Source organism: Syngnathus typhle, unplaced genomic scaffold (assembly GCF_033458585.1).
Source record: "Syngnathus typhle isolate RoL2023-S1 ecotype Sweden unplaced genomic scaffold, RoL_Styp_1.0 HiC_scaffold_164, whole genome shotgun sequence".
Classification (NCBI taxonomy): domain Eukaryota; kingdom Metazoa; phylum Chordata; class Actinopteri; order Syngnathiformes; family Syngnathidae; genus Syngnathus; species Syngnathus typhle.
This window is the reverse complement of record NW_026872070.1, coordinates 46,686-118,774: the sequence shown is the minus strand read 5'-3', so window position 1 is coordinate 118,774 and position 72,089 is coordinate 46,686. Positions and strand designations below refer to the sequence as shown.

The 72,089-nt window shown below is 42.6% G+C and overlaps 1 protein-coding gene and 1 long non-coding RNA gene across 3 annotated transcripts; one reads left to right on the top strand and one right to left on the bottom strand.

Annotated features, from left to right (window-relative positions):
• Positions 1 to 31,922: 31,922 nt before the first annotated feature.
• Positions 31,923 to 36,735, bottom strand: LOC133148820 (uncharacterized). Of its 2 annotated transcripts, XR_009712865.1 has the most exons (4): positions 36,045 to 36,735; positions 35,637 to 35,818; positions 35,364 to 35,525; positions 31,923 to 32,023 (listed from the first exon to the last, which is right to left on the bottom strand). It is a non-coding gene; the product is annotated as an uncharacterized LOC133148820 (long non-coding RNA). The 2 variants fall into 2 exon arrangements; XR_009712864.1 differs by having other exon boundaries at positions 35,637 to 36,735.
• Positions 36,736 to 39,379: 2,644 nt separating this feature from the next.
• LOC133148819 (uncharacterized) lies at positions 39,380 to 45,957 on the top strand. The gene is made up of 6 exons (XM_061271716.1): positions 39,380 to 39,781; positions 41,304 to 41,413; positions 42,566 to 42,778; positions 43,194 to 44,276; positions 44,821 to 44,989; positions 45,072 to 45,957. Exons 3-6 carry the CDS (start codon positions 42,568 to 42,570, stop codon positions 45,196 to 45,198), a joined length of 1,590 nt encoding a protein of 529 aa, XP_061127700.1. The 5' UTR covers positions 39,380 to 39,781; positions 41,304 to 41,413; positions 42,566 to 42,567; the 3' UTR covers positions 45,199 to 45,957.
• Positions 45,958 to 72,089: the final 26,132 nt, after the last annotated feature.

Below are 72,089 nucleotides of genomic sequence, written 5' to 3'. Positions count from 1 at the left end.
ATTTAAGCAATAAAACTAAAAATGCTTATAAAACATAAACCAAACGTTGGAGGTGGTCATTTCTCCATGCGCAGTGAATAACTCGGCACTCTAAAGCAGCCGAGAGCGTTTTTTTCGATGCCAACCTAACCAGAGTGACGGGAGCGGCACAATTCAGAAAAAGTGCTCAGCTCGCCGAGAAAATGCGATTTAAGCAATAAAATTAAAAATGCTTATAAAACATAAACCAAACGTTGGAGGTGGTCATTTCTTAATGCGCAGTAATAAACTCGGCACTCTAAAGCACCCGTGAGCGTTTTTTTCGATGCCAACCTAACCAGAGTGACGGGAGCGGCACAATTCAGAAAAAGTGCTCAGCTCGCCGAGAAAATGCGATTTAAGCAATAAAATTAAAAATGCTTATAAAACATAAACCAAACGTTGGAGGTGGTCATTTCTTAATGCGCAGTAATAAACTCGGCACTCTAAAGCACCCGAGAGCGTTTTTTTCGATGCCAACCTAACCAGAGTGACGGGAGCGGCACAATTCAGAAAAAGCGCTCAGCTCGCCGAGAAAATGCGATTTAAGCAATAAAATTAAAAATGCTTATAAAACATAAACCAAACGTTGGAGGTGGTCATTTCTTCATGCGCAGTGATAAACTCGGCACTCTAAAGCACCCGAGAGTGTTTTTTTCGATGCCAACCTAACCAGAGTGACGGGAGCGGCACAATTCAGAAAAAGTGCTCAGCTCGCCGAGAAAATGCGATTTAAGCAATAAAATTAAAAATGCTTATAAAACATAAACCAAACGTTGGAGGTGGTCATTTCTTCATGCGCAGTGATAAACTCGGCACTCTAAAGCACCCGAGAGCGTTTTTTTCGATGCCAACCTAACCAGAGTGACGGGAGCGGCACAATTCAGAAAAAGTGCTCAGCTCGCCGAGAAAATGCGATTCAAGCAATAAAATTAAAAATGCTTATTAAACATAAACCAAACGTTGGAGGTGGTCATTTCTTCATGCGCAGTGAATAACTCGGCACTCTAAAGCACCCGAGAGCGTTTTTTTCGATGCCAACCTAACCAGAGTGACGGGAGCGGCACAATTCAGAAAAAGTGCTCAGCTCGCCGAGAAAATGCGATTTAAGCAATAAAATTAAAAATGCTTATAAAACGTAAACCAAACGTTGGAGGTGGTCATTTCTTAATGCGCAGTAATAAACTCGGCACTCTAAAGCACCCGAGAGCGTTTTTTTCGATGCCAACCTAACCAGAGTGACGGGAGCGGCACAATTTAGAAAAAGTGCTCAGCTCGCCGAGAAAATGCGATTTAAGCAATACAATTAAAAATGCTTATAAAACATAAACCAAACGTTGGAGGTGGTCATTTCTTAATGCGCAGTAATAAACTCGGCACTCTAAAGCACCCGAGAGCGTTTTTTTCGATGCCAACCTAACCAGAGTGACGGGAGCGGCACAATTCAGAAAAAGCGCTCAGCTCGCCGAGAAAATGCGATTTAAGCAATAAAATTAAAAATGCTTATAAAACATAAACCAAACGTTGGAGGTGGTCATTTCTTCATGCGCAGTGATAAACTCGGCACTCTAAAGCACCCGAGAGCGTTTTTTTCGATGCCAACCTAACCAGAGTGACGGGAGCGGCACAATTCAGAAAAAGTGCTCAGCTCGCCGAGAAAATGCGATTTAAGCAATAAAATTAAAAATGCTTATAAAACATAAACCAAACGTTGGAGGTGGTCATTTCTTCATGCGCAGTGATAAACTCGGCACTCTAAAGCACCCGAGAGCGTTTTTTTCGATGCCAACCTAACCAGAGTGACGGGAGCGGCACAATTCAGAAAAAGTGCTCAGCTCGCCGAGAAAATGCGATTCAAGCAATAAAATTAAAAATGCTTATTAAACATAAACCAAACGTTGGAGGTGGTCATTTCTTCATGCGCAGTGATAAACTCGGCACTCTAAAGCACCCGAGAGCGTTTTTTTCGATGCCAACCTAACCAGAGTGACGGGAGCGGCACAATTCAGAAAAAGTGCTCAGCTCGCCGAGAAAATGCGATTTAAGCAATAAAATTAAAAATGCTTATAAAACATAAACCAAACGTTGGAGGTGGTCATTTCTTCATGCGCAGTGATAAACTCGGCACTCTAAAGCACCCGAGAGCGTTTTTTTCGATGCCAACCTAACCAGAGTGACGGGAGCGGCACAATTCAGAAAAAGTGCTCAGCTCGCCGAGAAAATGCGATTCAAGCAATAAAATTAAAAATGCTTATTAAACATAAACCAAACGTTGGAGGTGGTCATTTCTTCATGCGCAGTGAATAACTCGGCACTCTAAAGCACCCGAGAGCGTTTTTTTCGATGCCAACCTAACCAGAGTGACGGGAGCGGCACAATTCAGAAAAAGTGCTCAGCTCGCCGAGAAAATGCGATTTAAGCAATAAAATTAAAAATGCTTATAAAACATAAACCAAACGTTGGAGGTGGTCATTTCTTAATGCGCAGTAATAAACTCGGCACTCTAAAGCACCCGAGAGCGTTTTTTTCGATGCCAACCTAACCAGAGTGACGGGAGCGGCACAATTCAGAAAAAGTGCTCAGCTCGCCGAGAAAATGCGATTTAAGCAATAAAATTAAAAATGCTTATAAAACATAAATCAAACGTTGGAGGTGGTCATTTCTTAATGCGCAGTAATAAACTCGGCACTCTAAAGCACCCGAGAGCGTTTTTTTCGATGCCAACCTAACCAGAGTGACGGGAGCGGCACAATTCAGAAAAAGTGCTCAGCTCGCCGAGAAAATGCGATTTAAGCAATAAAATTAAAAATGCTTATAAAACATAAACCAAACGTTGGAGGTGGTCATTTCTTAATGCGCAGTAATAAACTCGGCACTCTAAAGCACCCGAGAGCGTTTTTTTCGATGCCAACCTAACCAGAGTGACGGGAGCGGCACAATTCAGAAAAAGTGCTCAGCTCGCCGAGAAAATGCGATTTAAGCAATAAAATTAAAAATGCTTATTAAACATAAACCAAACGTTGGAGGTGGTCATTTCTTCATGCGCAGTGAATAACTCGGCACTCTAAAGCACCCGAGAGCGTTTTTTTCGATGCCAACCTAACCAGAGTGACGGGAGCGGCACAATTCAGAAAAAGCGCTCAGCTCGCCGAGAAAATGCGATTTAAGCAATAAAATTAAAAATGCTTATTAAACATAAACCAAACATTGGAGGTGGTCATTTCTTCATGCGCAGTGAATAACTCGGCACTCTAAAGCACCCGAGAGCGTTTTTTTCGATGCCAACCTAACCAGAGTGACGGGAGCGGCACAATTCAGAAAAAGCGCTCAGCTCGCCGAGAAAATGCGATTTAAGCAATAAAATTAAAAATGCTTATAAAACATAAACCAAACGTTGGAGGTGGTCATTTCTTCATGCGCAGTGATAAACTCGGCACTCTAAAGCACCCGAGAGCGTTTTTTTCGATGCCAACCTAACCAGAGTGACGGGAGCGGCACAATTCAGAAAAAGTGCTCAGCTCGCCGAGAAAATGCGATTTAAGCAATAAAATTAAAAATGCTTATAAAACATAAACCAAACGTTGGAGGTGGTCATTTCTTCATGCGCAGTGAATAACTCGGCACTCTAAAGCACCCGAGAGCGTTTTTTTCGATGCCAACCTAACCAGAGTGACGGGAGCGGCACAATTCAGAAAAAGTGCTCAGCTCGCCGAGAAAATGCGATTTAAGCAATAAAATTAAAAATGCTTATAAAACATAAACCAAACGTTGGAGGTGGTCATTTCTCAATGCGCAGTAATAAACTCGGCACTCTAAAGCACCCGAGAGCGTTTTTTTCGATGCCAACCTAACCAGAGTGACGGGAGCGGCACAATTCAGAAAAAGTGCTCAGCTCGCCGAGAAAATGCGATTTAAGCAATAAAATTAAAAATGCTTATAAAACATAAACCAAACGTTGGAGGTGGTCATTTCTTAATGCGCAGTAATAAACTCGGCACTCTAAAGCACCCGAGAGCGTTTTTTTCGATGCCAACCTAACCAGAGTGACGGGAGCGGCACAATTCAGAAAAAGCGCTCAGCTCGCCGAGAAAATGCGATTTAAGCAATAAAATTAAAAATGCTTATAAAACATAAACCAAACGTTGGAGGTGGTCATTTCCTAATGCGCAGTAATAAACTCGGCACTCTAAAGCACCCGAGAGCGTTTTTTTCGATGCCAACCTAACCAGAGTGACGGGAGCGGCACAATTCAGAAAAAGTGCTCAGCTCGCCGAGAAAATGCGATTTAAGCAATAAAATTAAAAATGCTTATTAAACATAAACCAAACGTTGGAGGTGGTCATTTCTTCATGCGCAGTGAATAACTCGGCACTCTAAAGCACCCGAGAGCGTTTTTTTCGATGCCAACCTAACCAGAGTGACGGGAGCGGCACAATTCAGAAAAAGTGCTCAGCTCGCCGAGAAAATGCGATTTAAGCAATAAAATTAGAAATGCTTATAAAACATAAACCAAACGTTGGAAGTGGTCATTTCTTCATGCGCAGTGATAAACTCGGCACTCTAAAGCACCCGAGAGCGTTTTTTTCGATGCCAACCTAACCAGAGTTACGGGAGCGGCACAATTCAGAAAAAGCGCTCAGCTCGCCGAGAAAATGCGATTTAAGCAATAAAATTAAAAATGCTTATAAAACATAAACCAAACGTTGGAGGTGGTCATTTCTTCATGCGCAGTGATAAACTCGGCACTCTAAAGCACCCGAGAGCGTTTTTTTCGATGCCAACCTAACCAGAGTGACGGGAGCGGCACAATTCAGAAAAAGCGCTCAGCTCGCCGAGAAAATGCGATTTAAGCAATAAAATTAAAAATGCTTATAAAACATAAACCAAACGTTGGAGGTGGTCATTTCTTCATGCGCAGTGATAAACTCGGCACTCTAAAGCACCCGAGAGCGTTTTTTTCGATGCCAACCTAACCAGAGTGACGGGAGCGGCACAATTCAGAAAAAGTGCTCAGCTCGCCGAGAAAATGCGATTTAAGCAATAAAATTAAAAATGCTTATAAAACATAAACCAAACGTTGGAGGTGGTCATTTCTTCATGCGCAGTGAATAACTCGGCACTCTAAAGCACCCGAGAGCGTTTTTTTCGATGCCAACCTAACCAGAGTGACGGGAGCGGCACAATTCAGAAAAAGTGCTCAGCTCGCCGAGAAAATGCGATTTAAGCAATAAAATTAAAAATGCTTATAAAACATAAACCAAACGTTGGAGGTGGTCATTTCTTAATGCGCAGTAATAAACTCGGCACTCTAAAGCACCCGTGAGCGTTTTTTTCGATGCCAACCTAACCAGAGTGACGGGAGCGGCACAATTCAGAAAAAGTGCTCAGCTCGCCGAGAAAATGCGATTTAAGCAATAAAATTAAAAATGCTTATAAAACATAAACCAAACGTTGGAGGTGGTCATTTCTTCATGCGCAGTGATAAAGTCGGCACTCTAAAGCACCCGAGAGCGTTTTTTTCGATGCCAACCTAACCAGAGTGACGGGAGCGTCACAATTCAGAAACAAGCGCTCAGCTCGCCGAGAAAATGCGATTTAAGCAATAAAATTAAAAATGCTTATAAAACATAAACCAAACGTTGGAGGTGGTCATTTCTTCATGCGCAGTGATAAACTCGGCACTCTAAAGCACCCGAGAGCGTTTTTTTCGATGCCAACCTAACCAGAGTGACGGGAGCGGCACAATTCAGAAAAAGTGCTCAGCTTGCCGAGAAAATGCGATTTAAGCAATAAAATTAAAAATGCTTATAAAACATAAACCAAACGTTGGAGGTGGTCATTTCTTCATGCGCAGTGATAAACTCGGCACTCTAAAGCACCCGAGAGCGTTTTTTTCGATGCCAACCTAACCAGAGTGACGGGAGCGGCACAATTCAGAAAAAGTGCTCAGCTCGCCGAGAAAATGCGATTCAAGCAATAAAATTAAAAATACTTATAAAACATAAACCAAACGTTGGAGGTGGTCATTTCTTCATGCGCAGTGATAAACTCGGCACTCTAAAGCACCCGAGAGCGTTTTTTTCGATGCCAACCTAACCAGAGTGACGGGAGCGGCACAATTCAGAAAAAGTGCTCAGCTCGCCGAGAAAATGCGATTTAAGCAATACAATTAAAAATGCTTATAAAACATAAACCAAACGTTGGAGGTGGTCATTTCTTCATGCGCAGTGAATAACTCGGCACTCTAAAGCACCCGAGAGCGTTTTTTTCGATGCCAACCTAACCAGAGTGACGGGAGCGGCACAATTCAGAAAAAGTGCTCAGCTCGCCGAGAAAATGCGATTTAAGCAATAAAATTAAAAATGCTTATAAAACATAAACCAAACGTTGGAGGTGGTCATTTCTTAATGCGCAGTAATAAACTCGGCACTCTAAAGCACCCGAGAGCGTTTTTTTCGATGCCAACCTAACCAGAGTGACGGGAGCGGCACAATTCAGAAAAAGTGCTCAGCTCGCCGAGAAAATGCGATTTAAGCAATAAAATTAAAAATGCTTATAAAACATAAACCAAACGTTGGAGGTGGTCATTTCTTAATGCGCAGTAATAAACTCGGCACTCTAGAGCACCCGAGAGCGTTTTTTTCGATGCCAACCTAACCAGAGTGACGGGAGCGGCACAATTCAGAAAAAGTGCTCAGCTCGCCGAGAAAATGCGATTTAAGCAATAAAATTAAAAATGCTTATAAAACATAAACCAAACGTTGGAAGTGGTCATTTCTTCATGCGCAGTGATAAACTCGGCACTCTAAAGCACCCGAGAGCGTTTTTTTCGATGCCAACCTAACCAGAGTTACGGGAGCGGCACAATTCAGAAAAAGCGCTCAGCTCGCCGAGAAAATGCGATTTAAGCAATAAAATTAAAAATGCTTATAAAACATAAACCAAACGTTGGAGGTGGTCATTTCTTCATGCGCAGTGATAAACTCGGCACTCTAAAGCACCCGAGAGCGTTTTTTTCGATGCCAACCTAACCAGAGTGACGGGAGCGGCACAATTCAGAAAAAGCGCTCAGCTCGCCGAGAAAATGCGATTTAAGCAATAAAATTAAAAATGCTTATAAAACATAAACCAAACGTTGGAGGTGGTCATTTCTTAATGCGCAGTAATAAACTCGGCACTCTATAGCACCCGAGAGCGTTTTTTTCGATGCCAACCTAACCAGAGTGACGGGAGCGGCACAATTCAGAAAAAGTGCTCAGCTCGCCGAGAAAATGCGATTTAAGCAATAAAATTAAAAATGCTTATAAAACATAAACCAAACGTTGGAGGTGGTCATTTCTCAATGCGCAGTAATAAACTCGGCACTCTAAAGCACCCGAGAGCGTTTTTTTCGATGCCAACCTAACCAGAGTGACGGGAGCGGCACAATTCAGAAAAAGTGCTCAGCTCGCCGAGAAAATGCGATTTAAGCAATAAAATTAAAAATGCTTATAAAACATAAACCAAACGTTGGAGGTGGTCATTTCTTAATGCGCAGTAATAAACTCGGCACTCTAAAGCACCCGAGAGCGTTTTTTTCGATGCCAACCTAACCAGAGTGACGGGAGCGGCACAATTCAGAAAAAGCGCTCAGCTCGCCGAGAAAATGCGATTTAAGCAATAAAATTAAAAATGCTTATAAAACATAAACCAAACGTTGGAGGTGGTCATTTCCTAATGCGCAGTAATAAACTCGGCACTCTAAAGCACCCGAGAGCGTTTTTTTCGATGCCAACCTAACCAGAGTGACGGGAGCGGCACAATTCAGAAAAAGTGCTCAGCTCGCCGAGAAAATGCGATTTAAGCAATAAAATTAAAAATGCTTATTAAACATAAACCAAACGTTGGAGGTGGTCATTTCTTCATGCGCAGTGAATAACTCGGCACTCTAAAGCACCCGAGAGCGTTTTTTTCGATGCCAACCTAACCAGAGTGACGGGAGCGGCACAATTCAGAAAAAGCGCTCAGCTCGCCGAGAAAATGCGATTTAAGCAATAAAATTAAAAATGCTTATAAAACATAAACCAAACGTTGGAGGTGGTCATTTCTTCATGCGCAGTGAATAACTCGGCACTCTAAAGCACCCGAGAGCGTTTTTTTCGATGCCAACCTAACCAGAGTGACGGGAGCGGCACAATTCAGAAAAAGCGCTCAGCTCGCCGAGAAAATGCGATTTAAGCAATAAAATTAAAAATGCTTATAAAACATAAACCAAACGTTGGAGGTGGTCATTTCTTCATGCGCAGTGATAAACTCGGCACTCTAAAGCACCCGAGAGCGTTTTTTTCGATGCCAACCTAACCAGAGTGACGGGAGCGGCACAATTCAGAAAAAGTGCTCAGCTCGCCGAGAAAATGCGATTTAAGCAATAAAATTAAAAATGCTTATAAAACATAAACCAAACGTTGGAGGTGGTCATTTCTTCATGCGCAGTGATAAACTCGGCACTCTAAAGCACCCGAGAGCGTTTTTTTCGATGCCAACCTAACCAGAGTGACGGGAGCGGCACAATTCAGAAAAAGTGCTCAGCTCGCCGAGAAAATGCGATTCAAGCAATAAAATAAAAAATGCTTATTAAACATAAACCAAACGTTGGAGGTGGTCATTTCTTCATGCGCAGTGAATAACTCGGCACTCTAAAGCACCCGAGAGCGTTTTTTTCGATGCCAACCTAACCAGAGTGACGGGAGCGGCACAATTCAGAAAAAGTGCTCAGCTCGCCGAGAAAATGCGATTTAAGCAATAAAATTAAAAATGCTTATAAAACATAAACCAAACGTTGGAGGTGGTCATTTCTTAATGCGCATTAATAAACTCGGCACTCTAAAGCACCCGAGAGCGTTTTTTTCGATGCCAACCTAACCAGAGTGACGGGAGCGGCACAATTCAGAAAAAGTGCTCAGCTCGCCGAGAAAATGCGATTTAAGCAATAAAATTAAAAATGCTTATAAAACATAAACCAAACGTTGGAGGTGGTCATTTCTTAATGCGCAGTAATAAACTCGGCACTCTTAAGCACCCGAGAGCGTTTTTTTCGATGCCAACCTAACCAGAGTGACGGGAGCGGCACAATTCAGAAAAAGTGCTCAGCTCGCCGAGAAAATGCGATTTAAGCAATAAAATTAAAAATGCTTATAAAACATAAACCAAACGTTGGAGGTGGTCATTTCTTCATGCGCAGTGATAAACTCGGCACTCTAAAGCACCCGAGAGCGTTTTTTTCGATGCCAACCTAACCAGAGTGACGGGAGCGGCACAATTCAGAAAAAGCGCTCAGCTCGCCGCGAAAATGCGATTTAAGCAATAAAATTAAAAATGCTTATAAAACATAAACCAAACGTTGGAGGTGGTCATTTCTTAATGCGCAGTAATAAACTCGGCACTCTAAAGCACCCGAGAGCGTTTTTTTCGATGCCAACCTAACCAGAGTGACGGGAGCGGCACAATTCAGAAAAAGTGCTCAGCTCGCCGAGAAAATGCGATTTAAGCAATAAAATTAAACATGCTTATAAAACATAAACCAAACGTTGGAGGTGGTCATTTCTCAATGCGCAGTAATAAACTCGGCACTCTAAAGCACCCGAGAGCGTTTTTTTCGATGCCAACCTAACCAGAGTGACGGGAGCGGCACAATTCAGAAAAAGTGCTCAGCTCGCCGAGAAAATGCGATTTAAGCAATAAAATTAAAAATGCTTATAAAACATAAACCAAACGTTGGAGGTGGTCATTTCTTAATGCGCAGTAATAAACTCGGCACTCTAAAGCACCCGAGAGCGTTTTTTTCGATGCCAACCTAACCAGAGTGACGGGAGCGGCACAATTCAGAAAAAGCGCTCAGCTCGCCGAGAAAATGCGATTTAAGCAATAAAATTAAAAATGCTTATAAAACATAAACCAAACGTTGGAGGTGGTCATTTCCTAATGCGCAGTAATAAACTCGGCACTCTAAAGCACCCGAGAGCGTTTTTTTCGATGCCAACCTAACCAGAGTGACGGGAGCGGCACAATTCAGAAAAAGTGCTCAGCTCGCCGAGAAAATGCGATTTAAGCAATAAAATTAAAAATGCTTATAAAACATAAACCAAACGTTGGAGGTGGTCATTTCTTAATGCGCAGTAATAAACTCGGCACTCTAAAGCACCCGTGAGCGTTTTTTTCGATGCCAACCTAACCAGAGTGACGGGAGCGGCACAATTCAGAAAAAGTGCTCAGCTCGCCGAGAAAATGCGATTTAAGCAATAAAATTAAAAATGCTTATAAAACATAAACCAAACGTTGGAGGTGGTCATTTCTTAATGCGCAGTAATAAACTCGGCACTCTAAAGAACCCGAGAGCGTTTTTTTCGATGCCAACCTAACCAGAGTGACGGGAGCGGCACAATTCAGAAAAAGCGCTCAGCTCGCCGAGAAAATGCGATTTAAGCAATAAAATTAAAAATGCTTATAAAACATAAACCAAACGTTGGAGGTGGTCATTTCTTCATGCGCAGTGATAAACTCGGCACTCTAAAGCACCCGAGAGCGTTTTTTTCGATGCCAACCTAACCAGAGTGACGGGAGCGGCACAATTCAGAAAAAGTGCTCAGCTCGCCGAGAAAATGCGATTTAAGCAATAAAATTAAAAATGCTTATAAAACATAAACCAAACGTTGGAGGTGGTCATTTCTTCATGCGCAGTGATAAACTCGGCACTCTAAAGCACCCGAGAGCGTTTTTTTCGATGCCAACCTAACCAGAGTGACGGGAGCGGCACAATTCAGAAAAAGTGCTCAGCTCGCCGAGAAAATGCGATTCAAGCAATAAAATTAAAAATGCTTATTAAACATAAACCAAACGTTGGAGGTGGTCATTTCTTCATGCGCAGTGAATAACTCGGCACTCTAAAGCACCCGAGAGCGTTTTTTTCGATGCCAACCTAACCAGAGTGACGGGAGCGGCACAATTCAGAAAAAGTGCTCAGCTCGCCGAGAAAATGCGATTTAAGCAATAAAATTAAAAATGCTTATAAAACATAAACCAAACGTTGGAGGTGGTCATTTCTTAATGCGCAGTAATAAACTCGGCACTCTAGAGCACCCGAGAGCGTTTTTTTCGATGCCAACCTAACCAGAGTGACGGGAGCGGCACAATTCAGAAAAAGTGCTCAGCTCGCCGAGAAAATGCGATTTAAGCAATAAAATTAAAAATGCTTATAAAACATAAACCAAACGTTGGAGGTGGTCATTTCTTCATGCGCAGTGATAAACTCGGCACTCTAAAGCACCCGAGAGCGTTTTTTTCGATGCCAACCTAACCAGAGTTACGGGAGCGGCACAATTCAGAAAAAGCGCTCAGCTCGCCGAGAAAATGCGATTTAAGCAATACAATTAAAAATGCTTATAAAACATAAACCAAACGTTGGAGGTGGTCATTTCTTCATGCGCAGTGATAAACTCGGCACTCTAAAGCACCCGAGAGCGTTTTTTTCGATGCCAACCTAACCAGAGTGACGGGAGCGGCGCAATTCAGAAAAAGCGCTCAGCTCGCCGAGAAAATGCGATTTAAGCAATAAAATTAAAAATGCTTATAAAACATAAACCAAACGTTGGAGGTGGTCATTTCTTCATGCGCAGTGATAAACTCGGCACTCTAAAGCACCCGAGAGCGTTTTTTTCGATGCCAACCTAACCAGAGTGACGGGAGCGGCACAATTCAGAAAAAGTGCTCAGCTCGCCGAGAAAATGCGATTTAAGCAATAAAATTAAAAATGCTTATAAAACATAAACCAAACGTTGGAGGTGGTCATTTCTCCATGCGCAGTGAATAACTCGGCACTCTAAAGCACCCGAGAGCGTTTTTTTCGATGCCAACCTAACCAGAGTGACGGGAGCGGCACAATTCAGAAAAAGTGCTCAGCTCGCCGAGAAAATGCGATTTAAGCAATAAAATTAAAAATGCTTATAAAACATAAACCAAACGTTGGAGGTGGTCATTTCTTCATGCGCAGTGATAAACTCGGCACTCTAAAGCACCCGAGAGCGTTTTTTTCGATGCCAACCTAACCAGAGTGACGGGAGCGGCACAATTCAGAAAAAGTGCTCAGCTCGCCGAGAAAATGCGATTTAAGCAATAAAATTAAAAATGCTTATAAAACATAAACCAAACGTTGGAGGTGGTCATTTCTTCATGCGCAGTGATAAACTCGGCACTCTAAAGCACCCGAGAGCGTTTTTTTCGATGCCAACCTAACCAGAGTGACGGGAGCGGCACAATTCAGAAAAAGTGCTCAGCTCGCCGAGAAAATGCGATTCAAGCAATAAAATTAAAAATGCTTATTAAACATAAACCAAACGTTGGAGGTGGTCATTTCTTCATGCGCAGTGAATAACTCGGCACTCTAAAGCACCCGAGAGCGTTTTTTTCGATGCCAACCTAACCAGAGTGACGGGAGCGGCACAATTCAGAAAAAGTGCTCAGCTCGCCGAGAAAATGCGATTTAAGCAATAAAATTAAAAATGCTTATAAAACATAAACCAAACGTTGGAGGTGGTCATTTCTTAATGCGCAGTAATAAACTCGGCACTCTAGAGCACCCGAGAGCGTTTTTTTCGATGCCAACCTAACCAGAGTGACGGGAGCGGCACAATTCAGAAAAAGTGCTCAGCTCGCCGAGAAAATGCGATTTAAGCAATAAAATTAAAAATGCTTATAAAACATAAACCAAACGTTGGAGGTGGTCATTTCTTCATGCGCAGTGATAAACTCGGCACTCTAAAGCACCCGAGAGCGTTTTTTTCGATGCCAACCTAACCAGAGTTACGGGAGCGGCACAATTCAGAAAAAGCGCTCAGCTCGCCGAGAAAATGCGATTTAAGCAATACAATTAAAAATGCTTATAAAACATAAACCAAACGTTGGAGGTGGTCATTTCTTCATGCGCAGTGATAAACTCGGCACTCTAAAGCACCCGAGAGCGTTTTTTTCGATGCCAACCTAACCAGAGTGACGGGAGCGGCGCAATTCAGAAAAAGCGCTCAGCTCGCCGACAAAATGCGATTTAAGCAATAAAATTAAAAATGCTTATAAAACATAAACCAAACGTTGGAGGTGGTCATTTCTTCATGCGCAGTGATAAACTCGGCACTCTAAAGCACCCGAGAGCGTTTTTTTCGATGCCAACCTAACCAGAGTGACGGGAGCGGCACAATTCAGAAAAAGTGCTCAGCTCGCCGAGAAAATGCGATTTAAGCAATAAAATTAAAAATGCTTATAAAACATAAACCAAACGTTGGAGGTGGTCATTTCTCCATGCGCAGTGAATAACTCGGCACTCTAAAGCACCCGAGAGCGTTTTTTTCGATGCCAACCTAACCAGAGTGACGGGAGCGGCACAATTCAGAAAAAGTGCTCAGCTCGCCGAGAAAATGCCATTTAAGCAATAAAATTAAAAATGCTTATAAAACATAAACCAAACGTTGGAGGTGGTCATTTCTTCATGCGCAGTGATAAACTCGGCACTCTAAAGCACCCGAGAGCGTTTTTTTCGATGCCAACCTAACCAGAGTGACGGGAGCGGCACAATTCAGAAAAAGTGCTCAGCTCGCCGAGAAAATGCCATTTAAGCAATAAAATTAAAAATGCTTATAAAACATAAACCAAACGTTGGAGGTGGTCATTTCTTAATGCGCAGTAATAAACTCGGCACTCTAAAGCACCCGAGAGCGTTTTTTTCGATGCCAACCTAACCAGAGTGACGGGAGCGGCACAATTCAGAAAAAGCGCTCAGCTCGCCGAGAAAATGCGATTTAAGCAATAAAATTAAAAATGCTTATAAAACATAAACCAAACGTTGGAGGTGGTCATTTCTTAATGCGCAGTAATAAACTCAGCACTCTAAAGCACCCGAGAGCGTTTTTTTCGATGCCAACCTAACCAGAGTGACGGGAGCGGCACAATTCAGAAAAAGCGCTCAGCTCGCCGAGAAAATGCGATTTAAGCAATAAAATTAAAAATGCTTATAAAACATAAACCAAACGTTGGAGGTGGTCATTTCTTCATGCGCAGTGAATAACTCGGCACTCTAAAGCACCCGAGAGCGTTTTTTTCGATGCCAAGTGACGGGAGCGGCACAAGTCAGAAAAAGTGCTCAGCTCGCCGAGAAAATGCGATTTAAGCTATAAAATTAAAAATGCTTATAAAACATAAACCAAACGTTGGAGGTGGTCATTTCTTAATGCGCAGTAATAAACTCGGCACTCTAAAGCACCCGAGAGCGTTTTTATCGATGCCAACCTAACCAGAGTGACGGGAGCGGCACAATTCAGAAAAAGTGCTCAGCTCGCCGAGAAAATGCGATTTAAGCAATAAAATTAAAAATGCTTATAAAACATAAACCAAACGTTGGAGGTGGTCATTTCTTAATGCGCAGTAATAAACTCGGCACTCTAAAGCACCCGAGAGCGTTTTTTTCGATGCCAACCTAACCAGAGTGACGGGAGCGGCACAATTCAGAAAAAGTGCTCAGCTCGCCGAGAAAATGCGATTTAAGCAATAAAATTAAAAATGCTTATTAAACATAAACCAAACGTTGGAGGTGGTCATTTCTTCATGCGCAGTGAATAACTCGGCACTCTAAAGCACCCGAGAGCGTTTTTTTCGATGCCAACCTAACCAGAGTGACGGGAGCGGCACAATTCAGAAAAAGCGCTCAGCTCGCCGAGAAAATGCGAATTAAGCAATAAAATTAAAAATGCTTATAAAACATAAACCAAACGTTGGAGGTGGTCATTTCTTAATGCGCAGTAATAAACTCGGCACTCTAAAGCACCCGAGAGCGTTTTTTTCGATGCCAACCTAACCAGAGTGACGGGAGCGGCACAATTCAGAAAAAGTGCTCAGCTCGCCGAGAAAATGCGATTTAAGCAATAAAATTAAAAATGCTTATAAAACATAAACCAAACGTTGGAGGTGGTCATTTCTTAATGCGCAGTAATAAACTCGGCACTCTAAAGCACCCGAGAGCGTTTTTTTCGATGCCAACCTAACCAGAGTGACGGGAGCGGCACAATTCAGAAAAAGTGCTCAGCTCGCCGAGAAAATGCGATTTAAGCAATAAAATTAAAAATGCTTATTAAACATAAACCAAACGTTGGAGGTGGTCATTTCTTCATGCGCAGTGAATAACTCGGCACTCTAAAGCACCCGATAGCGTTTTTTTCGATGCCAACCTAACCAGAGTGACGGGAGCGGCACAATTCAGAAAAAGTGCTCAGCTCGCCGAGAAAATGCGATTTAAGCAATAAAATTAAAAATGCTTATAAAACATAAACCAAACGTTGGAGGTGGTCATTTCTTAATGCGCAGTAATAAACTCGGCACTCTAAAGCACCCGAGAGCGTTTTTTTCGATGCCAACCTAACCAGAGTGACGGGAGCGGCACAATTCAGAAAAAGTGCTCAGCTCGCCGAGAAAATGCGATTTAAGCAATAAAATTAAAAATGCTTATAAAACATAAACCAAACGTTGGAGGTGGTCATTTCTTAATGCGCAGTAATAAACTCGGCACTCTAAAGCACCCGAGAGCGTTTTTTTCGATGCCAACCTAACCAGAGTGACGGGAGCGGCACAATTCAGAAAAAGCGCTCAGCTCGCCGAGAAAATGCGATTTAAGCAATAAAATTAAAAATGCTTATAAAACATAAACCAAACGTTGGAGGTGGTCATTTCTTCATGCGCAGTGATAAACTCGGCACTCTAAAGCACCCGAGAGCGTTTTTTTCGATGCCAACCTAACCAGAGTGACGGGAGCGGCACAATTCAGAAAAAGTGCTCAGCTCGCCGAGAAAATGCGATTTAAGCAATAAAATTAAAAATGCTTATAAAACATAAACCAAACGTTGGAGGTGGTCATTTCTTCATGCGCAGTGATAAACTCGGCACTCTAAAGCACCCGAGAGCGTTTTTTTCGATGCCAACCTAACCAGAGTGACGGGAGCGGCACAATTCAGAAAAAGTGCTCAGCTCGCCGAGAAAATGCGATTCAAGCAATAAAATTAAAAATGCTTATTAAACATAAACCAAACGTTGGAGGTGGTCATTTCTTCATGCGCAGTGAATAACTCGGCACTCTAAAGCACCCGAGAGCGTTTTTTTCGATGCCAACCTAACCAGAGTGACGGGAGCGGCACAATTCAGAAAAAGTGCTCAGCTCGCCGAGAAAATGCGATTTAAGCAATAAAATTAAAAATGCTTATAAAACATAAACCAAACGTTGGAGGTGGTCATTTCTTAATGCGCAGTAATAAACTCGGCACTCTAAAGCACCCGAGAGCGTTTTTTTCGATGCCAACCTAACCAGAGTGACGGGAGCGGCACAATTCAGAAAAAGTGCTCAGCTCGCCGAGAAAATGCGATTAAAGCAATAAAATTAAAAATGCTTATAAAACATAAACCAAACGTTGGAGGTGGTCATTTCTTAATGCGCAGTAATAAACTCGGCACTCTAAAGCACCCGAGAGCGTTTTTTTCGATGCCAACCTAACCAGAGTGACGGGAGCGGCACAATTCAGAAAACGTGCTCAGCTCGCCGAGAAAATGCGATTTAAGCAATAAAATTAAAAATGCTTATAAAACATAAACCAAACGTTGGAGGTGGTCATTTCTTAATGCGCAGTAATAAACTCGGCACTCTAAAGCACCCGAGAGCGTTTTTTTCGATGCCAACCTAACCAGAGTGACGGGAGCGGCACAATTCAGAAAAAGTGCTCAGCTCGCCGAGAAAATGCGATTTAAGCAATAAAATTAAAAATGCTTATTAAACATAAACCAAACGTTGGGGGTGGTCATTTCTTCATGCGCAGTGAATAACTCGGCACTCTAAAGCACCCGAGAGCGTTTTTTTCGATGCCAACCTAACCAGAGTGACGGGAGCGGCACAATTCAGAAAAAGCGCTCAGCTCGCCGAGAAAATGCGATTTAAGCAATAAAATTAAAAATGCTTATTAAACATAAACCAAACATTGGAGGTGGTCATTTCTTCATGCGCAGTGAATAACTCGGCACTCTAAAGCACCCGAGAGCGTTTTTTTCGATGCCAACCTAACCAGAGTGACGGGAGCGGCACAATTCAGAAAAAGCGCTCAGCTCGCCGAGAAAATGCGATTTAAGCAATAAAATTAAAAATGCTTATAAAACATAAACCAAACGTTGGAGGTGGTCATTTCTTCATGCGCAGTGATAAACTCGGCACTCTAAAGCACCCGAGAGCGTTTTTTTCGATGCCAACCTAACCAGAGTGACGGGAGCGGCACAATTCAGAAAAAGTGCTCAGCTCGCCGAGAAAATGCGATTTAAGCAATAAAATTAAAAATGCTTATAAAACATAAACCAAACGTTGGAGGTGGTCATTTCTTCATGCGCAGTGAATAACTCGGCACTCTAAAGCACCCGAGAGCGTTTTTTTCGATGCCAACCTAACCAGAGTGACGGGAGCGGCACAATTCAGAAAAAGTGCTCAGCTCGCCGAGAAAATGCGATTTAAGCAATAAAATTAAAAATGCTTATAAAACATAAACCAAACGTTGGAGGTGGTCATTTCTTAATGCGCAGTAATAAACTCGGCACTCTAAAGCACCCGTGAGCGTTTTTTTCGATGCCAACCTAACCAGAGTGACGGGAGCGGCACAATTCAGAAAAAGTGCTCAGCTCGCCGAGAAAATGCGATTTAAGCAATAAAATTAAAAATGCTTATAAAACATAAACCAAACGTTGGAGGTGGTCATTTCTTCATGCGCAGTGATAAAGTCGGCACTCTAAAGCACCCGAGAGCGTTTTTTTCGATGCCAACCTAACCAGAGTGACGGGAGCGGCACAATTCAGAAAAAGCGCTCAGCTCGCCGAGAAAATGCGATTTAAGCAATAAAATTAAAAATGCTTATAAAACATAAACCAAACGTTGGAGGTGGTCATTTCTTCATGCGCAGTGATAAACTCGGCACTCTAAAGCACCCGAGAGCGTTTTTTTCGATGCCAACCTAACCAGAGTGACGGGAGCGGCACAATTCAGAAAAAGTGCTCAGCTCGCCGAGAAAATGCGATTCAAGCAATAAAATTAAAAATGCTTATTAAACATAAACCAAACGTTGGAGGTGGTCATTTCTTCATGCGCAGTGAATAACTCGGCACTCTAAAGCACCCGAGAGCGTTTTTTTCGATGCCAACCTAACCAGAGTGACGGGAGCGGCACAATTCAGAAAAAGTGCTCAGCTCGCCGAGAAAATGCGATTCAAGCAATAAAATTAAAAATGCTTATAAAACATAAACCAAACGTTGGAGGTGGTCATTTCTTCATGCGCAGTGATAAACTCGGCACTCTAAAGCACCCGAGAGCGTTTTTTTCGATGCCAACCTAACCAGAGTGACGGGAGCGGCACAATTCAGAAAAAGTGCTCAGCTCGCCGAGAAAATGCGATTTAAGCAATACAATTAAAAATGCTTATAAAACATAAACCAAACGTTGGAGGTGGTCATTTCTTCATGCGCAGTGATAAACTCGGCACTCTAAAGCACCCGAGAGCGTTTTTTTCGATGCCAACCTAACCAGAGTGATGGGAGCGGCACAATTCAGAAAAAGTGCTCAGCTCGCCGAGAAAATGCGATTTAAGCAATAAAATTAAAAATGCTTATAAAACATAAACCAAACGTTGGAGGTGGTCATTTCTTAATGCGCAGTAATAAACTCGGCACTCTAAAGCACCCGAGAGCGTTTTTTTCGATGCCAACCTAACCAGAGTGACGGGAGCGGCACAATTCAGAAAAAGTGCTCAGCTCGCCGAGAAAATGCGATTTAAGCAATAAAATTAAAAATGCTTATAAAACATAAACCAAACGTTGGAGGTGGTCATTTCTTAATGCGCAGTAATAAACTCGGCACTCTAGAGCACCCGAGAGCGTTTTTTTCGATGCCAACCTAACCAGAGTGACGGGAGCGGCACAATTCAGAAAAAGTGCTCAGCTCGCCGAGAAAATGCGATTTAAGCAATAAAATTAAAAATGCTTATAAAACATAAACCAAACGTTGGAAGTGGTCATTTCTTCATGCGCAGTGATAAACTCGGCACTCTAAAGCACCCGAGAGCGTTTTTTTCGATGCCAACCTAACCAGAGTTACGGGAGCGGCACAATTCAGAAAAAGCGCTCAGCTCGCCGAGAAAATGCGATTTAAGCAATAAAATTAAAAATGCTTATAAAACATAAACCAAACGTTGGAGGTGGTCATTTCTTCATGCGCAGTGATAAACTCGGCACTCTAAAGCACCCGAGAGCGTTTTTTTCGATGCCAACCTAACCAGAGTGACGGGAGCGGCACAATTCAGAAAAAGCGCTCAGCTCGCCGAGAAAATGCGATTTAAGCAATAAAATTAAAAATGCTTATAAAACATAAACCAAACGTTGGAGGTGGTCATTTCTTAATGCGCAGTAATAAACTCGGCACTCTATAGCACCCGAGAGCGTTTTTTTCGATGCCAACCTAACCAGAGTGACGGGAGAGGCACAATTCAGAAAAAGTGCTCAGCTCGCCGAGAAAATGCGATTTAAGCAATAAAATTAAAAATGCTTATAAAACATAAACCAAACGTTGGAGGTGGTCATTTCTCAATGCGCAGTAATAAACTCGGCACTCTAAAGCACCCGAGAGCGTTTTTTTCGATGCCAACCTAACCAGAGTGACGGGAGCGGCACAATTCAGAAAAAGTGCTCAGCTCGCCGAGAAAATGCGATTTAAGCAATAAAATTAAAAATGCTTATAAAACATAAACCAAACGTTGGAGGTGGTCATTTCTTAATGCGCAGTAATAAACTCGGCACTCTAGAGCACCCGAGAGCGTTTTTTTCGATGCCAACCTAACCAGAGTGACGGGAGCGGCACAATTCAGAAAAAGTGCTCAGCTCGCCGAGAAAATGCGATTTAAGCAATAAAATTAAAAATGCTTATAAAACATAAACCAAACGTTGGAGGTGGTCATTTCTTCATGCGCAGTGATAAACTCGGCACTCTAAAGCACCCGAGAGCGTTTTTTTCGATGCCAACCTAACCAGAGTTACGGGAGCGGCACAATTCAGAAAAAGCGCTCAGCTCGCCGAGAAAATGCGATTTAAGCAATACAATTAAAAATGCTTATAAAACATAAACCAAACGTTGGAGGTGGTCATTTCTTCATGCGCAGTGATAAACTCGGCACTCTAAAGCACCCGAGAGCGTTTTTTTCGATGCCAACCTAACCAGAGTGACGGGAGCGGCACAATTCAGAAAAAGCGCTCAGCTCGCCGAGAAAATGCGATTTAAGCAATAAAATTAAAAATGCTTATTAAACATAAACCAAACGTTGGAGGTGGTCATTTCTTCATGCGCAGTGATAAACTCGGCACTCTAAAGCACCCGAGAGCGTTTTTTTCGATGCCAACCTAACCAGAGTGACGGGAGCGGCACAATTCAGAAAAAGTGCTCAGCTCGCCGAGAAAATGCGATTTAAGCAATAAAATTAAAAATGCTTATAAAACATAAACCAAACGTTGGAGGTGGTCATTTCTCCATGCGCAGTGAATAACTCGGCACTCTAAAGCACCCGAGAGCGTTTTTTTCGATGCCAACCTAACCAGAGTGACGGGAGCGGCACAATTCAGAAAAAGTGCTCAGCTCGCCGAGAAAATGCGATTTAAGCAATAAAATTAAAAATGCTTATAAAACATAAACCAAACGTTGGAGGTGGTCATTTCTTAATGCGCAGTAATAAACTCGGCACTCTAAAGCACCCGAGAGCGTTTTTTTCGATGCCAACCTAACCAGAGTGACGGGAGCGGCACAATTCAGAAAAAGTGCTCAGCTCGCCGAGAAAATGCGATTTAAGCAATAAAATTAAAAATGCTTATAAAACATAAACCAAACGTTGGAGGTGGTCATTTCTTAATGCGCAGTAATAAACTCGGCACTCTAAAGCACCCGAGAGCGTTTTTTTCGATGCCAACCTAACCAGAGTGACGGGAGCGGCACAATTCAGAAAAAGCGCTCAGCTCGCCGAGAAAATGCGATTTAAGCAATAAAATTAAAAATGCTTATAAAACATAAACCAAACGTTGGAGGTGGTCATTTCTTCGTGCGCAGTGAATAACTCGGCACTCTAAAGCACCCGAGAGCGTTTTTTTCGATGCCAACCTAACCAGAGTGACGGGAGCGGCACAATTCAGAAAAAGTGCTCAGCTCGCCGAGAAAATGCGATTTAAGCAATAAAATTAAAAATGCTTATAAAACATAAACCAAACGTTGGAGGTGGTCATTTCTTAATGCGCAGTAATAAACTCGGCACTCTAAAGCACCCGAGAGCGTTTTTTTCGATGCCAACCTAACCAGAGTGACGGGAGCGGCACAATTCAGAAAAAGCGCTCAGCTCGCCGAGAAAATGCGATTTAAGCAATAAAATTAAAAATGCTTATAAAACATAAACCAAACGTTGGAGGTGGTCATTTCTTAATGCGCAGTAATAAACTCAGCACTCTAAAGCACCCGAGAGCGTTTTTTTCGATGCCAACCTAACCAGAGTGACGGGAGCGGCACAATTCAGAAAAAGCGCTCAGCTCGCCGAGAAAATGCGATTTAAGCAATAAAATTAAAAATGCTTATAAAACATAAACCAAACGTTGGAGGTGGTCATTTCTTCATGCGCAGTGAATAACTCGGCACTCTAAAGCACCCGAGAGCGTTTTTTTCGATGCCAAGTGACGGGAGCGGCACAATTCAGAAAAAGTGCTCAGCTCGCCGAGAAAATGCGATTTAAGCTATAAAATTAAAAATGCTTATAAAACATAAACCAAACGTTGGAGGTGGTCATTTCTTAATGCGCAGTAATAAACTCGGCACTCTAAAGCACCCGAGAGCGTTTTTTTCGATGCCAACCTAACCAGAGTGACGGGAGCGGCACAATTCAGAAAAAGTGCTCAGCTCGCCGAGAAAATGCGATTTAAGCAATAAAATTAAAAATGCTTATAAAACATAAACCAAACGTTGGAGGTGGTCATTTCTTAATGCGCAGTAATAAACTCGGCACTCTAAAGCACCCGAGAGCGTTTTTTTCGATGCCAACCTAACCAGAGTGACGGGAGCGGCACAATTCAGAAAAAGTGCTCAGCTCGCCGAGAAAATGCGATTTAAGCAATAAAATTAAAAATGCTTATTAAACATAAACCAAACGTTGGAGGTGGTCATTTCTTCATGCGCAGTGAATAACTCGGCACTCTAAAGCACCCGAGAGCGTTTTTTTCGATGCCAACCTAACCAGAGTGACGGGAGCGGCACAATTCAGAAAAAGCGCTCAGCTCGCCGAGAAAATGCGATTTAAGCAATAAAATTAAAAATGCTTATTAAACATAAACCAAACATTGGAGGTGGTCATTTCTTCATGCGCAGTGAATAACTCGGCACTCTAAAGCACCCGAGAGCGTTTTTTTCGATGCCAACCTAACCAGAGTGACGGGAGCGGCACAATTCAGAAAAAGCGCTCAGCTCGCCGAGAAAATGCGATTTAAGCAATAAAATTAAAAATGCTTATAAAACATAAACCAAACGTTGGAGGTGGTCATTTCTTCATGCGCAGTGATAAACTCGGCACTCTAAAGCACCCGAGAGCGTTTTTTTCGATGCCAACCTAACCAGAGTGACGGGAGCGGCACAATTCAGAAAAAGTGCTCAGCTCGCCGAGAAAATGCGATTTAAGCAATAAAATTAAAAATGCTTATAAAACATAAACCAAACGTTGGAGGTGGTCATTTCTTCATGCGCAGTGAATAACTCGGCACTCTAAAGCACCCGAGAGCGTTTTTTTCGATGCCAACCTAACCAGAGTGACGGGAGCGGCACAATTCAGAAAAAGTGCTCAGCTCGCCGAGAAAATGCGATTTAAGCAATAAAATTAAAAATGCTTATAAAACATAAACCAAACGTTGGAGGTGGTCATTTCTTAATGCGCAGTAATAAACTCGGCACTCTAAAGCACCCGTGAGCGTTTTTTTCGATGCCAACCTAACCAGAGTGACGGGAGCGGCACAATTCAGAAAAAGTGCTCAGCTCGCCGAGAAAATGCGATTTAAGCAATAAAATTAAAAATGCTTATAAAACATAAACCAAACGTTGGAGGTGGTCATTTCTTCATGCGCAGTGATAAAGTCGGCACTCTAAAGCACCCGAGAGCGTTTTTTTCGATGCCAACCTAACCAGAGTGACGGGAGCGGCACAATTCAGAAAAAGCGCTCAGCTCGCCGAGAAAATGCGATTTAAGCAATAAAATTAAAAATGCTTATAAAACATAAACCAAACGTTGGAGGTGGTCATTTCTTCATGCGCAGTGATAAACTCGGCACTCTAAAGCACCCGAGAGCGTTTTTTTCGATGCCAACCTAACCAGAGTGACGGGAGCGGCACAATTCAGAAAAAGTGCTCAGCTCGCCGAGAAAATGCGATTCAAGCAATAAAATTAAAAATGCTTATTAAACATAAACCAAACGTTGGAGGTGGTCATTTCTTCATGCGCAGTGAATAACTCGGCACTCTAAAGCACCCGAGAGCGTTTTTTTCGATGCCAACCTAACCAGAGTGACGGGAGCGGCACAATTCAGAAAAAGTGCTCAGCTCGCCGAGAAAATGCGATTCAAGCAATAAAATTAAAAATGCTTATAAAACATAAACCAAACGTTGGAGGTGGTCATTTCTTCATGCGCAGTGATAAACTCGGCACTCTAAAGCACCCGAGAGCGTTTTTTTCGATGCCAACCTAACCAGAGTGACGGGAGCGGCACAATTCAGAAAAAGTGCTCAGCTCGCCGAGAAAATGCGATTTAAGCAATACAATTAAAAATGCTTATAAAACATAAACCAAACGTTGGAGGTGGTCATTTCTTCATGCGCAGTGATAAACTCGGCACTCTAAAGCACCCGAGAGCGTTTTTTTCGATGCCAACCTAACCAGAGTGATGGGAGCGGCACAATTCAGAAAAAGTGCTCAGCTCGCCGAGAAAATGCGATTTAAGCAATAAAATTAAAAATGCTTATAAAACATAAACCAAACGTTGGAGGTGGTCATTTCTTAATGCGCAGTAATAAACTCGGCACTCTAAAGCACCCGAGAGCGTTTTTTTCGATGCCAACCTAACCAGAGTGACGGGAGCGGCACAATTCAGAAAAAGTGCTCAGCTCGCCGAGAAAATGCGATTTAAGCAATAAAATTAAAAATGCTTATAAAACATAAACCAAACGTTGGAGGTGGTCATTTCTTAATGCGCAGTAATAAACTCGGCACTCTAGAGCACCCGAGAGCGTTTTTTTCGATGCCAACCTAACCAGAGTGACGGGAGCGGCACAATTCAGAAAAAGTGCTCAGCTCGCCGAGAAAATGCGATTTAAGCAATAAAATTAAAAATGCTTATAAAACATAAACCAAACGTTGGAAGTGGTCATTTCTTCATGCGCAGTGATAAACTCGGCACTCTAAAGCACCCGAGAGCGTTTTTTTCGATGCCAACCTAACCAGAGTTACGGGAGCGGCACAATTCAGAAAAAGCGCTCAGCTCGCCGAGAAAATGCGATTTAAGCAATAAAATTAAAAATGCTTATAAAACATAAACCAAACGTTGGAGGTGGTCATTTCTTCATGCGCAGTGATAAACTCGGCACTCTAAAGCACCCGAGAGCGTTTTTTTCGATGCCAACCTAACCAGAGTGACGGGAGCGGCACAATTCAGAAAAAGCGCTCAGCTCGCCGAGAAAATGCGATTTAAGCAATAAAATTAAAAATGCTTATAAAACATAAACCAAACGTTGGAGGTGGTCATTTCTTAATGCGCAGTAATAAACTCGGCACTCTATAGCACCCGAGAGCGTTTTTTTCGATGCCAACCTAACCAGAGTGACGGGAGAGGCACAATTCAGAAAAAGTGCTCAGCTCGCCGAGAAAATGCGATTTAAGCAATAAAATTAAAAATGCTTATAAAACATAAACCAAACGTTGGAGGTGGTCATTTCTCAATGCGCAGTAATAAACTCGGCACTCTAAAGCACCCGAGAGCGTTTTTTTCGATGCCAACCTAACCAGAGTGACGGGAGCGGCACAATTCAGAAAAAGTGCTCAGCTCGCCGAGAAAATGCGATTTAAGCAATAAAATTAAAAATGCTTATAAAACATAAACCAAACGTTGGAGGTGGTCATTTCTTAATGCGCAGTAATAAACTCGGCACTCTAGAGCACCCGAGAGCGTTTTTTTCGATGCCAACCTAACCAGAGTTACGGGAGCGGCACAATTCAGAAAAAGCGCTCAGCTCGCCGAGAAAATGCGATTTAAGCAATACAATTAAAAATGCTTATAAAACATAAACCAAACGTTGGAGGTGGTCATTTCTTCATGCGCAGTGATAAACTCGGCACTCTAAAGCACCCGAGAGCGTTTTTTTCGATGCCAACCTAACCAGAGTGACGGGAGCGGCACAATTCAGAAAAAGCGCTCAGCTCGCCGAGAAAATGCGATTTAAGCAATAAAATTAAAAATGCTTATAAAACATAAACCAAACGTTGGAGGTGGTCATTTCTTCATGCGCAGTGATAAACTCGGCACTCTAAAGCACCCGAGAGCGTTTTTTTCGATGCCAACCTAACCAGAGTGACGGGAGCGGCACAATTCAGAAAAAGTGCTCAGCTCGCCGAGAAAATGCGATTTAAGCAATAAAATTAAAAATGCTTATAAAACATAAACCAAACGTTGGAGGTGGTCATTTCTCCATGCGCAGTGAATAACTCGGCACTCTAAAGCACCCGAGAGCGTTTTTTTCGATGCCAACCTAACCAGAGTGACGGGAGCGGCACAATTCAGAAAAAGTGCTCAGCTCGCCGAGAAAATGCGATTTAAGCAATAAAATTAAAAATGCTTATAAAACATAAACCAAACGTTGGAGGTGGTCATTTCTTAATGCGCAGTAATAAACTCGGCACTCTAAAGCACCCGTGAGCGTTTTTTTCGATGCCAACCTAACCAGAGTGACGGGAGCGGCACAATTCAGAAAAAGTGCTCAGCTCGCCGAGAAAATGCGATTTAAGCAATAAAATTAAAAATGCTTATAAAACATAAACCAAACGTTGGAGGTGGTCATTTCTTAATGCGCAGTAATAAACTCGGCACTCTAAAGCACCCGAGAGCGTTTTTTTCGATGCCAACCTAACCAGAGTGACGGGAGCGGCACAATTCAGAAAAAGCGCTCAGCTCGCCGAGAAAATGCGATTTAAGCAATAAAATTAAAAATGCTTATAAAACATAAACCAAACGTTGGAGGTGGTCATTTCTTCATGCGCAGTGATAAACTCGGCACTCTAAAGCACCCGAGAGCGTTATTTTCGATGCCAACCTAACCAGAGTGACGGGAGCGGCACAATTCAGAAAAAGTGCTCAGCTCGCCGAGAAAATGCGATTTAAGCAATAAAATTAAAAATGCTTATAAAACATAAACCAAACGTTGGAGGTGGTCATTTCTTCATGCGCAGTGATAAACTCGGCACTCTAAAGCACCCGAGAGCGTTTTTTTCGATGCCAACCTAACCAGAGTGACGGGAGCGGCACAATTCAGAAAAAGTGCTCAGCTCGCCGAGAAAATGCGATTCAAGCAATAAAATTAAAAATGCTTATTAAACATAAACCAAACGTTGGAGGTGGTCATTTCTTCATGCGCAGTGAATAACTCGGCACTCTAAAGCACCCGAGAGCGTTTTTTTCGATGCCAACCTAACCAGAGTGACGGGAGCGGCACAATTCAGAAAAAGTGCTCAGCTCGCCGAGAAAATGCGATTTAAGCAATAAAATTAAAAATGCTTATAAAACATAAACCAAACGTTGGAGGTGGTCATTTCTTAATGCGCAGTGATAAACTCGGCACTCTAAAGCACCCGAGAGCGTTTTTTTCGATGCCAACCTAACCAGAGTGACGGGAGCGGCACAATTCAGAAAAAGTGCTCAGCTCGCCGAGAAAATGCGATTCAAGCAATAAAATTAAAAATGCTTATTAAACATAAACCAAACGTTGGAGGTGGTCATTTCTTCATGCGCAGTGAATAACTCGGCACTCTAAAGCACCCGAGAGCGTTTTTTTCGATGCCAACCTAACCAGAGTGACGGGAGCGGCACAATTCAGAAAAAGTGCTCAGCTCGCCGAGAAAATGCGATTTAAGCAATAAAATTAAAAATGCTTATAAAACATAAACCAAACGTTGGAGGTGGTCATTTCTTAATGCGCAGTAATAAACTCGGCACTCTAAAGCACCCGAGAGCGTTTTTTTCGATGCCAACCTAACCAGAGTGACGGGAGCGGCACAATTCAGAAAAAGTGCTCAGCTCGCCGAGAAAATGCGATTAAAGCAATAAAATTAAAAATGCTTATAAAACATAAACCAAACGTTGGAGGTGGTCATTTCTTAATGCGCAGTAATAAACTCGGCACTCTAAAGCACCCGAGAGCGTTTTTTTCGATGCCAACCTAACCAGAGTGACGGGAGCAGCACAATTCAGAAAACGTGCTCAGCTCGCCGAGAAAATGCGATTTAAGCAATAAAATTAGAAATGCTTATAAAACATAAACCAAACGTTGGAGGTGGTCATTTCTTAATGCGCAGTAATAAACTCGGCACTCTAAAGCACCCGAGAGCGTTTTTTTCGATGCCAACCTAACCAGAGTGACGGGAGCGGCACAATTCAGAAAAAGTGCTCAGCTCGCCGAGAAAATGCGATTTAAGCAATAAAATTAAAAATGCTTATTAAACATAAACCAAACGTTGGGGGTGGTCATTTCTTCATGCGCAGTGAATAACTCGGCACTCTACACTGTAAAAAATGTCAGTAGATTTTACGGTGAAAAACTGCTAAACCGTGACAGTAAAAGACCGCAAAACGGTAAATGGTTTAATTCAGTTTAAGTAACAGTGAAACAATGTAAATGTATACATCAGTTAAAACAGTATTTTTGACAGTTTTTTGGGGGGGAAAATACATTGCTCCACTGTAAAATACACTAACACCGTGTTTGTAACAAAAATATACCGTAATATATATACAAGCCATCACTGTAATTTTTATATTTATTTTTTGTAAAATATCTATTTACTCACTGTTAAATGTATCAAACACCGTATTTCTATCAAAGATATACCGTAATATATATACAAGCCCTCACTGTAATTTTTGCATAAATATTTTGTGAAAGAAACTTTTTTTCACTGTTAAACGTACTAAACATTGTATCTCTAACAATAATATACCGTTTTATACATATACGAGCCACCACAGTAATTTTTGCATTTATTCTATGTACGAAATACTTTTTCTCACTGTTAAACGTACTAAACATTGTATTTCTAACAAAAATATACCGTATTATACATATACGAGCCACAACAGTAATTTTTGCATTTATTCTATGTACAAAATACTTTTTCTCACTGTTAAACGTACTAAACATTGTATCGCTAACAAAAATATACCGTATTATACATATACGAGCCACCACAGTAATTTTTGCATTTATTCTATGTACAAAATACTTTTTCTCACTGTTAAAAGTATTAAACACCATTAATTTGACAATAATATACCGTAATATACATATACGAGCCATTACTGTAATTCTTGTATTTGTTTTTTGTAAAGAATACTTTTTCTCACTGTTAAAAGTAATAAACACCATAAAATCAAAAAATATATACCGTAATATACATATACGAGCCATCACAGTCATCTTTGCATTTATTCTATGAACAGAATACTTTTTCTCACTGTTAAAAGTATTAAACACCAAAAATTTAACAATAATATACCGTAATATACATATTGGAGCAATCAATGTAATTCTTGCATTTATTCTATGTACAAAATACTTTTTCTCACTGTTAAAAGGATAAAACACCATACATTTAAAAATAATTTACCGTGATATACATATAAGATAAGATAAGATAATCCTTTATTATTCCCTCAATGGGGAAACTCCTATGTTAGCAGCAGTACACATTAACATATACACACACACACGCATGCGGGGAAGGGGGTAAAAGATTTTAAAGAAGTAGAAGGTATATATAATTAAAAAAATATGGACAGTGTATACAAAATACACAATATGCAGTGGAGATAAAAAAAATATTAGATAAAAAAAAATAGTGCAAAAAACAGTGCAAAGAAAGCAGGTAAAAGAGTGTGAGGTAGACAGATATTGCACATAGTGTGATTGCACATATGGTTATTGCACGTTATTTTGTCCGTTAGCTACGGTGATCGGCCTGGTTGTACAGTCTGATGGCAGCAGGGAGGAAGGACCTGCGATGCCTCTCGGTGGTGCATCGTGGGTGACGAAGCCGGTCACTGATGGAGCTCTCCAGGGCTCTGACAGTCTCATGAAGGGGGTGGAAGACATTGTCCATGATGGAGGACAGCTTAGCCACCATCCTCCTCTCCCCCACCGCCTCCACCCGGTCCAGACTGCAGCCCAGGACAGCGTCGACTTTCTTCACCACCTTGTCCAGCCTCTTCCTCTCCGCTGCAGTGATGCCGCTGCTCCAGCAGACCACCCCATAAAAAATGGCGGACGCCACTACAGAGTCATAGAAGGTCCTCAGGAGGCCGTCCCTCACTCCGAAGGACCTCAGTCTGCGCAGCAGGTGGAGTCTGCTTTGGCCCTTCTTGTATAGGGCCCCAGTCCAGTTTATTGTTCAGGTGAACACCCAGGAACTTGTAAGAGTCCACAATCTCTATGTCCGTTCCCTGGATGTTCATCGACGAGGGGGAGACTTTGCGCCGGCGGAAGTCCACCACCAGCTCCTTTGGGGGGGATGCTTGGTGGGTTCGGTGGAGTTGAGAATGGGCTGGGGGGTCTTGGAGGGGGTGTAGCAGGGGGCGGGGTTGAGGTGAGAGTCCTCGGAGTAGAAGAGGCTCCAGTCGGGGTGGGGGGAGGAGTGGATGTTTGTTCAAAACGGTTGAAGAACCGGTTCAGGTCATTCACCCACTCCTGATCCCTGTCCAGCGCAGGTCTGGAGTTGCTACGTCCTGAGATGGTGTTCAGGCTCCTCCAGACCCCGCTGACGTTGTCCCGCTGCAGTTGGTCTTCCATCCTCCTCCTGTAGTTGCTCTTCCCCTCCCTGATCTTCTTCCTCAAGTCCCTCTGCACCGTTTTCAGTAGGTCCCTGTCTCCCGATTTAAAGACCCTCCTTTTGTCCCTGAGCAGGTCTTTGATCTCAGGGGTGATCCAAGGTTTGCTGTTTGCAAAAACTCTGACTGTTTTGGTGGGTATGGTGGAGTCTACACAAAAGTTAATGTAGTCCGTGACACAGCTGGTGAGACCGTCGATGTCGTCCCCGTAGTCCTCACAGAACACGTCCCACACCGTATACGAGCAATCAATGAAATTTTTGCATTTATTCTATGTACAAAATACTTTTTCTCACTGTTAAAAGTATAAAACACCATAAATTTAACAGTAATATACCGTAATGCACATATACGAGCAATCAATGTAATTCTTGCGTTTATTTTTGGTAAAGAGTACTTTTTCTCACTGTTAAAAGTATTAAACACCATATATTTAACAATAATATTCCGTATTACATTTATGAGCCATCACTGTAATTCTTGCATTTATTTATCTATTTATTTTTCTCTCTTTTTCTCTCGTGAAATGTGGTCTGGATCCCAAAGATGTCATAAGTGAACCTAATTTGCAAAAATGTCATAAAATTATTTTTCAGAAACTGTGTTTTAATTAATCTTCATGCAGTCTAGAATATTTAAATTGAGATTTGAATTGAGTTTAAGTATTGTAGTTTTTGATCAGGATCTTGACTAATGTGGTCTGGATACCAAAAACCATGTGGAATTGCTCTTGCGATGGAGAAGCCAACTCAGATTTACATTTTCACAAATAGAGTCAAGGTTTCACAAATCAGAAGCGGTGTGGTGTTATAGAAGATGTTTATTTTGAACACCTTTTTTTCCCAACACAATGTTTGCACTATTCTATGAAATTGGGTTCACTGACCCATAAGGTCTGATTGATTAAAAGCTTTGAAAATACAAATTATTTGTCTATTCATGATGTATATTGAGCTAAGATTCGACTTATGCTGTATATCAACAAAACTCAGGACATGCATCAGAAATATCCGTTTTTTAATTTCTCTCAGATTTGGAATTCTTGCTCTTTTCACCCAGCGGAGGTGACCTAAGGCGGGGTGAATAATGCCTGGGGCCATCTGAACTGACACCAATCTATTAATTATGCCTAACATGAAAGGTAAGGCGGAAGATTTTCTTGAAATTCAGGAAAGAATCGCCCTCTCCATTAACGGTATTAAATACTGTGATTTCAGTTGTAATTATAGTATTAGATGTTTTAACTGTATGCTAAATAACAATTAAATACTGTGATTCCAGTTGCGTTTACAGTATTAGTTGTTTAACTGTATACAAAATAACATTTAAATACTGTGATTTCAGTTTTATTTAGTTAGATGTTTTAACTATACTAAAAAAATTAAAAACTGTGATTTTAGTTGCATTTACAGTATTAGTTGCTTAACTGCAGAATAAATATCAATGAAATACCGCGCTTTCAGTTGCCTTTACATAACTGGTTTATTTACTGTACAAACAAATGAACTGTATTGTATATGGCAATGCAGTAAGAGTAGGTACCAGGTAATCATTGTAAATTGAGTTTCTCACTGTACAATTTAAATGCTGAATCAGTGATTTAATATTAATCATTAATAGAATGACCCATATTCTAAAATATTTCAATTAACTACAGACAACAAGAAATTTGTTAACAGGGTTATTTATTTTTTTGTGAACAGGAACATAAAGCACATTACCAAACCTTTTAGACAAAACTTCCTTGGGCTTGGACAAAACAGGAGCCCTGAAATTAAAGAAGAAAATACATTAAGAATTATGATGGTGATGTCGTTGTCATGTCAAGATACTTGTTCCTGATAGGAAGTGTGTCACTGGCTGCAGGAACACTCATGCAATTAGCAAGGTTGGAGTTATATTATTAGTAGGGATGTAACGATTACTCATGAGATGATTAAAAATCCATCCATCCATCCATCCATCCATCCATCCATCCATCTTCTTCCGCTTATCCGGGGTCGGGTCGCGGGGGCAGCAGCTTCAGGAGGGACTCCCAGACTTCCCTCTCCCCAGCCACTTCCTCTAACTCATCCCGGGGGATCCCAAGGCGTTCCCAGGCCAGCTGAGAGACATAATCTCTCCAGCGCGTCCTGGGTCGTCCCCGGGGTCTCCTACCGGTGGGACATGCCCGGAACACCTCCCCAGGGAGGCGTCCAGGAGGCATCCTGATGAGATGCCCGAGCCACCTCATCTGGCTCCTATCAACGTGGAGGAGTAGCGACTCTACTCCGAGTCTCTCCCGGATGACCGAACTTCTCACCCTATCTCTATAAGGGAGAGCCCGGACATCCTGCGGAGAAAACTCATTTCGGCCGCTCGTATCCGGGATCTCGTTCTTTCGGTCACGACCCATAGCTCATGACCATAGGTGAGGGTAGGAGCGTAAATCAACCGGTAAATTGAGAGCTTTGCCTTTTGGCTCAGCTCTCTCTTTACCACGACGGACCGGTACAGAGTCCGCATTACTGCCGACGCTGCACCGATCCGCCTGTCGATCTCGCGCTCCATCCTCCCCTCACTCGTGAACAAGACCCCAAGATACTTAAACTCCTCCACTTGGGGCAGGATCTCATCCCCGATCCGGAGAGGGCATTCCACCCTTTTCCGATCGAGGACCATGGACTCGGATTTGGAGGTGCTGACCCTCATCCCAACCGCTTCGCACTCGGCTGCAAACCGCTCCAGTGAGAGATGGAGCTCACAGCCTGAAGAAGCCAACAGCACCACGTCGTCTGCAAAAAGCAGATACGCAATGCTGAGGTCCCCAAACCGGACACCCTCAACGCCTCGGCTGCGCCTAGAAATTCTGTCCATAAAAATTATAAACAGAATCGGTGACAAAGGGCAGCCTTGGCGGAGTCCAACCCTCACTGGGAACGAATCCGACTTACTGCCGGAAATGCGGACCAAACTCTGGCATCGGTGATACACGGACCGAACCGCCCTTATCAGTTGGCTCGGTACCCCGTACTCCCGAAGCACCCCCCACAGGACCTCCCTAGGGACACGGTCGAACGCCTTCTCCAAGTCCACAAAACACATGTGGACTGGTTGGGCGAACTCCCATGCACCCTCGAGGATCCTGCTGAGGGTGAAGAGCTGGTCCACTGTTCCACGGCCAGGACGAAAGCCACACTGTTCCTCCTGAATCCGAGGTTCGACCTCCCGACGGACCCTCCTCTCCAGCACCCCTGAATAGACCTTACCAGGGAGGCTGAGGAGTGTAATTCCCCTGTAAATGGAACACACCCTCCGGTCCCCCTTCTTAAAGAGGGGAACCACCACCCCAGTCTGCCAATCCAGAGGCACTGTCCCCGATGTTCACGCGATGCTGTAGAGACGTGTCAGCCATGACAGCCCCACAGCATCCAGAGCCCTTAAGAAATCCGGGCGGATCTCATCCACCCCCTGGGCCTTGCCACCGAGGAGTTTTTTAACTACCTCAGTGACTTCAACCCCAGAGATTGGAGAGTCCGCCTCTGAGTCCCCAGGCCCTGCCTCCACAATGGAAGGCGTGTCGGTGGAATTGAGGAGGTCTTCGAAGTATTCTCCCCACCGACACACGACGTCCCGAGTCGAGGTCAGCAGCACGCCATCTCCACTGTAAACAGTGTTGACGTTGCACTGCTTCCCCCTCCTGAGACGCCGGATGGTGGACCAGAATTTCCTCGAAGCCGTCCGGAAGTCATTTTCCATGGCCTCGCCAAACTCCTCCCACGCCCGGGTTTTTGCCTCAGCAACCGCCGAAGCCGCGTTCCGCTTGGCCATCCGGTACCTGTCAGCTGCCTCGGGAGTCCCACAGGCCAAAACGGCCCGATAGGACTCCTTCTTCAGCTTGACGGCATCCCTTACCGCCGGTGTCCACCAGCGAGTTCGGGGATTGCCGCCACGACAGGCACCAATGACCTTACGGCCACAGCTCCGCTCGGCCGCCTCAACAATGGAGGCGCGGAACAAGGTCCACTCGGACTCAATGTCCCCCGCCTCCCCCGGGACGTGGGAAAAGTTCTGCCGGAGGTGGGAATTGAAGCTCTTCCTGACAGGGGATTCCGCCAGACGTTCCCAGCAGACCCTCACAGAACGTTTGGGTCTGCCAGGTTGGACCGGCATCTTCCCCCACCATCGGAGCCAACCCACCACCAGGTGGTGATCAGTTGACAGCTCCGCCCCTCTCTTCGCCCGAGTGTCCAAAACATGCGGCCGCAAATCCGATGACACGACTACAAAGTCGATTATCGAACTGCGGCCTAGGGTGTCCTGGTGCCAAGTGCACACATGGACACCCTTAGTTTTAAACATGGTGTTCATTATAGAAAATCCGTGTCGAGCACAGAAGTCCAATAATAGAACACCGCTCGGGTTCAGATCGGGGGGGCCGTTCCTCCCAATCACGCCCTTCCAGGTCTCACTGTCATTGCCCACGTGAGCTTTGAAGTCACCCAGTAGAACGATGGAGTCCCCAGAAGGAGCGCTCTCCAGCACCTCCTCCAGGGACTCCAAAAAGGGTGGGTACTCTGAACTGCCGTTTGGTGCATAGACACAAACAACAGTCAGGACCCGTCCCCCCACCCGAAGGCGGAGGGAGGCTACCCTCTCGTTCACCGGGGTGAACCCCAATGTGCAGGCGCCCAGCCGGGGGGCAATAAGTATACCCACACCTGCTCGACGCCTCTCACCGTGGGCAACTCCAGAGTGGAAGAGAGTCCAGCCCCTCTCGAGAGGGCTTGTACCGGAACCCAAACTGTGCGTGGAGGCAAGTCCGACTATATCTAGTCGGAACTTTTCTGCCTCGCACACCAGCTCGGGTTCCTTTCCAGCCAGAGAGGTGACATTCCATGTCCCAAGAGCCAGCTTCTGCAGCCGGGGATCAGACCGCCAAGGTCCCTGCCTTTGGCCGCCGCCCAGCTTGCAATGCACCCGACCCCTTTGGCCCCTCCCACAGGTGGTGAGCCCATGGGAATTAAAAATCGATTTGAATATGTCGCAAGTTAAATCGGAGAGAAAATAAATCTCTGCATTGAAACAGCTGATATGCAAATTAGTTGTGACCGTTATCTGAACCTCACCTGTATCTAGTCAGTTAGCCTCCATGAAGTGAAGCCTTCATGAACTCCATGATGAAGGAGATCACATGGGGGTTCATGTATCAAGTCTTCCTCCTCACCACTCTCCCAGTCTTCCGGCTCATCTGCTCCTTGGCACTGCACTTGGTGGAGTCAGGATTAATCCTAACCAAAAACATATGAAATGAGTTAGAGGTTGAGACAATTGCAATTATCAGAGAGATATAGAAATGCCAGTGGGAATAAAGTTAGGTATATAATTTTATCGGTTAATACCTCTGAATAAACTCCAAAGTTGTGCAGGTTTCCCCCTGATACTCTAGGTTGAAAACATAGTAACAGGCGAAGAGAGTGGCCAGCCAAGGCAGTGGTGAAGTCAGCCACGTGAGCAGCAGGTGGGATTATGACCCTCCCCTCGATCGACAGCATCCATTTTTTTGCAGTCAGGATTGTCTCTCCTTAAAGTCAGACATAACAAAAATCATATTTCACAGCAGTCCATTTTATAAATGATCTGGTTCACATGAATGACTGTAAAAACAGGGCAGGGAGCATACATATCTTACAAGCTGTACATAAAACAGATAAAAGGAGCATATATAGTAACTGATGGCAAGCAAACTGATTACTACTTGTGTATTACTATTTGATTTTATTACTTATAGTGATAGTAGTCCTACTTACCGAGTTTCTGGACGTCGCGACGTGTGCTTGGTGGTGCTGCCTCCGGAAGGAAAACGCATACGGAGGCGGAGAAGGTGTTGAAAAACAGAAAGGCGGGAAAATACTCTTCTCTTGCGCAGCATAAAAATATAAAATAACGACACAGTAACGACCATCGTACTGTCGCAGCAAGTACTACATGTGTCATATACCATTTTGTGGCTTCAGTAAGTTTAAAAAAAAGAGAATCTGGTCAGTTAAAGTTACTGCTATCACAAGCTAGCTAACAGTTAACGTTACCAGTAGCTAGCTCTGTCTGCCCTCTCTCTCGCGATCGAAAAACAGCGCTCTCTCGGTGCCGTTTTCGCAGCCAAAGTGAAACAAATGAACACAGACGACGCAAACACATAGAAAGACAACAAAAAAACACACAATACAAGACAAGGTCTTATGAGAAAAGTTGTTGTCGGAGCCAGAGATGCAAGCGCTGTGATTGCGATTTGTCCCGTTCACTTTGACGTGATTGGCCATTCAAAGCAGGACCGTTGAACACACTCGATCCTCATTGGATGAATTCATGTCAGCCCATGTCACCCCATACCCGCCAGTGAAAAAGAAAACGGAAAAAATGGAATAAAAATAATGCCATGGTAAGTCATTATGACATAATGATTATTAAAGTCATCATTTTTATATGATATTTATATGATAATTATTGATTTCATTATGATATATATATATCATATGATATATATATATATATATCATATATATATCATATAATATATATATATATATATATATATATATATATATATATATATATATATATATATATATATATATATATAGTAATTAACTGTAGATTTCACAGCCATTTTTTACGGTGCACTTTTATAAAAAATGGGCATGCGCAACTCTGGTCTTGTTTCTCTCTTTTTCAAAGTCAGAGTCTGCTTTATTGTCAACATCTTCACATGCCGAGACACACAAAGACATCGAAATTACGTTTTCCCTATCCCACGGTGACAAGACATATTACACGATAGACACACAAGTAAACAACGCCTTTCTGAGGCCTTTCTCTTCTTCTCAGACACTTCAAAGATACTTTTTGAAAGTATGCATGCACAGAAAGCGAAAACTGGAAAGAGCACGTACGACAGTATTAGTAAAATTCTCCAGAATGATTGACAATTGAGGACCAATCGTCTTGATGATCCACCCGGAAGTAAATCAGCCTCCGCCGTACCTTTAAGCCTGCATAAGATTCAGATGCTCGAGACATGCCACCAGATGATAGGATGTGGTAGATTAGTCAAACAATGCTTTTTAGTCTTTCCTAACCTCTTCCTCCATTTTGATGGAAAACATCACAAGGTCAAGGAAAGATGTTAAAGGGGAATCATAGGAAGTGGGGAGAAGACGACCACAGCGTTCAGAGAATCCGACTGCATGCACTAGACTACGTCATGATGCGACAGTGAATGTTATAGACTTGATCTGTGGTAAAACTACAAAGTGTTTATAATAAAACACAGTACCGCACACGTCTCTTTCTGGCATGACCTACTCTCCTGTAAACCTTGACTCTCCGTTAATTGCAAAGAAATCAATTGTTGCTGAAAGAATCAACAGGTTGACCGAAAGTGCATGATCCATGCTGTGGGCGGGTAAAGTTAGCAAACTAAACATGACCAGGAACGTAAGTACATAGTGGTCACTGATATTAGCATTAGCGCCACCAGCTAAACTGTACTTGAGCGCTTTTCACTTGCGTCACCTAGATTCTGGGCTTGGGCCCGGTTGATAAAACCTCGTCTGACCGCAAAGAGTCTTCGGACCCCTGTGGCGACAATCCGGATCGGCCGGCCAGCCTAGTTCGTTTGGATAAAACCCATGTGACCGCGTAAGTAAGTCATGGCTAAAATCAAGGGGGCATGCGAACTTTCGGAGGTTCAAGCCAGCATGGGGGGATCTGAGGCCAACTACTGGACCAGCTCCACCTAGCCTTCCATTGAATTCCATTCATTTCGGCTGACTAATAAACGTTTTTCTGAAATCAATGCTAACGTGACTTAATTTATGTAATGAGCATACGCACAGGACTTACGTGAGTCAGACTCGGTCAAACCATTGGCTCAGACTCGGTCACATGCTCGGTCAGACTACGTTCCTTCATCACATCTATGTCCCCTGAGCAGTGTTGCCAACTTGCCGACTTTTCTGACCCCTCTAGCGACTTTTTTCCAAGAAGCGACAAGCAACAAACCTAGCGACTTTTCAGGGAGTTCATTTTGGTGTTTCCTCACTTCATGAGCCGCTGGTGCAGCCGCAGACAGTGTTGCCTGCAAGCACAGCTGTCCTTTACCTCTTTATTTTAAACAGCGGCGGCCGGCTGTTTGCAATTTGAAAATGACGTCATAGTTTGTGGGTAAAGCCTCAAAACTACAAACGAATTAGCGCATCCGCACAAACTACGAACTACAAATTAGGTGACGTCATCTGGCGACTTTCAGGGCAGCCAATAGCGACTTTCCTAACTGAGGAGTTGGCAACAATGCACCTGAACCTGTGCAGAAGGGTTAGTTGACTAACGGGAAGTGGTTCAAATTGGCTTCAATTGCCTCCATTGATTTCTACGTGATGGCTCCGTCCATTTCTTCTACTGTTTTTGGCAAAAATATATTAATAATCTTCAACGCTAACTTCATGATGATCTGCAGGACGCTGGATGTCAGAAAAACAGTTTTTACTCTAGCTTGGCAGTCAACAACAGAACGCACTTCATGATAAAAGTTTTTACATCACATCAACACGTAGGCTATATGTTGATAATCGCGTACTCTCTCTGCTGCAGTCTACATCAGACTGTTTAAATACATTATTTTCTTTCTTATGTCTGGTTGTGAATGACCGAACGGTGCGTAATTATTTTGTTGCTGCTGCAAGGAATTGCGGTAATTTCAATTAGTTAGGAGGGTTCCTATCCAAAATTGACTATTCAAGCCTCTTTGAGCTACTATATTAGCTAACATTAGAACACAGGTACCACACGGAAAGTTCTACGATCTGTCGTGTCAAAGCTCCGGCAGACTCTATCCTACCAGTGTGGCAGTGTGGACACGGAGAGGGCGACAGCACATGCTTGTGCGTGTATGTAGCCACAACTGTCTTGTGCAGTTATTTGCAGCATCTTTAAAATTTGCTGAGAAAAACAAATTGAGAGAGAGAGACAGAAAGTTAGAATAATTTGAGCCTTTACACTTTTAAATGTATTTAGAGTTACAAATATCTTGAATAATTTTCATAATCACCAATTAATCTGTTTATATATATATATATATGATATTCGATATGAAATAAACAGGTTGTAGGCTTGAAGTTTGCATTTATAGATGGTCCATTATTGTGAAAAGTCGTTTAAAAAAAAAAGATCGAAAAAACTTGCACTTGATTTTCTTTTTTTCCCTTTTTTTTATTATTTTGCAGTAAACCTGTTCAATAACCACCAAAGGTGAAAAGGACTTAGCAAAATAAAATAGGCCTACAGAGTTTTTGTTTATTTTTAAAAAGAAAGAAAGGGCGCCAGAATTCAAACTGATTGTTTGAATCTTGACGAGGCGTCCAATCAGCGCCTTGCACTTGGCTCCGCTACCAGTGGACGAAGCAACGAACGGTTACGGCAGCAGCACCACAACGTCGAAACTTTCTCTACTCTCATTTTGGATTTTGCTCATTTTCAGCATCTTACTACGGTAAGGTTGATGTTTTATATGGTTTTTAGGTTAGGTTTTATGGTTGATATTTCCCTGTTTGACGTGTAAGATGTATTCTTGTTGTGTTTGTGGAGAATCTGTTCAGTCTCTTAAAGCATATGTTTTGCATTGTAAACTGCATCGCAATGAGCCCCGTTGTATTTTCAAGTGTGTGGAAATTGACTGTAAGCAGGTATTTTCTAGATATGCAGCATTAAAATCGCACTTCTATCGCCACCATAGTGCAGTCTCGTTGACTGCTCCGGATCATGCTATGGCTAAAGCTACATTGAAGTGCACGGTTGCACTTTGTGAGCGCCAGTGTGACGGAGTCAGGGAGTTGCTTGCTCACCTTAAGGAGCACATAGCAAAGGGACACCCCATAAACTGCCCAGTGAGAGGATGCAAAACCTCACTTTTTACTGTGAAGTCTTCATTTACTTCTCATATGTCCAGAAAACACCGACATTGTTCAGCACATGTCATTTGTGGCCAATTCAGAGATACAAACTCGGAAAGTCCTTCTTCAAATGAGCAAAACATCCCTACCGTGCACGAAACTGCCAGTGTATCAGAGGCTGCTGAAAACACTTTTGGGGACTCGTCTAATTTCAGTGACTTGTACCTCAGAAATGTGTGTTTATTTTACATAAAACTTCAGGGCCAGCTTCTTATTCCAGCATCTACTATTCAGACCATCGTTGAAGAGATTCAAAACATACATGAGATGGGACACACATATACACTGAACAGATTAAACTTGCTTCTGAAAGATTTGTCAGTATCAGATGAAGAGATTGTAAAAATCTGTGATACAGTGAAGGACTCTGACTTGTTTTCAGCGTGCCACACAGGGCCAATGAGGACAGCATACTCTAGAGCACAGTGTTTCAAAGAAATGTTTAAATATGTTGAGCCCAAAAAGGTGTTTCTAGGGAGAGATGAGAACAGAACAGAAAGATTTGCTTACTACATTCCTGTGTTAAACACACTGAAGAATATGTTACAATCAGGGCTCATGTCAGCAGCTCCTTACGATAATTCTGTTTCAAAACCAGATGTTCTCTGTGACTGCCATGATGGTAAGGTGTTTAAATCAAATACCTTTTTTCAGAAAAATGCATCTTGCCTTAAGCTGATACTATACCAGGATGCATTTGAGGTCGTTAACCCTTTGGGTTCTGCAAAAAAGAAGCACAAAATTTTGGCTGTGTACTTCTCACTATTAAATTTGCCTCCACATGTTCGATCAAATGTTGATCACATGCAGCTGGTTTTGCTGTGTAGAGAAAAGGACTTTAAAGAATTTGGCCATGGCAAGGTTTTTTCAGAGCTACTGGCTGACTTGAAACTACTGGAGGAGAATGGGATTGCAATGGCAGATGAAAATGTTGTTAAAGGGACTCTCTACTGCATTGCTGGAGACAACTTGGGCTCGCATTGCATTGGTGGCTTTACTGAAAATTTCAGTTCTTCACAATATTTCTGCAGATACTGCCTCATTTCTCGAATTCAATTTCAGGGGGATGACCCAATTTCTTGCGGACCAGAAAGAACCCCTGAAAGCTACAAGTCAGCAGTGGATCAGTTACAAGCTGAAGGCGTGGCGGATGTTCATGGAATAAAGTTCAGGTCAGAATTTAATACCTTAAAACACTTTGATGTTTGTCTGCCTGGTTTGCCCCCCTGTCTTGGTCACGACATCTTTGAGGGTGTCCTATCTTATGATTTAGCACTTTACCTGAGGTACTTTGTTAAAAAAAAGAGATGGTTCACATACACTATTTTGAACAGACGCATTAATCAGTTCAAATATGGAGCTGTAGATGCTTCCTCCAAGCCATGTGAGGTCAGTCCTAAAACACTGCGACTTTCTGGTCATGCTGTACAAAACTGGAACTTTTTACGACTGTTACCTTTAATCATTGGAGACAGAGTGGAAGACGCACAAGATGATGTGTGGCAATTAACTCTGCAACTAAAGGACATAGTTGACTTGATTTGCGCTCAAAAGATTTCTGAGCCACAGGTTCTTTACCTGGATGCTCTAATTCAGGAATATTTGGATTCCAGGAAGGCACTGTTTCCAGATACCAACTTGAGACCAAAGCATCATTATTTGCGCCACTACCCAGGACTGATTTTAAAATTTGGCCCACTGATGAGACTATGGACTATGCGCTTTGAAAGTAAGCATAGTTACTTTAAAAGATGTGCAAGGCATTTGAAAAACTTTAAAAACCTGTGTCTCACTCTTTCAGAAAGACATCAGCTGTTTCAGGCCTATCTTTCAGCTGGGTCAGTGAGTCCTCAAGCCTTGCTTATGAAAGAAGGCGTACCCTTCTACTCTGAGCTATACAGTGAACAAGTTAAAGATGCAGTCTTACAATTTGGCTTCACTGAAATTAATACAAAGATTCCTGTAGATGTGCAGTATAATGGGATAATATACAAAAAGGGGCAATTCGTTGTCACTAGGAATGATGACTCAATGGAGTTTGGTGAACTCCTCCTCCTTGTAGTTAAAGATGATTCTGCACTTCATTTGCTGATGAGAGTGTATTCAGCAGAATTCCTGCCACACTACCACATGTACTCAGTGAAAAATGACAGTGGAAGATTGCAGTGCCTACACATTAATGAACTGATTGACATGTGGCCATTATCATCTTACATCAAAAATGGATACCAGATAGTGCCACTGAAGCACAGTGTATTGTCAGAGTAGATGCTCTGATGTCAGTAGACTAAAGGCCAACTTCTTTGTGTTTGTGTATCTGATAGATATGGCTGAATCAGAGATACAGACGATAAGTAGTGCAATTGCTGCCGTGCTTCCAGACCTTCCTCAAGCAGTTCTTAGTTCAGTGGAAGATACATTGAAGGGATTTGGTGCTGAGACCATAGATGATCTGCAGTACATTACAGAAGGAGACTTGCTGCCAGTGTTGAAGCCAGTCCAAGCCAGAAGACTTGTTGCTGCTTGGGCCCAGAACAGTAAGTGTTTTTTAAATTTAACATAATTTGACAAAATTTCTACATTGCCATAACAGCATAGCACGCATTATCCAGTTATTTAACAGTTAACAAGTAATCAGTTAATTATTAAATTAAGTAACAATTATTTTAATCATTGTTTTGAGTCAAATTTTTAAAAAAGGTAAAAAAAAACTTAATATGAAAACTCATATTTTACAACATTTTCTAATATTATGGACAAACAAGACACTTGAGGCCTTGAACAGTGATCAACATTGTTTACTATTTTCTAACATTTTATGGACCAAACAAAGAATAGATTAATTGACAATGAAAAATGTTAGTTGCAGCCATATTAACAATACATAAAATATTCAACAGAGAAGCACGACATCCTTCAAGGTTTAATGTTTCTCCTGTTCTTCTGTTACAGACTCAAGCACTACAACTGCAGCATTTTCCTCTCCACTGTCCGTCTGTTCCTCTCCACCTTCAGTCTCTCCCTCACCATCCTCCTCCTCAATCACCTCATCCCCCTCAGGTAACTGTTCCACTTTTGTGGCAAACTGGGTAGAGACATTCCAGATACCATGGCAGAAGCTCCCTGAAGAGTTAGTGCAGAGTTTAGAAAGGAAGGTGAGACCTAGTCCGCGGCTGCGGCGAGAGATGGTAAGGATAGTGGTTTCTGAGATCATGAAGATGTGTAATAATCCAACCAAACACAACACTACAGAGATAGGCAAAAGAATGGTGGCCAAGTATCCAGAAGCCCTCCAAGATGTCATAGAGGGTGATGTCATTGGACCTGGATATCATTCACTGGTAAAGCAACTCCAAGCACGAGTTGAAAATGTGAAACGACCCAACACACCAAAAATAAGAAAACGCAAGGTTGCACCAGATGAGTCTGATACTGAAGAAATTCCAGCTGAACAAAAAGCCAGAGTTCAAGACACATATGGCTGTATAAACTGGGAGCCGAAATATTTGCCACTCTCTGAGACTATGGAGAGTCAGCAAGAAAAAAAAACCAAGATGAAGGAGATGTTTGAAGAGATGGACTTCAATGCAGACAATGTGAAAAAGTTAATACAGTCCACCTATTACACACAGCGTAAAGACATCAACAAGGGGACAAGCATTCAGAAACTCAGCCAAGAGTGGCCCTTTTTGTTCAAGGAAGCTGGTATGGTAGCACACTTCCAAGAACTTACTGGTCTGAGTCTAATGGATACTTTCCTTGGCAATGTGGAGAAAAAAGGAAGACGCCTCTTAAACTTCTTCAAGAATGTTGATGCACAAAAACGCAAACAAGTCCTGGATGCTCTTCTCAAGTTTCAGACTGAGCTAGGCCATTTGGATGGTTGCTCACAAGACCTTGTAAAGATGGTACTTCTTTTACTGGCTCACTTTGGTGAGAAGGAGGAGAACCTGCTCCAATACGTTGAGGAGACATGCCTGGCCCAAGAGGTTCAGATAGAGAAGTTGCCAGCAACACCCTGCATAATTGTGTGTGGTAAGTAAACAAAAATTAAATGTCTAACCAAACCCTGCAGCTAAATCTATATGTATACTGACATCAAATTATACTATTCTATCTATCTATCTATCTATCTATCTATCTATCTATCTATCTATCTATCTATCTATCTATCTATCTATCTATCTATCTATCTATCTATCTATCTATCTATCTATCTATCTATCTATCTATCTATCCATCCATCCATCCATCCATCCATCCATCCATCCATCCATCCATCCATCCATCCATCCATCCATCCATCCATCCATCCATCCATCCATCCATCCATCCATCCATCCATCCACACACACTTGTATATCTTATTACTTCACCTGGCACCAAGACCAGCTCATAGGAGAATTCAATGCAATAGCATAGTTTAAATTAACTCAGTTTTCAGTACGCTATTAAAATGTTGTTGTTGTTTTAATGTAATAAGCACCATTGTATTTTAGTCAATATCTGACATTTAAGTCCTTATAACTGATTTTTTTTATTTTTTCATTTTGTTTTTTTATGTTGTTAATATTTTCAGGGTCCTGTTGCTTTTCTGCTGACACATTCATGTTGAGCATTGACCAAAAGGTTGTCAACGACCACATCACTTCCTTCACCTCTGCCGTTTGCCTGCTGTTTGGGAGTTTCTATTGCTTCAACATACACTACCCAGTGGAACTACGATCAACACTAGAGTTTCTCCAAAGGTACAGTTTATTTCTGCTAGAGCAATAATTTCTTTGATTTCACCCATTAATTGTTACTTCTTTGTTTTTTTTTCTTATGAAGGTGTTTCTTCTCAATAAATCCTGAGAGAGGCACCAAGGTCGAGTGGAATAAAAAAAAGAAAGTACTCTCAGTCAATCCTAGAGTCCTCACTCTGATTGCAGACCTCGCAGACCATGAGTGGAGATAGACACACACACCCTATTAACCCTTTAGGGACAAGTGGTTAAGGTATGAGTGGTTAATGTATGTTCAGGTATACTGGACGTTCAAGTATACAATATGTTATGGTACACTGTACCTATTTTGTTTTTAAAATTGTACCACAAGGTAAATTGAAATCCAGTGTTAACTTTTTGTTGGAAAATGTCTGGTGGTTTCTAAAGGTACGTGTTTAGCTTCACTGAGAGCGATCAGTGGATTTGTGCTAATTAATCCAGAAATGTCTTAGATGGCACTTTTTTTCGTTTACAGTCTTTAAGGTAATTGTTTTGTGAATTCTATAGTTTGTACAATTTCAAACCAATGCTGTTTACAACTTCACAGAAGTGGAATAACTTTCCTATATTTCAAAATGTAAGAAGAACATGTTTTTTGTGGCCAATTGGTCGTTCAGGTTTATTGAGTAGAATAAGTGTTGAAAATATTGTAGTCCCATGTAAATCACGTTTATGTGAGTCACTCTTTCAGAGAGTCATAGTTGATTATTTGTCTGCCAGTGGATTATTAAATGCAATTTACAGTTCACTGTAACACAGCTGCTGACTGTTTGCGGAGTTACACATAATACAGCCTGACTCAATCTATTGAGTCAATACTCAAGCTGTTGTATGGAGTTTTGTCAATAAATATGTACAAAAAAACCTAAAAAAAACTTGTCATATGCTGTTGAGGCTTTTTGTTATACAGAAGTGGGTATGGTTGCCAGGAAAGGGGTAAATAAAGTTTAGCTAAATGTTGATGCTATAAAAACAGCTATGGCCATTTTCTATCAAGATATTTTTTGGGCTTTTAACCTTCATTTGAGAGAGACAGCCTAAGACTGACAGGAAGGTGGGGGAATGACATACAACCACAAACAAGAGACCTTGAGCATTTAGAGGATGGGTGGTTAACAATAAGGGAATTTCTAAGCAATTCACATGAGAGAAGTGCTCCCCATCCAGTCGCCAAAAACAAAAATTTGTATAGATTTATCCAGTTGTTTTTTAAACCAAATCCCAATATTTATCTGGTGTTTCCCAAAGTCTTGGTGTCTAATTAGGCATGTTAAAGTGAATAATTTTTTATCCCTTTTCAACTGGTCAAAAATGGTTACATTTGTCATGTCCTTCATATCTAATCATATCGCAATGTTCTAACGTTTTATATACTTTAAACTTGAATTGGTGACTGGACAATGTTTATTACATATTTATGAGTAAGATAATCTTCGGGTTCCTAATTATTACATTATATATACCATTTCTGTATGGAATACTTTTTGACCTGTTATCCCTCCCTAAAAAAACCACCTAAAATGTTCAGTTATTCAACTGTATGGAGGGGTGGAGTGGAATGTTAAGGAACTGAGCTGGTAAGTTGGCAACTTATTTGGAATATATACATTAGATCAGATATACATCAGTCTCAAACCTCAAACTATTGATCTCCTTCCAATAGGCCAAGCCAAACACCTCCAAAGGTCCTGAAATTGAGTGGTGATATTATTGTCAACATGGTCCTCCTTCAACGTGGACCTGTTTCTGCATTCAGTCACAACGTTTATGGTAAGTTTTTCCTTACACACTGCTGCTGTAGACTGACAGTGGTGGGGCATTTCTTCAATAGGATGTTTCGTTTGATTATAAAATAGATCTCACCTCTAGAACTCACTATAAAATGCTTGATATGCTCTTGGTAAAATATAATATAATTATGTTTAAACTTACTGTATTCCCTAGAATGAGAGTGAGAGAGAGAGAGACTGACAACACTCATAGATGAGAGAGGGGCATGCAAAGTATGGACTGAAGAGAGCCAACGACTACTACATTCACCATGACCCTGCACATGCAACAAAAGTCCTGTGAGTAATGGGCAATAACTAATTTATTATGTATTATTAATAAATGTATTATATGTATTCAGTAAGGGTGGGGGAAAAATCGATGCACATAAGATCTTTGTTTAACGATTTTTTAATTGATTTTTTAAATTAAAAAAAAATTGTTTAAAAAACAGGCACACCAGGCTTTGTATTATGCAGAAGTCCTTTATTTTTGTTCAAACGTATTTTATAGCTAGCTACCTAATTGAGGACCACACAATGTCGTTGATAAAGGCACTTCCCTAAGAATTTAACTTAATAAATGTGAAAAAGACACTTTTATGTCTGCACTTGTCATTCTGTATACCAAAGCAGATGAGAGTAGATCATGATCAGAAACCCAATAAGAAATCTTTAAGAATAAAATCGAATCGTTTTAATAAAAAATCTTTTTGAATCAAAAATCGATTTTGAATCGAATCGTGGCCCCAAGAAGGAGGAACGAGAGGAATGAGATAACTGTAATAATCTGATCTAATGAGAATACCTGCAAATCCTGGTTTATATTATTTTCTTGTCCATTTTCAGATTTCTTTTGGAGTACAGCCGCCGTACCCGATCCCCTCCACCGGCCCGCCTTCCATACGGCATAGGACACCACCCCGCAACACAAAGCAGCAACCAACAATACACGATGCGCCGCGGACAAGGGCCCCGCGAGATGTACCGCACACCGCCCTTCCAGCGGCAGAGAGAGGAGGGCGACGGGGTGACTGCTCTTGGCTCTCGGGTGAATGTCTTTCTTTTGATGGAAAAAATGTGGGATAATGTTAATCATTAAAAGTTAAATCAACATTAATAAAATCTAAATACTGAAAAATTTCCACTGTATTTATCACAGTAAAATTCTGGAAACCACAGCTGGCAGTTTTTTCTGGGGTGCGCATTATACATGGGTACAAACATTTTTTATTATTATTTTTTTAAATCCGGATATGATACGGAGGCCGCCATTACGGATGCGCTTTGTTCTCTGCTGTTCACTTCAAACACGCTCCATACGAACACAATGCTCTCGTATCAGACGCTTGCTAGATCATCTGCTTGTTTGCTGTCACAATGTACCCTACACAAATCTGAAACATTTCTTTGCTATCGAGTTTACTAGCGCATGCGCAGTGATACTGACCGGCAGAATAACATCCGGTTGTTCCCAAAGATGATCTTTTTTCTGAAATAATTTTACGTTTACAGAGTCAAAATTTGGGTGCGTATTATACATGGGTACAGGCTTTTTTCCAGCCATTTTTAGGGTGCGTATTATACATGGGGGCGCATTATACATGGGAAAAACGGTATATATATATATATAAAGGAAAACCTTTATTTATATGATATTTCAAGGGAATTTATACAGAATTAAGTAGTATTTTATATTTAATACTGTTAATTGTACAGTAAAACACTAAAATACTTTTAGGCAAAATCTTTTATATTATATAGTATTTTTATGTCAATTACAAATCAAAACTAGGTTTCTTTTGATGGAAAAAATATTTATTTATATGGTAAAATATGAAATAAAATACAAAAATTACCTGTAAAATCAACAGTACATAATCCTTTTACCGTAATAGCAGAAAAAGCTCTACCGTATTTATTACGGTAAAATTTTGGACACCAAAATATTCTTTTCACTTTAAGTATACGGTGAAACACAGTCATATTTAATGGAAAACCTTTATTTATATGATATTTCCAGGGAATTTGTACAGAATAACGTAGTATTTTATATTAGATACTGTTAATTGAACAGTAAAATACTGTAACATTTCCTAGCAAAATCCTTATTTAATAAGGGTTAGGGTTAGGGTTAGGGTTAGGGTTAGGGTTAGGGTTAGGGTTAGGGTTAGGGTTAGGGTTAGGGGGGGGGGGGGGGGGGGTTAGGGGTTAGGTCTTTTGAGTTTGTCTCGTTACACCTTCCCCTTAGGGTCCGCCGACCCCGTCGGTTAGATAGAAGGCAACGGATGGCACGGGCCTACGCATGTTTCCGCAGTAAACCCCGCCGTACCAGGTCACATAAATTCCGGATTGTGTACGAAGGTTAGGGTTAGGGTTAGGGTTAGGGTTAGGGTTAGGGTTAGGGTTAGGGTTAGGGTTAGGGTTAGGGTTAGGGTTAGGTTTGTGGAAAGAGACTCCCCTCCTAAAGGGAGGGAAGGTAAGTGCACGGTCCATCCATCCGGGACCCCAATCAGCCCCCAGCTCACGGTTCTGATGGGCAACGCGGCGGCGCCGGCCATAGTGGACCGTCGTCCAACCCTGATCCATGGCTGTGGATTCAGAATTTGCCTTTGTTATATATTTAATAAAGTTGTTTATAATAAATTCAATAAAATTGTTTTTAATAAAGTATCAAATTTGATTTAGTTTGGCCAATATGCAATGTGTGCCCTGACAACGTTTCAGCTATCTTAAGCCTTCATCAGGTCTGGCACACATGTAATAAAAGAAAAGAATGTATATTTTTTTGTTTTATGAGGTGCAACAATGTGTCTTGCTTGCAGTCCAATTTCGCACTAAAGACTTTTTTCTTTGCGGATTCTTTTTATAGCCTCAGCTTGGTTGAAGTTTTAAATCCTTTTTGTTTTCTAAATCTTTTTTGTTTTTTGAAATTTCGTTTTAGAAATGTTACATTGTTTAAGTTTAAATTTGCGTTTTCCAATTAATTTTCACATTTAAATTAGCCATCACATTAGGTTTAAACAAAATCTTTAATTTTGGTCAATTTGAATCAATTTGATACTGGTATTGTATAAATCATGTTAACATACTAATTTTGTTTTTTTGTTTTTAAGGTGTTATATTTTTTGTTTTTTGTTTTTTCTAGTGGGCGTGGTCCAGGATCCAAAATTGAGGTTCCAACTGCAGGTAAGTAGTGCATAGGTAGGTGGATGATATATGTATATTGGGGCTTTGCAAATTTGTAATTATGTGAACGAGAATGTTTGGTGACTTTTGTTTAATTCCTTTTTTATTTTTTTATTGATTCTTTTTTTATTATTATTCTTTTTTCACTCAGTTTTTTAGGTTGGCGTGGTCCGGGGACGAGACGCGTGGTTCCAATTGGAGGTAAGTGTCCAGGTAGGTATCAAATACCTGGGTTCGAATTAACTAATACTTATTTGTCCTAATTGTGTATATTGTGCTACTGCATGGAAGTTTTGTTCCTGGTGGGACGTAAATAGGGACTGGGATTGGGGAAAGGGTTGGGGTTAGGGTTGGGGTTAGGGTTGGGGGCAGGGTTCGGGTTGGGGGTGGGGTTAGGATTGGGGACAGGGGTGGGGTCAGGGGACAAAGCCCGATTCCCATGTGCAGACACCCCTCTTGGGCGGTCCTGGTTGGGAGGGAAGCGGCTGGGCGTACTGGCCACCACCGTGATCTTCCTCTGTGGGCGTGGAGACAGCGTTAAGTTTCGGCTCAGAATCTTAGCTTCCTCCCCTGGCTCCGGATCCTGGGGCCTCTTGTTGGCGACAGGTGTGAGAGGGTTAGGGTTAGGGTTAGGGTTAGGGTTAGGGTTAGGGTTAAGGTTAGGAATAGGGTTGGGGCTAGGCTTAGGTTTGGGAGCGGAGCGCAGCAGGTCTTCCAGAAAGTCCAAAATGTCACACTCCACCACCGAAATTGTGGTTGGTAGTATGCGCGGAAAATTTCGCTTGGCCCAACCAACCGCCACTTGGAAAGCAGCCTCCCATTCCAGATTGTGGGTCTGGAGCGCCAATTCCATGTCGTTCCGGCAGGCATCTAGGTGGAGCTCGTAATGGCGTTTGAGGATCTGGCAGGTGGTCTTGCCCCAGGTCTTGGCATTGTCCACAATCTGCCGCACAACACCCCCATCAAGGAATGCCGGCTTGATCATTGTGGACAGCACCTCCTCCATCCTTGTGACCATCCGAGGTTGTGCAGCCCACCTCTGGGGGTCTACATTGTTCAGGTGGTGGTTGACCTTAATCAAGTTGAAGATTTTGCGGACCAAGCAACCAAATGTGGCCTCTGCCGGTCTCCACTTGGAGGTCCGGGTTGCAGCTCGAGGGGGACCACGTTGGTCCTGACTTAGTTTCCCGCGGCCCTGGCGAACCACTGTCGCATATGAATCGAATCCAGAGCCGGGAGGTCTGAAGGGACCCGGAGGAGGCACAGGCTGGTTAGGTTTGTGGAAAGAGACTCCCCTCCTAAAGGGAGGGAAGGTAAGTGCACGGTCCATCCATCCGGGACCCCAATCAGCCCCCAGCTCACGGTTCTGATGGGCAACGCGGCGGCGCCGGCCATAGTGGACCGTCGTCCAACCCTGATCCATGGCTGTGGATTCAGAATTTGCCTTTGTTATATATTTAATAAAGTTGTTTATAATAAATTCAATAAAATTGTTTTTAATAAAGTATCAAATTTGATTTAGTTTGGCCAATATGCAATGTGTGCCCTGACAACGTTTCAGCTATCTTAAGCCTTCATCAGGTCTGGCACACATGTAATAAAAGAAAAGAATGTATATTTTTTTGTTTTATGAGGTGCAACAATGTGTCTTGCTTGCAGTCCAATTTCGCACTAAAGACTTTTTTCTTTGCGGATTCTTTTTATAGCCTCAGCTTGGTTGAAGTTTTAAATCCTTTTTGTTTTCTAAATCTTTTTTGTTTTTTGAAATTTCGTTTTAGAAATGTTACATTGTTTAAGTTTAAATTTGCGTTTTCCAATTAATTTTCACATTTAAATTAGCCATCACATTAGGTTTAAACAAAATCTTTAATTTTGGTCAATTTGAATCAATTTGATACTGGTATTGTATAAATCATGTTAACATACTAATTTTGTTTTTTTGTTTTTAAGGTGTTATATTTTTTGTTTTTTGTTTTTTCTAGTGGGCGTGGTCCAGGATCCAAAATTGAGGTTCCAACTGCAGGTAAGTAGTGCATAGGTAGGTGGATGATATATGTATATTGGGGCTTTGCAAATTTGTAATTATGTGAACGAGAATGTTTGGTGACTTTTGTTTAATTCCTTTTTTATTTTTTTATTGATTCTTTTTTTATTATTATTCTTTTTTCACTCAGTTTTTTAGGTTGGCGTGGTCCGGGGACGAGACGCGTGGTTCCAATTGGAGGTAAGTGTCCAGGTAGGTATCAAATACCTGGGTTCGAATTAACTAATACTTATTTGTCCTAATTGTGTATATTGTGCTACTGCATGGAAGTTTTGTTCCTGGTGGGACGTAAATAGGGACTGGGATTGGGGAAAGGGTTGGGGTTAGGGTTGGGGTTAGGGTTGGGGGCAGGGTTCGGGTTGGGGGTGGGGTTAGGATTGGGGACAGGGGTGGGGTCAGGGGACAAAGCCCGATTCCCATGTGCAGACACCCCTCTTGGGCGGTCCTGGTTGGGAGGGAAGCGGCTGGGCGTACTGGCCACCACCGTGATCTTCCTCTGTGGGCGTGGAGACAGCGTTAAGTTTCGGCTCAGAATCTTAGCTTCCTCCCCTGGCTCCGGATCCTGGGGCCTCTTGTTGGCGACAGGTGTGAGAGGGTTAGGGTTAGGGTTAGGGTTAGGGTTAGGGTTAGGGTTAGGGTTAAGGTTAGGAATAGGGTTGGGGCTAGGCTTAGGTTTGGGAGCGGAGCGCAGCAGGTCTTCCAGAAAGTCCAAAATGTCACACTCCACCACCGAAATTGTGGTTGGTAGTATGCGCGGAAAATTTCGCTTGGCCCAACCAACCGCCACTTGGAAAGCAGCCTCCCATTCCAGATTGTGGGTCTGGAGCGCCAATTCCATGTCGTTCCGGCAGGCATCTAGGTGGAGGGTTAGGGTTAGGGTTAGGGTTAGGGTTAGGGTTAGGGTTAGGGTTAGGGTTAGGGTTAGGGTTAGGTCTTTTGAGTTTGTCTCGTTACATCTTCCCCTTAGGGTCCGCCGACCCCGTCGGTTTAAATAGAAGGCAACGGATGGCACGGGCCAACGCATGTCTCCGCAGTAAACCCCGCCGTACCAGGCCCCATAAAATCCGGATTGTGTACGAAGGACGGCGAAGTGAGAGTGCACCTCAGCCAGAACCTCCCCCGAGTAGCTGAGGCGCTACCCAGGTCTTCGGCCAGCAAGATGGGAAATTAGGGTTAGGGTTAGGGTTAGGGTTAGGGTTAGGGTTAGGGTTAGGGTTAGGGTTAGGTCTTTTGAGTTTGTCTCGTTACACCTTCCCCTTAGGGTCCGCCGACCCCGTCGGTTAAATAGAAGGCAACGGATGGCACGGGCCTACGCATGTCTCCGCAGCAAACCCCGCCGTACCAGGCCCCATAAAATCCGGATTGTGTACGAAGGGTTAGGGTTAGGGTTAGGGTTAGGGTTAGGGTTAGGGTTAGGGTTAGGGTTAGGGTTAGGGTTAGGGTTAGGTCTTTTGAGTTTGTCTCGTTACACCTTCCCCTTAGGGTCCGCCGACCCCGTCGGTTAAATAGAAGGCAACGGATGGCACGGGCCTACGCATGTCTCCGCAGCAAACCCCGCCGTACCAGGCCCCATAAAATCCGGATTGTGTACGAAGGGTTAGGGTTAGGGTTAGGGTTAGGGTTAGGGTTAGGGTTAGGGTTAGGGTTAGGGTTAGGGTTAGGTTTTGGGTTTTGAGACCCACTCCAAAAGGAGCGAGGAGGTGCACGGACCTCCCGGTCCCAGGATCCCCTACCCTCCCTGTCCAAAAAATTGGGCGGTAGACGTTGTCCCCTCCGACCACGACTAACCACCGTCCACTCCGACATTGTTGTCTTTTAGTCTATTTATTATCAAAATTTGAATGTATTGTTAAATTTATTTATTTGCCGAAATATGCCAATGAAATCCAATTCAATCCCCTTATTTATTCCCTTATTTATTTAAACCCCCCAAAAACAATTAATAGTCCAAACCCAGTCTTATGTGCCAAAAACAACAAATAAATCAAATAAATGTCTTTTTAAATGAACTGAATCAAATACGACGTTTCGACCTTAATCGGTCTTCATCAGGTACTAACAAACAAAACAAATGAGAAAAACCAAAAATACATATATTAGGGTTAGGGTTAGGGTTAGGGTTAGGGTTAGGGTTAGGGTTAGGGTTAGGGTTAGGGTTAGGGTTAGGGTTAGGGTTAGGGTTAGGTCTTTTGAGTTTGTCTCGTTACACCTTCCCCTTAGGGTCCGCCGACCCCGTCGGTTTAAATAGAAGGCAACGGATGGCACGGGCCAGCGCATGTCTCCGCAGTAAACCCCGCCGTACCAGGCCCCATAAAATCCGGATGGTGTACGAAGGACGGCGAAGTGAGAGTGCACCTCAGCCAGAACCTCCCCCGAGTAGCTGAGGCGCTACCCAGGTCTTCGGCCAGCAAGATGGGAAATTAGTGGAAAGCGGGAGAAAAAAACATCAAGCTAAAGTCCTACCCTTGGATTATATTATGCCTATTCACTTTGAATTATTTTTTAATTGTTTTTGACTTAATATCCTGTTTTTATAGTCCATTACTCCTTAGGGTTAGGGTTAGGGTTAGGGTTAGGGTTAGGGTTAGGGTTAGGGTTAGGGTTAGGGTTAGGGTTAGGGTTAGGGTTAGGGGTTAGGGGTTAGGGTTAGGGTTAGGGTTAGGGTTAGGGTTAGGGTTAGGGTTAGGGTTAGGGTTAGGGTTAGGGTTAGGGTTAGGGGTTAGGGTTAGGGTTAGGGTTAGGGTTAGGGTTAGGGTTAGGGTTAGGGTTAGGTTTTGGGTTTTGAGACCCACTCCAAAAGGAGCGAGGAGGTGCACGGACCTCCCGGTCCCAGGATCCCCTACCCTCCCTGTCCAAAAAATTGGGCGGTAGACGTTGTCCCCTCCGACCACGACTAACCACCGTCCACTCCGACATTGTTGTCTTTTAGTCTATTTATTATCAAAATTTGAATGTATTGTTAAATTTATTTATTTGCCGAAATATGCCAATGAAATCCAATTCAATCCCCTTATTTATTCCCTTATTTATTTAAACCCCCCAAAACAATTAATAGTCCAAACCCAGTCTTATGTGCCAAAAACAACAAATAAATCAAATAAATGTCTTTTTAAATGAACTGAATCAAATACGACGTTTCGACCTTAATCGGTCTTCATCAGGTACTAACAAACAAAACAAATGAGAAAAACCAAAAATACATATATTAGTGAAATGGCTGGCTATTTTTCAAGAGAGCAGAGAGTTGTCGACTCTTCGAGAGACAAATGCACAATGAGCCGTTTTTTCTCTCGTCTCCTTTTATACCCTCTCTTTTTTCTGCTTCTTTTTATTCGTTTTTTCTTTCGTTGATTTGTATATAAATTTCTTCATCATACACCACTAAATACACTGGTCTAATTATTTTCATTCGTTCTGTTGTTTATCTTACATCCAATGTATAATTTGTATTAATATTTTTAATGTCTTTGTAATTCAATCATCAAGCAATATTTAATGTTGGCACTGCGTTTTTAATACTTTTAAAATTTCGTAAATGATTTTAAACTGATTAGTATGTATACATTTTAAATCTTGATGTTCTAAATTTTAAAGAGTTTTTAATAGTTTTTGGTGTTTTTTGAAAATTTGTAAATTTTAAGGTTTAAATTTTAGTATGTATACATTCTTAAATTTTGACGTTTTAAATTTTTAAGAGTTTTTAATTGTTTTTAGTGTTTTTGAAAATTTGTAAATTTTAAGGTTTAATTTTTACATGCGATATCCCCCCCAAAAAACAATAATTATGTATTTATTAACTAACAAAATTAATACTTTATTAAAAAAATGTCCAATCAATGTGTATATTTTGGTAGGTGCAATTAGGGTTAGGGTTAGGGTTAGGGTTAGGGTTAGGGTTAGGGTTGGGATTATGGGTCAGGAGTAGGGATTGGGGTCAGGGATGGGAATGTGGTCAGGATCCGAATTGAGTGGTGTATGGTGAAAATTCAATGCCTAATGTTTAGTCCAATTGGTTCCCTAGTTCCCAATGTAAATATCCAATATCGTTCCCTCCCTTTCCTTTCTCCATCTGACCAATTGATGTTCCTTTGTAATCCTGCCATTCTCATTGAGGCCAAACCATGATGAACAAAATGTTTAACTAAGGGCGTGTCCATTTCCTTCTTGTTCTTGACATTATACCGATGTTGATACATGCGCGTGGACAGACTGTTTCTTGATTCGCCAATATATTGCATCCCACATTTGTTACAAAAAATAATATAAACGCAATTTCTAGATTTTGGGTTGAATCCCTGGTCAATTTTAAATACTGTTCCCGTATCCCTGTTTTTAACGAAATGTAGTCTCTTGAATTGTGCGTCCAACAATAAGGGTTTGTCCCACTTTATTGTTGGTAATTTTGCCCGTATTAAAATGTCTGCCAGACTCTTATTCCGCTTGTAGGCAGAAATGACCTTAGTCTCAAAAAATAGTCCATCTCGGACACCCAGTTCCTTAAAATTGGTTTTGAATTTCCTGTTCAACAGAGTACTGATCGATGAGAAGGTCGTGATCAGAGGGATGATTTTCTCCTGACCCTTGACCTTTCTCTCCTGAAAAGTACGAAGGCAGTGTCTGAGAAAGGGCTTACTATACCCCCGTTTCTTCAGAGCTGTAAACAAGATCTTAACTGCTTCGCAAAAATCCTCGTCCCTCGTACAAATCCGGTGAAATCGTAGGAGTTGTGACTTCACAATCCCCCTGAAGGTATGTATTGGATGGAAGCTTGTTTTATGTAAAAGGGCATGTGTGTCTGTAGTCTTAAAATAGACTTTAATGTCTAACCTTGGACTCTTCAAAAAATCGGGTCCCTTAAAAATTGTTGTGTCCAAAAAATTGATTGAATTCTTGTGAAATTCGGTCTTAAGCTGTATAGATGGATCATGGGAGTTGAGAGTCTCCACAAATTCCTTGAAACCTTTTTCTGATCCTTCCCAAATCCCCCATATATCATCCAAGTATCGTAGGTAACAGGTCGGCCGTTGTTGACATTTTGACAATGCCCCTTCCTCCCAATTAGCCATGAAAATATTAGCATAGGCCGGTGCGAATTTCTTGCCCATGGCAGTGCCTTTGATCTGTAAATAGAACTTTTCATCAAACATGAAATCATTACGGGTTAAGTTGATCTCCAATAATTTCAATAATTCGTCATCCGGTCTCTTTGGGTCCGGATACTTTCGAAAAATCTGTTTAACGCACTCAATTCCGGCCTCAATTGGAATATTTGTATACAAGTTATTAACATCCATGGAGAAAAAGTTAAATTCTGAAGGGACTTGCAGGGCCTTGACCACGTCAATGAAGTGGTACGTATCTTGGACATAGGCAGGATGCTTGATTGACAGTGGAGTCAGATAGAATTCTAGATATTCCGCTGTGAAACAAGTTTCACTGCCACAGTCAGAGACTATTGGTCTTCCCGGAGGGACCTCAAACGGGATCGTCCAACTTTCTGGATCCTTGTGTATCTTCGGTAAAATGTAAAACCGTCTCTCGCGTGGCTGTTGTTTGCCTTTTAAGTATAGTCGTTGTTTGGAACTAATGAATTTTTTACTTACTAAAGAGTCCAATATTTCCGTTACCATATGAATTGTCTCCATATATATTGGCTGGTCCAATTTTTTATAATATTCTGTATCATTCAACTGTCTTTCTACCTCCAATGTGTATTGTTCTCTACTCATGATGACAATTGCTGACCCCTTGTCAGCAGGCTTAATAACAATGTGCTTCATGTTTGCCAATTCCCGTACTGCTTTAACTTCCTGTAGTGACATGTTTGATTTCTCCGGAATTGACTTAAAATGTCTTTTAAAAACATTTCGATCCACCTTTATTAAGTCTTGAATCGTGATTGGTAACTGGGTGATCGGTGGGGTCCATTGAGATGGGCCTACAAATGGAAGGACCTCTTTCCGATCCGAATTCTTGAAGTGGGCAGTCAACATTATCTTACGGTGATATGCCTGTATATCTGACAACAATTGCGTCTTCTGGCCTTTGCCTATGTCCAAGGTGGGTACAAATGTCAGTCCCTTACTCAGTAGGCTGTGCTGAGGCTCGGAAAGTTTGAAGTTGTTTGATAAAACTACTACATCGGCGGCCTGTAAGGATAGCCTGTTTCCAACCCCTGCCTGTGTCGGATTTAAGGGGTGTAGGAGTTTAAACAGGTTCTCCAATGATCCAACATATGTCTGGCTGTTTCAGGCGTCCAATGTATCCCCTTGTCATCTGTCTGGAACTTCTCCCCAGGCAGAAGGGGAATGTGTGGCATATTCTTTTCAACATGTTGGTTGAGGCCCGCCAAGTTTTCCTGTTCCTCCTCTGGGAGGTGCCAAGAGAAATTCACCAGGGGAATCCAAATCTCCGCAAATGGGAACGTCAGTTTGGCAGCCCTCAGCGCACCTTGCACGTTCTTTATTGTAGTGTCCACTTTGTTTTCCCTGCTATTCAGTCCAAACGCCAACACCAGTTTTTCCACAGTGACTGTAGGTAGTGGCACTGTCCGTTCTAACAGCAGTTGCCCGTGGCGGAAATGGCTACCCGGATAGCTGTCTATCTGTAAGTCACGAGTGGCATAGTCAGGAAACCTTGCAAGATTTGAATCCCCGATGATAAGCCACTTTTTAGCTGGAACCAGATTCCATACTACATTTTTCCGTTGTGTATTCTGGTGTCTGGTCACCCTAAACAATGGTGGTTCCAAGGAAAGAGGTAATAACCCAAAGCCTTCCAATCCTCTCTCCTCCTCATTATCCGAGTTCATTTCTTGGTGGACCTGAGCGTCCCCCCCCTCTTGCAATTGCCCCGACTGAGAAATTTGGGCCCCAACAGCCCAGTCTTCCTCCTGAATTTCCTCAATCAGATCCAACAAGTTAGAAGGGGTGTCGTCCAGGGTCAAAAACTCTTTCTCTATGTTAGGCTCTGGCATGAGCAAGGGCTCCAGTTCCTGTATAACATTAATTGCAGTAAGGGCTCCACTCCCCGCTGTACTCGCCCTCCTGCGAACCTCCCTACGCTCCCGTGGGGGTTCGGTCCGTGGAGATTCCCTTACAGGCGTTCCCTGAGCCAAATGTGGAGTCTCCTCATCTGTCCCATCTGTTGCCGTGATCACTGGGACCACCTCTGCCGGCAGGCGATGGATCTGGGATTGCTCAACCTGCTCCACAGACTCTTGTGGACCTTCCGCATTCATCCCCATCTTTCTCATGATCATTGTCTCCGCCTGATCGAGTACTCCCTGTTGGAGCCGAGGTAAATTGCGTCTCGCCCAGCGGATTGCAACTTCATAGGCCTCCTTCCAATTTGGACTAAGAAGACCCGGAATCTCATTCAGAATCACCTCCAATCCCGCCTGGTAATGCTCCTGAAGAATGAGGCAAGTGTTGTAACCCCAATTCCGAGCATTTCCACTAATCAGGTCCCTAGTGCGTTCTGACGGGACCGCAGGCTTAATCATGTTCGACAGGATCCCCACCATCCTAGTTATTGAATGTGGTTCTGGTTTCCCGGGCCCGGGAGACACATTCTGCAGATGGTGGACCTGTCGGATCACTGTATACAGCTTTCGTACCATCTTCCCAAATTGGGGGCTAGCTGGTTGCCTTCTGACACTGGGGTCAAACGCCCTCGGAGGAGTCTTCCCCCGGGTCAGTCGGAAAGTTGCACTAACAGCATCCGCATATGAGCGGTAATGCGGACCAGGAGGGCGAGGGAACCCGGGAGGGGGTACTGGCCGGTTAGGTTTTGGGTTTTGAGACCCACTCCAAAAGGAGCGAGGAGGTGCACGGACCTCCCGGTCCCAGGATCCCCTACCCTCCCTGTCCAAAAAATTGGGCGGTAGACGTTGTCCCCTCCGACCACGACTAACCACCGTCCACTCCGACATTGTTGTCTTTTAGTCTATTTATTATCAAAATTTGAATGTATTGTTAAATTTATTTATTTGCCGAAATATGCCAATGAAATCCAATTCAATCCCCTTATTTATTCCCTTATTTATTTAAACCCCCCAAAACAATTAATAGTCCAAACCCAGTCTTATGTGCCAAAAACAACAAATAAATCAAATAAATGTCTTTTTAAATGAACTGAATCAAATACGACGTTTCGACCTTAATCGGTCTTCATCAGGTACTAACAAACAAAACAAATGAGAAAAACCAAAAATACATATATTAGTGAAATGGCTGGCTATTTTTCAAGAGAGCAGAGAGTTGTCGACTCTTCGAGAGACAAATGCACAATGAGCCGTTTTTTCTCTCGTCTCCTTTTATACCCTCTCTTTTTTCTGCTTCTTTTTATTCGTTTTTTCTTTCGTTGATTTGTATATAAATTTCTTCATCATACACCACTAAATACACTGGTCTAATTATTTTCATTCGTTCTGTTGTTTATCTTACATCCAATGTATAATTTGTATTAATATTTTTAATGTCTTTGTAATTCAATCATCAAGCAATATTTAATGTTGGCACTGCGTTTTTAATACTTTTAAAATTTCGTAAATGATTTTAAACTGATTAGTATGTATACATTTTAAATCTTGATGTTCTAAATTTTAAAGAGTTTTTAATAGTTTTTGGTGTTTTTTGAAAATTTGTAAATTTTAAGGTTTAAATTTTAGTATGTATACATTCTTAAATTTTGACGTTTTAAATTTTTAAGAGTTTTTAATTGTTTTTAGTGTTTTTGAAAATTTGTAAATTTTAAGGTTTAATTTTTACGTGCGATATCCCCCCCAAAAAACAATAATTATGTATTTATTAACTAACAAAATTAATACTTTATTAAAAAAATGTCCAATCAATGTGTATATTTTGGTAGGTGCAATTAGGGTTAGGGTTAGGGTTAGGGTTAGGGTTAGGGTTAGGGTTGGGATTATGGGTCAGGAGTAGGGATTGGGGTCAGGGATGGGAATGTGGTCAGGGTTAGGGTTAGGGTTAGGGTTAGGGTTAGGGTTAGGGTTAGGGTTAGGGTTAGGGTTAGGGTTAGGGTTAGGGTTAGGGTTAGGGTTAGGGTTAGGGTTAGGATGAGGTAGGGAGTTCCTCCCCCGAAGGAGAGGAACAAAGGCACGGTCCTACCATCCCGGCCCACCCCACGAACCAGCCCCCGAGCATCCCGTCCGCTGCGGCCGCGCCAGCCATGCTGGCCAGGACCAAATTTGGCTTAATAAAGATATTTATTGGACACGTGTTTGTGCTTATTGTTTGTGATTGAACTTTTCCTATCCGGTCGCCTTGGTTATATATGTAATAATGAGTCTCGACTTGGCATGTGAGGTTGACAGCTCCATTTGCGTTCAACTTTAATAGTACCTCGCACTTATTGATCGTCTCCCCGCATTTTGGGTGGAGCGAGAGCCATTGCTCTGTGCGGCATCCATCACTCTCCTATTTGGGTAGAGGTGGGTAAATTAATTTTTGCTTCTCGTACCTCGCACTTAATTGATCATCTCCCCTATCTGGGTGGAGTGAGAGCATCCTGCTCTGTGCGGCATCCATGCGCTCTCCTATTTTGGTAGAGCGTGGGTAATTATTGTTTGATCTGTGTGGCCATCGACAACGTTTCGGCATTTTTTTGCCTTCCTCAGGTCTGGCACACAGAAATCCTATCTAATTTTAGTTTGGTTTGACTGCATGGGGAGCTGCTTCCTCCTCCATGGCCGCATCGAGACTGAGAGCATTTTGCGAATTGCATTTATTATGTGAAATTATTTTTCTTTAACTTGATTTTGTGTAATAAATTTTTTTGTTTCATTTGCAGGCACTGATTGGGCGTGGATTTGCGATCTCCGGTATAGGTAAGTATTTATTGTTTTTTTCAGGTAAGTATTGTGGTTTTAATTAAGGTAAGTATTTACTTTTAACACATTTTTGGTTTCGAATGATGCTTGTTTGCAATTGTACAGGTTCAAATTTGTGATTATGTTCAAATTTATGACTTATATTTTTTTATTTCCTGTTCAAATTTTTGACTTGTTTAATTTCCATTTTTTAACTTGCAGATTGACGTTCTTGTCTTATTGGGAAATGGGGTCAGGTTAGGGTTAGGGTTAGGGTTAGGGTTAGGGTTTAGGATTAGGGTTAGGTTAGGATTGGGGTGGGATAGGACCAGTGTAGGGAACAGCACACAAACGGAACAGGAGCCCAATGGAAACCGGAAACGTGGGGGGGCACAGGAGGTGGCACAGGCGAGTTAGGATGAGGTAGGGAGTTCCTCCCCCGAAGGAGAGGAACAAAGGCACGGTCCTACCATCCCGGCCCACCCCACGAACCAGCCCCCGAGCATCCCGTCCGCTGCGGCCGCGCCAGCCATGCTGGCCAGGACCAAATTTGGCTTAATAAAGATATTTATTGGACACGTGTTTGTGCTTATTGTTTGTGATTGAACTTTTCCTATCCGGTCGCCTTGGTTATATATGTAATAATGAGTCTCGACTTGGCATGTGAGGTTGACAGCTCCATTTGCGTTCAACTTTAATAGTACCTCGCACTTATTGATCGTCTCCCCGCATTTTGGGTGGAGCGAGAGCCATTGCTCTGTGCGGCATCCATCACTCTCCTATTTGGGTAGAGGTGGGTAAATTAATTTTTGCTTCTCGTACCTCGCACTTAATTGATCATCTCCCCTATCTGGGTGGAGTGAGAGCATCCTGCTCTGTGCGGCATCCATGCGCTCTCCTATTTTGGTAGAGCGTGGGTAATTATTGTTTGATCTGTGTGGCCATCGACAACGTTTCGGCATTTTTTTGCCTTCCTCAGGTCTGGCACACAGAAATCCTATCTAATTTTAGTTTGGTTTGACTGCATGGGGAGCTGCTTCCTCCTCCATGGCCGCATCGAGACTGAGAGCATTTTGCGAATTGCATTTATTATGTGAAATTATTTTTCTTTAACTTGATTTTGTGTAATAAATTTTTTTGTTTCATTTGCAGGCACTGATTGGGCGTGGATTTGCGATCTCCGGTATAGGTAAGTATTTATTGTTTTTTTCAGGTAAGTATTGTGGTTTTAATTAAGGTAAGTATTTACTTTTAACACATTTTTGGTTTCGAATGATGCTTGTTTGCAATTGTACAGGTTCAAATTTGTGATTATGTTCAAATTTATGACTTATATTTTTTTATTTCCTGTTCAAATTTTTGACTTGTTTAATTTCCATTTTTTAACTTGCAGATTGACGTTCTTGTCTTATTGGGAAATGGGGTCAGGTTAGGGTTAGGGTTAGGGTTAGGGTTAGGGTTAGGGTTTAGGATTAGGGTTAGGTTAGGATTGGGGTGGGATAGGACCAGTGTAGGGAACAGCACACAAACGGAACAGGAGCCCAATGGAAACCGGAAACGTGGGGGGGCACAGGAGGTGGCACAGGCGAGTTAGGATGAGGTAGGGAGTTCCTCCCCCGAAGGAGAGGAACAAAGGCACGGTCCTACCATCCCGGCCCACCCCACGAACCAGCCCCCGAGCATCCCGTCCGCTGCGGCCGCGCCAGCCATGCTGGCCAGGACCAAATTTGGCTTAATAAAGATATTTATTGGACACGTGTTTGTGCTTATTGTTTGTGATTGAACTTTTCCTATCCGGTCGCCTTGGTTATATATGTAATAATGAGTCTCGACTTGGCATGTGAGGTTGACAGCTCCATTTGCGTTCAACTTTAATAGTACCTCGCACTTATTGATCGTCTCCCCGCATTTTGGGTGGAGCGAGAGCCATTGCTCTGTGCGGCATCCATCACTCTCCTATTTGGGTAGAGGTGGGTAAATTAATTTTTGCTTCTCGTACCTCGCACTTAATTGATCATCTCCCCTATCTGGGTGGAGTGAGAGCATCCTGCTCTGTGCGGCATCCATGCGCTCTCCTATTTTGGTAGAGCGTGGGTAATTATTGTTTGATCTGTGTGGCCATCGACAACGTTTCGGCATTTTTTTGCCTTCCTCAGGTCTGGCACACAGAAATCCTATCTAATTTTAGTTTGGTTTGACTGCATGGGGAGCTGCTTCCTCCTCCATGGCCGCATCGAGACTGAGAGCATTTTGCGAATTGCATTTATTATGTGAAATTATTTTTCTTTAACTTGATTTTGTGTAATAAATTTTTTTGTTTCATTTGCAGGCACTGATTGGGCGTGGATTTGCGATCTCCGGTATAGGTAAGTATTTATTGTTTTTTTCAGGTAAGTATTGTGGTTTTAATTAAGGTAAGTATTTACTTTTAACACATTTTTGGTTTCGAATGATGCTTGTTTGCAATTGTACAGGTTCAAATTTGTGATTATGTTCAAATTTATGACTTATATTTTTTTATTTCCTGTTCAAATTTTTGACTTGTTTAATTTCCATTTTTTAACTTGCAGATTGACGTTCTTGTCTTATTGGGAAATGGGGTCAGGTTAGGGTTAGGGTTAGGGTTAGGGTTAGGGTTAGGGTTTAGGATTAGGGTTAGGTTAGGATTGGGGTGGGATAGGACCAGTGTAGGGAACAGCACACAAACGGAACAGGAGCCCAATGGAAACCGGAAACGTGGGGGGGCACAGGAGGTGGCACAGGCGAGTTAGGATGAGGTAGGGAGTTCCTCCCCCGAAGGAGAGGAACAAAGGCACGGTCCTACCATCCCGGCCCACCCCACGAACCAGCCCCCGAGCATCCCGTCCGCTGCGGCCGCGCCAGCCATGCTGGCCAGGACCAAATTTGGCTTAATAAAGATATTTATTGGACACGTGTTTGTGCTTATTGTTTGTGATTGAACTTTTCCTATCCGGTCGCCTTGGTTATATATGTAATAATGAGTCTCGACTTGGCATGTGAGGTTGACAGCTCCATTTGCGTTCAACTTTAATAGTACCTCGCACTTATTGATCGTCTCCCCGCATTTTGGGTGGAGCGAGAGCCATTGCTCTGTGCGGCATCCATCACTCTCCTATTTGGGTAGAGGTGGGTAAATTAATTTTTGCTTCTCGTACCTCGCACTTAATTGATCATCTCCCCTATCTGGGTGGAGTGAGAGCATCCTGCTCTGTGCGGCATCCATGCGCTCTCCTATTTTGGTAGAGCGTGGGTAATTATTGTTTGATCTGTGTGGCCATCGACAACGTTTCGGCATTTTTTTGCCTTCCTCAGGTCTGGCACACAGAAATCCTATCTAATTTTAGTTTGGTTTGACTGCATGGGGAGCTGCTTCCTCCTCCATGGCCGCATCGAGACTGAGAGCATTTTGCGAATTGCATTTATTATGTGAAATTATTTTTCTTTAACTTGATTTTGTGTAATAAATTTTTTTGTTTCATTTGCAGGCACTGATTGGGCGTGGATTTGCGATCTCCGGTATAGGTAAGTATTTATTGTTTTTTTCAGGTAAGTATTGTGGTTTTAATTAAGGTAAGTATTTACTTTTAACACATTTTTGGTTTCGAATGATGCTTGTTTGCAATTGTACAGGTTCAAATTTGTGATTATGTTCAAATTTATGACTTATATTTTTTTATTTCCTGTTCAAATTTTTGACTTGTTTAATTTCCATTTTTTAACTTGCAGATTGACGTTCTTGTCTTATTGGGAAATGGGGTCAGGTTAGGGTTAGGGTTAGGGTTAGGGTTAGGGTTAGGGTTTAGGATTAGGGTTAGGTTAGGATTGGGGTGGGATAGGACCAGTGTAGGGAACAGCACACAAACGGAACAGGAGCCCAATGGAAACCGGAAACGTGGGGGGGCACAGGAGGTGGCACAGGCGAGTTAGGATGAGGTAGGGAGTTCCTCCCCCGAAGGAGAGGAACAAAGGCACGGTCCTACCATCCCGGCCCACCCCACGAACCAGCCCCCGAGCATCCCGTCCGCTGCGGCCGCGCCAGCCATGCTGGCCAGGACCAAATTTGGCTTAATAAAGATATTTATTGGACACGTGTTTGTGCTTATTGTTTGTGATTGAACTTTTCCTATCCGGTCGCCTTGGTTATATATGTAATAATGAGTCTCGACTTGGCATGTGAGGTTGACAGCTCCATTTGCGTTCAACTTTAATAGTACCTCGCACTTATTGATCGTCTCCCCGCATTTTGGGTGGAGCGAGAGCCATTGCTCTGTGCGGCATCCATCACTCTCCTATTTGGGTAGAGGTGGGTAAATTAATTTTTGCTTCTCGTACCTCGCACTTAATTGATCATCTCCCCTATCTGGGTGGAGTGAGAGCATCCTGCTCTGTGCGGCATCCATGCGCTCTCCTATTTTGGTAGAGCGTGGGTAATTATTGTTTGATCTGTGTGGCCATCGACAACGTTTCGGCATTTTTTTGCCTTCCTCAGGTCTGGCACACAGAAATCCTATCTAATTTTAGTTTGGTTTGACTGCATGGGGAGCTGCTTCCTCCTCCATGGCCGCATCGAGACTGAGAGCATTTTGCGAATTGCATTTATTATGTGAAATTATTTTTCTTTAACTTGATTTTGTGTAATAAATTTTTTTGTTTCATTTGCAGGCACTGATTGGGCGTGGATTTGCGATCTCCGGTATAGGTAAGTATTTATTGTTTTTTTCAGGTAAGTATTGTGGTTTTAATTAAGGTAAGTATTTACTTTTAACACATTTTTGGTTTCGAATGATGCTTGTTTGCAATTGTACAGGTTCAAATTTGTGATTATGTTCAAATTTATGACTTATATTTTTTTATTTCCTGTTCAAATTTTTGACTTGTTTAATTTCCATTTTTTAACTTGCAGATTGACGTTCTTGTCTTATTGGGAAATGGGGTCAGGTTAGGGTTAGGGTTAGGGTTAGGGTTAGGGTTAGGGTTTAGGATTAGGGTTAGGTTAGGATTGGGGTGGGATAGGACCAGTGTAGGGAACAGCACACAAACGGAACAGGAGCCCAATGGAAACCGGAAACGTGGGGGGGCACAGGAGGTGGCACAGGCGAGTTAGGATGAGGTAGGGAGTTCCTCCCCCGAAGGAGAGGAACAAAGGCACGGTCCTACCATCCCGGCCCACCCCACGAACCAGCCCCCGAGCATCCCGTCCGCTGCGGCCGCGCCAGCCATGCTGGCCAGGACCAAATTTGGCTTAATAAAGATATTTATTGGACACGTGTTTGTGCTTATTGTTTGTGATTGAACTTTTCCTATCCGGTCGCCTTGGTTATATATGTAATAATGAGTCTCGACTTGGCATGTGAGGTTGACAGCTCCATTTGCGTTCAACTTTAATAGTACCTCGCACTTATTGATCGTCTCCCCGCATTTTGGGTGGAGCGAGAGCCATTGCTCTGTGCGGCATCCATCACTCTCCTATTTGGGTAGAGGTGGGTAAATTAATTTTTGCTTCTCGTACCTCGCACTTAATTGATCATCTCCCCTATCTGGGTGGAGTGAGAGCATCCTGCTCTGTGCGGCATCCATGCGCTCTCCTATTTTGGTAGAGCGTGGGTAATTATTGTTTGATCTGTGTGGCCATCGACAACGTTTCGGCATTTTTTTGCCTTCCTCAGGTCTGGCACACAGAAATCCTATCTAATTTTAGTTTGGTTTGACTGCATGGGGAGCTGCTTCCTCCTCCATGGCCGCATCGAGACTGAGAGCATTTTGCGAATTGCATTTATTATGTGAAATTATTTTTCTTTAACTTGATTTTGTGTAATAAATTTTTTTGTTTCATTTGCAGGCACTGATTGGGCGTGGATTTGCGATCTCCGGTATAGGTAAGTATTTATTGTTTTTTTCAGGTAAGTATTGTGGTTTTAATTAAGGTAAGTATTTACTTTTAACACATTTTTGGTTTCGAATGATGCTTGTTTGCAATTGTACAGGTTCAAATTTGTGATTATGTTCAAATTTATGACTTATATTTTTTTATTTCCTGTTCAAATTTTTGACTTGTTTAATTTCCATTTTTTAACTTGCAGATTGACGTTCTTGTCTTATTGGGAAATGGGGTCAGGTTAGGGTTAGGGTTAGGGTTAGGGTTAGGGTTAGGGTTTAGGATTAGGGTTAGGTTAGGATTGGGGTGGGATAGGACCAGTGTAGGGAACAGCACACAAACGGAACAGGAGCCCAATGGAAACCGGAAACGTGGGGGGGCACAGGAGGTGGCACAGGCGAGTTAGGATGAGGTAGGGAGTTCCTCCCCCGAAGGAGAGGAACAAAGGCACGGTCCTACCATCCCGGCCCACCCCACGAACCAGCCCCCGAGCATCCCGTCCGCTGCGGCCGCGCCAGCCATGCTGGCCAGGACCAAATTTGGCTTAATAAAGATATTTATTGGACACGTGTTTGTGCTTATTGTTTGTGATTGAACTTTTCCTATCCGGTCGCCTTGGTTATATATGTAATAATGAGTCTCGACTTGGCATGTGAGGTTGACAGCTCCATTTGCGTTCAACTTTAATAGTACCTCGCACTTATTGATCGTCTCCCCGCATTTTGGGTGGAGCGAGAGCCATTGCTCTGTGCGGCATCCATCACTCTCCTATTTGGGTAGAGGTGGGTAAATTAATTTTTGCTTCTCGTACCTCGCACTTAATTGATCATCTCCCCTATCTGGGTGGAGTGAGAGCATCCTGCTCTGTGCGGCATCCATGCGCTCTCCTATTTTGGTAGAGCGTGGGTAATTATTGTTTGATCTGTGTGGCCATCGACAACGTTTCGGCATTTTTTTGCCTTCCTCAGGTCTGGCACACAGAAATCCTATCTAATTTTAGTTTGGTTTGACTGCATGGGGAGCTGCTTCCTCCTCCATGGCCGCATCGAGACTGAGAGCATTTTGCGAATTGCATTTATTATGTGAAATTATTTTTCTTTAACTTGATTTTGTGTAATAAATTTTTTTGTTTCATTTGCAGGCACTGATTGGGCGTGGATTTGCGATCTCCGGTATAGGTAAGTATTTATTGTTTTTTTCAGGTAAGTATTGTGGTTTTAATTAAGGTAAGTATTTACTTTTAACACATTTTTGGTTTCGAATGATGCTTGTTTGCAATTGTACAGGTTCAAATTTGTGATTATGTTCAAATTTATGACTTATATTTTTTTATTTCCTGTTCAAATTTTTGACTTGTTTAATTTCCATTTTTTAACTTGCAGATTGACGTTCTTGTCTTATTGGGAAATGGGGTCAGGTTAGGGTTAGGGTTAGGGTTAGGGTTAGGGTTAGGGTTTAGGATTAGGGTTAGGTTAGGATTGGGGTGGGATAGGACCAGTGTAGGGAACAGCACACAAACGGAACAGGAGCCCAATGGAAACCGGAAACGTGGGGGGGCACAGGAGGTGGCACAGGCGAGTTAGGATGAGGTAGGGAGTTCCTCCCCCGAAGGAGAGGAACAAAGGCACGGTCCTACCATCCCGGCCCACCCCACGAACCAGCCCCCGAGCATCCCGTCCGCTGCGGCCGCGCCAGCCATGCTGGCCAGGACCAAATTTGGCTTAATAAAGATATTTATTGGACACGTGTTTGTGCTTATTGTTTGTGATTGAACTTTTCCTATCCGGTCGCCTTGGTTATATATGTAATAATGAGTCTCGACTTGGCATGTGAGGTTGACAGCTCCATTTGCGTTCAACTTTAATAGTACCTCGCACTTATTGATCGTCTCCCCGCATTTTGGGTGGAGCGAGAGCCATTGCTCTGTGCGGCATCCATCACTCTCCTATTTGGGTAGAGGTGGGTAAATTAATTTTTGCTTCTCGTACCTCGCACTTAATTGATCATCTCCCCTATCTGGGTGGAGTGAGAGCATCCTGCTCTGTGCGGCATCCATGCGCTCTCCTATTTTGGTAGAGCGTGGGTAATTATTGTTTGATCTGTGTGGCCATCGACAACGTTTCGGCATTTTTTTGCCTTCCTCAGGTCTGGCACACAGAAATCCTATCTAATTTTAGTTTGGTTTGACTGCATGGGGAGCTGCTTCCTCCTCCATGGCCGCATCGAGACTGAGAGCATTTTGCGAATTGCATTTATTATGTGAAATTATTTTTCTTTAACTTGATTTTGTGTAATAAATTTTTTTGTTTCATTTGCAGGCACTGATTGGGCGTGGATTTGCGATCTCCGGTATAGGTAAGTATTTATTGTTTTTTTCAGGTAAGTATTGTGGTTTTAATTAAGGTAAGTATTTACTTTTAACACATTTTTGGTTTCGAATGATGCTTGTTTGCAATTGTACAGGTTCAAATTTGTGATTATGTTCAAATTTATGACTTATATTTTTTTATTTCCTGTTCAAATTTTTGACTTGTTTAATTTCCATTTTTTAACTTGCAGATTGACGTTCTTGTCTTATTGGGAAATGGGGTCAGGTTAGGGTTAGGGTTAGGGTTAGGGTTAGGGTTAGGGTTTAGGATTAGGGTTAGGTTAGGATTGGGGTGGGATAGGACCAGTGTAGGGAACAGCACACAAACGGAACAGGAGCCCAATGGAAACCGGAAACGTGGGGGGGCACAGGAGGTGGCACAGGCGAGTTAGGATGAGGTAGGGAGTTCCTCCCCCGAAGGAGAGGAACAAAGGCACGGTCCTACCATCCCGGCCCACCCCACGAACCAGCCCCCGAGCATCCCGTCCGCTGCGGCCGCGCCAGCCATGCTGGCCAGGACCAAATTTGGCTTAATAAAGATATTTATTGGACACGTGTTTGTGCTTATTGTTTGTGATTGAACTTTTCCTATCCGGTCGCCTTGGTTATATATGTAATAATGAGTCTCGACTTGGCATGTGAGGTTGACAGCTCCATTTGCGTTCAACTTTAATAGTACCTCGCACTTATTGATCGTCTCCCCGCATTTTGGGTGGAGCGAGAGCCATTGCTCTGTGCGGCATCCATCACTCTCCTATTTGGGTAGAGGTGGGTAAATTAATTTTTGCTTCTCGTACCTCGCACTTAATTGATCATCTCCCCTATCTGGGTGGAGTGAGAGCATCCTGCTCTGTGCGGCATCCATGCGCTCTCCTATTTTGGTAGAGCGTGGGTAATTATTGTTTGATCTGTGTGGCCATCGACAACGTTTCGGCATTTTTTTGCCTTCCTCAGGTCTGGCACACAGAAATCCTATCTAATTTTAGTTTGGTTTGACTGCATGGGGAGCTGCTTCCTCCTCCATGGCCGCATCGAGACTGAGAGCATTTTGCGAATTGCATTTATTATGTGAAATTATTTTTCTTTAACTTGATTTTGTGTAATAAATTTTTTTGTTTCATTTGCAGGCACTGATTGGGCGTGGATTTGCGATCTCCGGTATAGGTAAGTATTTATTGTTTTTTTCAGGTAAGTATTGTGGTTTTAATTAAGGTAAGTATTTACTTTTAACACATTTTTGGTTTCGAATGATGCTTGTTTGCAATTGTACAGGTTCAAATTTGTGATTATGTTCAAATTTATGACTTATATTTTTTTATTTCCTGTTCAAATTTTTGACTTGTTTAATTTCCATTTTTTAACTTGCAGATTGACGTTCTTGTCTTATTGGGAAATGGGGTCAGGTTAGGGTTAGGGTTAGGGTTAGGGTTAGGGTTAGGGTTTAGGATTAGGGTTAGGTTAGGATTGGGGTGGGATAGGACCAGTGTAGGGAACAGCACACAAACGGAACAGGAGCCCAATGGAAACCGGAAACGTGGGGGGGCACAGGAGGTGGCACAGGCGAGTTAGGATGAGGTAGGGAGTTCCTCCCCCGAAGGAGAGGAACAAAGGCACGGTCCTACCATCCCGGCCCACCCCACGAACCAGCCCCCGAGCATCCCGTCCGCTGCGGCCGCGCCAGCCATGCTGGCCAGGACCAAATTTGGCTTAATAAAGATATTTATTGGACACGTGTTTGTGCTTATTGTTTGTGATTGAACTTTTCCTATCCGGTCGCCTTGGTTATATATGTAATAATGAGTCTCGACTTGGCATGTGAGGTTGACAGCTCCATTTGCGTTCAACTTTAATAGTACCTCGCACTTATTGATCGTCTCCCCGCATTTTGGGTGGAGCGAGAGCCATTGCTCTGTGCGGCATCCATCACTCTCCTATTTGGGTAGAGGTGGGTAAATTAATTTTTGCTTCTCGTACCTCGCACTTAATT

Excerpts from the sequence above, each read along its gene's own strand:
- LOC133148819 (XM_061271716.1), top strand. The coding sequence starts at position 42,568 with ATGGCTGAATCAGAGATACAGACGATAAGTAGTGCAATTGCTGCCGTG. Across the intron at positions 42,779-43,193 it reads TGCTGCTTGGGCCCAGAACA|ACTCAAGCACTACAACTGCA; the intron begins GTAAGTGTTTTT and ends CTTCTGTTACAG. Across the intron at positions 44,277-44,820 it reads ACCCTGCATAATTGTGTGTG|GGTCCTGTTGCTTTTCTGCT; the intron begins GTAAGTAAACAA and ends TAATATTTTCAG.